Below are 71,879 nucleotides of genomic sequence, written 5' to 3'. Positions count from 1 at the left end.
ATGACCTGTAAAATCAGGTCATATAGAATACATAACTCAGCCATTCTTAGTAGTATTGACCTGTGTGTTCCTGATATCTGTCTTAGAAATCGGGAGCATCAATTATTGTTTGCCCTCCCAAGGTGCAGACCTATAAATATAATTAATACCTACACTGTTTAATAACTTTTATAATAATATAATGCCTAATGCCCGTTTCAGACGTTTCATGGTATAATATAGGAGGCCTTTGTATTCGAATAAACGGGCCTTTGTATTATGTTTATGAACGCCCCAGAGCTAATAAGTCAACGCATAATTTCGCGCAGCGATGTCCCTAGACAAAATGCCGCCCCTATGCAGCGCCAGAATACCGCCTTATTTTATTATACAGTATTTTTTATCATCCTTTCATGACTCCAATATCTGCGAAAGGTGTTATATGTATACATTACTAACTAAATATACCACTAAACCTAATTTAAATGCCATCTCTACTTTAATAGACAATATTGAGAGTCGACGGATTCAGATACATTTAAAAATACTACACTTGACAACTTGTATGTGTCTTGTCATTGCTGCTCAGCAAGGACGTGTCGTCCAAGGACAACGGAAATAAACTAGACATCACGAGCCCGACAAAAAAAATACCGTCATGTTAAACCTATTATGTTAATTAATACATTTTGTTTCCAACCAATGAGCTGAATTTTAGCTAAGCTTATGTACCTACCTATTTCTATATTATATACCTAATGATTCTCCTCAATTTGCCGCCTTTCGAGTAACTGCCGCCCCCAAGCGACGCTTATTCTGCCTACCCCCACGGGACGTCACTGATTTCGCGTTATGAATTAGAACACAAAACTGGCTGCGGTAATAAAAACAAGCGTATCGGCGGCTTGAGAATGTAGCGGCAGACGGAAAAGAGTACTGGACACGCGTTGACTCATTAGCTCTAGGTCGTTCATAAACATAATACAAAGGCCCCTTCATTCGAAAACAAAGGCGTCCTAATTATATACGAGCGCGACACCGGTGTCCCGTCTGAAACGGGGTTAAGTTCTGTTTAAATAATATTTTTTGTTTCTAAGTGTGATATTGTGAACGTCTTGAATTAATAATTTATAATGTTCACGGTAATGTTGAATAAATTAAATTTGAATTGAATTGATATAAATAGTTAATTAGCTAGCCGTGCCCCAACTCAGATTAAATACCACTATCTTACACAGTAGGTTAGTGTTGTTAAGACGATACTTCAGTGAAACGGCAAATAATTTTCAACTACAGGCGCGACGAAATTTTGGACTCGCTGGCAATCGGGGAGCGAACGTCGAGGTATGAATACGTCAATTTGTTTCGTGATGGCAACGGGTGTATTAATAATTCTTAAATCGTGTAAAGATGACTGAAAACGTTACCCATTAAATTAACCATAAAACATGTCAATGAATATAATATTATTGTTACTAATAGAATAATTACATAACATGAAATGGACGCGTGTTGAATTTTTATCACAAATTATATTTCGTTTGGCATTCGTCATTTGCACCCGCGACTCGCAATCCGCGCATCGCCTAACCATGATCCTTTTAGACCATGCCTCAACTGAGGTATTGCTATAGGTTTGTTATAAATTACGCAATATTATTGTACCCACTCTTTCATTTAATAAGGTATTTAACGCAGCGTGTCTGTTGAAAACGAATATTTCATACAAAACCTTAATATTATAATTATACCAGTAGATGGAGAGAGATTAATTCGCAATAAAATTAAATCATTAAATTTTTGCCTAGTGGCAATACCGTTGTTACAATATTTTTACTTGTCTATGGTAAAAATCTTCAAGACGCCGCTGTCATTTCTGTTGCACGCTTTGCTTAAAACAGGCGAAATGGAGGTTAAGCGCGAACCAGATGAATACGAATCCCATACAGAGGGACATCATATTTGGATTGAAGTGCCATTTATTCATTCCAGCAGCCCAGATGCATCCACATTTATAAAACAAGAAAATGCTGACGAAGCCAGTAGTACTTTTGAGGTTAGTTTTTTTCTTAAACATTTATTGTGAGTTTATGTTGGGGTCTTGCAACCAATAATTAATCTGAAACCTCATTAGCTAAGTCCACATTTAGTCACCTCATCACCCACTTCCTCTTCAACTTTTAAATTCTGGTTTTACACCGAGAAGTTTTGTGCATGCGCAGAGGCATTGCCCACTGAAGAAGGAAGCCGCTACATTACACGACTGGTCCTACTTTTCGCACCTCCCGTTGTCTATGGATGACCTGTCATTGTCTATAGAGTGCTCATACTGACGCCTCTGTCATGTTTACTTGTCGGAGTATCCTTAGTTTCAGATTATTTTTACGTATCCTGGAGTTCATCTGTATGTGTTATTAATAATTGGAATTGACGAACAAAGTAAGTAAACTTCTTCTGTGTATAATAATATCATAATACACTAGGACGTTTGTCAATGTGACAGTCGATTCTAAACGACAATAACTAATAACTTATTTATACTCTTCAGTCATTATAGAATACCAAACTCTTGCTTGCTAGTACGTTATCAATAAATAGTATGGCAGTGGACCACTCGTTGCTTGTGCAAAAAGTTATGCTCAGGCTTTATTAATCTAAAGCTGGCGTGGCAGATGAGATGAATCCGTCTTACTGTCTACATTCGTCCATCACGGGAATGGGACGATTTGGCACCGCGAACTGGCCTCCGGCGATTGGCCTCCGGTAATTGGCCGCCGGTACAATCGGACGCCGGCCCAATTGGACGCCGACCCAATTCGACGCCGACCCAATTGGCCTCCGGGAGGATTGGACGCCGCACAGTTGAATTAAATGCGCAAAGGAATAGACGTACGTCACGATTTGTTGGAGTAAATAAGCAAGTCAGTTTAATATGCTCCTATCTTCTCAGTAGTTGTACCATATACATTTCGCGCTCGACACATTTTTAATATAGATTGAGAATAATTATTATGCCTTATGATGTTTATTAAAAGAAAATAATTCTTCCCTCGTTAAAACTTAAAGATGTGCATAATCAATTAATTTATTGTCTATACATGGGTACTTATTTATATTTACAACAAATATTAAAAATAATGTTAGATGTTAGAATGAAAATAACATTATGTTTCAGCGTTTTATCGACTTAATATTATAATAAAGTTTAAACATGTATATTACTATGCATAAATGCGTATTTTAAGATAGTATGAAATTACAAACAAAATAGTAAGTAAGTTATCTGCTAAGTATAAATGTTTCAGTAGTTTGATTGATAAACTACTTAGGTACTGGGTGCCGGACGAAATCCCGAAGGCCGAAATCCCAAATGCTGAAATCCCGAATTTCGTCCGGCACCCAGTAAATACATACTACAAAGTCGCGGTTAAAGTAAAAAAAGTCGCCTGCGGCACTATTTCACGAGTGGAATTTTATTTTATGAATATTTTTAGTGTGTTTCCTGGCTAATAAAAACGACTATTATTCCAATACGGCTAAAGGCCACATGTTACTATGCTATCACAAAAGGCGGTCGCTATCATTACTTCATAATATGATACCGTGCCGACAAATCAAGATGATTTATTTAAAAATGCCTAAACTCTCGGAAAACCCTTTATTTTACACAGAACCCTGCAGTTCCGCATAATACCATTTGGGGATCACTATTGTAGAACATTACACGGCTCTTAACCTTAGCGATAGGTAGGGGGGGCGCCAAACATCTTCGCCCGGGGGCCTGCTTCAGGATATGGGGGCCATGGGTAGTATCATACGAATATAACCCAACTTACTGGATAGTATAAGACTTCTAAGTTATAAATTAGTCAGTAATTACATATTAGGTTCAAAATAGTAGTAATATTCTCATTGTAATGTGAAACATTTAAACATCTTTTCCACTAAGTTGCTCCAAAACGACTGTTTTTTTTTATTTATTGTTTTCTATTTTTTCTTTCTCCCAGGATTACTACGTATGTGTTTTTTTCTCTTTTAATAATATTTTAAGCTCTCTCGTGTTAGTCATATTACATTCTTTTAATATTTGATTTTATATATTTTTTAATAAACTATTTCTATTATTCGTCGAATAAGACACAAGATTAGCAAATGTAACATTCGATATATTCTACATTTTATAGTCCCGTCAGGCGTCGTATTTTTTTACAAAAAGATTTTTTCTAGTGTATATATGCATATATGCTTTCAAATTGTGTATGTTCATTAAGTATATCATTTTATTATGCTGTTTGTGTTCGACCCAGCGCCTGTTTAGGGCATATATATTGTATATCCAGTGTTGTAGGTTTTGAGAAAATTGAATTTTAAGATTTGAAGTGCATGTGAAATCGATAAATGAGGCGTCTAATTCCAAAAAAGCGATAAGTCCACATTTGGTCAAAATCGAGAAAAAAAAATACGCACGTATTCTATGTATAATTTTACACAAAATGTATTGATATATAAATTACAAAACGCGATATAACCCTACGAAAAAAAATATTTATAAGTAATATTATTAAAGTCTCGATTTATTACAAAAAGCGCCAAGTCCGTTGTTAAAGCTTGGTTTATTTCGCGCGTGTTTAAGTCAACCAATAAGGAAACATTCAATATTGAAAAGGGCGTCTCCCGTCCTGTAGCATCTGGTAAACTCATGACAGTGCCATGGAAATATGTGCCTTATGCGGAATAAATTAAAAATTAAGGTACAAGTAGCGCTACGTCCAATTTTATTTTGCCTATATTTATTACATTTAAGAGTTTATCGGCTGAAACAAATTGCCATTTGGTTCTAATTTCGGCATAAAATACAAAAAACAATCTCACGTTAAAACAAATAATTGAAGATTGAAACATAAAAACGTTATTTCCCGAAAATAATGAATTGTGAACTTGTCGCTTTTTGTAATTAGACGCCTCATATAATGCATTTGAATGCAATATCTTCTAAAATATCCTATTTGTACGTACAATATTTTTACAGCATAAAAATACAGTGAAGACGAATGCTTTGTATAAGTTAACTCAATTTCAACAAAACAATATCTTTGCATTAAGAAATCGAAATATTCTTTTATTTTATTATATGTTTGTATTCTTCTATGATTGGTCCTCTTGGTTGACTTAAATAAATTAAAAAAACAATAAAACATCATTAATTTTTTTGACATTCTTTGTCAAGGATACAAGGAGTCAAGGACGTTTAGATAAGTAAATAATATTATTTTGTGTCAAAAATTAATTTAAATTTCCTCAGTTGAGGCATGGTCTTAAAAGATCGTAGCTAGGCAATGCGAGGATTGTCCAAATGACGCGTGCCGAACGAAATATAATGTGTCATTTAAATCAACAGGCGTCCATTTAATGTTCTGTTTATTGTTCTATTAGTAACGATAATAATATATTCATTGACATGTTTTCTTTTTCAAGTAAATGGGTAACTTTTATTAGCCATCTTTACACGATTTAAGAATTAATACCCCCGTCGCCATCACGAAACAAATTGACGTGTTCACACCTCGACGTTCGCTATCCGATTGCCAGCGAGTCCAAAATTTCGTCGCACCTAAAGTTGAAAATTATTTGCCATTTCATCGAAGTATCGTCTTAACAACACTTACCTACCTACTGTGTAAGATAGTTGTATTTAAACTGAGTTGGGGCACGGCTAGCTAATTATTTAATTTAATTCAATTCAAATTTTATCTATTTTACCTTACCGTGAACATTACTAATTATTAATTCAAGACGATCACAATATCACATTTAGAAACAAAAAATATTATTTAAACAGAACTTAACCCCGTTTCAGACGGAACACCGGTGTCGCGCTCGTATATAATTAGGAGGCCTTTGTATTCGAATAAAAGGGCCTTTGCATTATGTACCGCTGTATGTTTTACTGAAGTACCGTCTTAATTGTTTTGTTTAGTTGATCCCTGAGGGTGCGGCGAATGTTGCCAGTACTTCTTCGTCGATGGGGATAGCAGATGTGTTACTGCCTTATGGTGACAAGCAGCAGATCTACGAGCAAGAAATTGAAGATGGACCCAAGGAACATGTTACCATCGCCACGCGTCGTACAACTAAGAGTAATGAATCTCAGTCTAATGTCACAAACCCTGAATTAGTAGAAGCCGTTTTTAATGTAGAAAAAACTAATTTGCATAAAGAAAATTTCGTGTGCAGTGTTTGTTTTGATTGTTTTGCATCGCCAAGCTTAATGAAGCGTCACCAAGCGTCTCATAAAAAAACAATGAAAAAAACCGCTATTACTAGCACTAGTAAACCGTTATTAAAATGTGCAGAATGTAATTTTTCATGTTTAAAGCCTAGTAATATGAAACAGCATAAAGTGATTCATTCTGGAGAAAAGCCCTTTAAATGTAGTGAATGTAATTATTCATCTAGATTAGCTTCTTCTTTAAAGCATCATAATAATATATCACACTCTGGAGGAAAACCTTTGATTAAATGTGATCAATGTAATTTTTCATGTGTACGATCTGATGGAATGAAATCACATAAAATGGCACATTCTGGAGAAAGACCATTTAAATGTGTTGAATGTAGTTATTCATCTAATTATGCTACATCGTTAAGGAATCATAAAAAAACTCACTCTGACGAAAGACCATTTAAATGTAATGAATGTAATTATTCATCCAAATTATCTATATCGTTAAAACAGCATAAAATGACTCACTCTGGAGAAAAACCTTTCATATGTGATCAATGTGATTTTTCATGTGTACGATCTAATGGAATGAAAGCACACAAAATGACACATTCTGGTGAAAAGCCATTTAAATGTGATCAATGTAGTTTTTCATCTTATTATGCTACATCATTAAGACATCATAAAAACACTCACTCTGGTGAAAAGCCATTTAAATGTAATGAATGTGATTATTCATCTAAATTACCTACATCTCTAAAGCATCATAAAATGACTCACTCTGGAGAAAAGCCTTTCAAATGTGATCAATGTGATTTTTCATGTGTACGATCTGATGGAATGAAATCACATAAAATGGCACATTCTGGTGAAAAGCCATTTAAATGTGATCAATGTAGTTATTCATCCAATTATGCGACATCGTTAAGGCATCATAAAACGACTCACTCTGGAGAAAAACCTTTAAAGTGTGATCAGTGTAATTTTTCATGTGTACGATTTGATGTAATGAAAGCACACATAATGACACATTCTGGCGAAAGGCGATTCAAATGTGATCAGTGCGATATTGCATGTAAACAGGCTAGTCATTTAAAAAAACACAAAATGATTCATTCGGGTGTAAAATCATATAATTGTACTCAATGTAATTACGCCTGTTTACGAGCTAGTAATATGAAATTACACGAAATGATTCATTCGAATGAAAAGACGTTTAAATGTGATGATTGTAACTATTCATGTGTACAATCTAGTAATATGAAAAGACATAAAATGACTCATACTCATAAAAAGAAAACAGGATGATAATTACTTAGTGTTTTTTCACTTTTATTTCGCCGCTAAACAAGATCGAAACCTCGAATGTAAATACAATTATTATGTATCGGAGATACAGACAAAAAACAGTTACAAAACGACCGTTCTCTGATATGTTTTTTGTATTTTTTGAACAAATAATGTTTAATATCTCATTAATTTTCATTTTCTGAACAATCGTTTTACATCTGATGTATAGAACATGCACATAAAGCACAAAGAAATTATTATTATGCCCGATTTTAAAGGACATGTCAAACTTTTAAATTGCATTTAGTCTGTAACATGATTTTGAGACTTACCAACTTTTGGAAGTGACACCACGATATGTACTGACACCCTACCCCGCGGCTTGCAAGCCACATGCGGCTCTTTGGCCCCCTTAGTGCGGCTCTTCCACGAATGCCCTCTGCCCCATTTAGTATGGCTACAAAGAAGACGCAAAGAAAAAAGTAAGATGAAAACCGTGAATTTAAAGTTGAATGGACCGAGACTTTTGCGTTTATTCAAAACTTAAATGGCCTACCGACCTGTATTATTTGTCGGGAAAAATTGACGCATAACAATAAGTCTAATTTGGAAAGACACTTTACAACTAAACACGCCCTGTCACGTCATTTAACACGAAATATCATGTCGGTGATGCAAGGAAGAAAGCAGTTGAGAAACTTTAGAAGAGTCAAGAAAAACATGTTCTGTATTTAAATACTGAAGACAATCTTTCAACAATGTTATTATTGCATGTTTTGTGGTTAGTAAAGAGATTTCTAAGAGAGGAAATCAAGAGGAAATTGAGAAGTCGTCTTATTGATGATAACCTGGAATTGTGCTTAAAATTTAAAATAGCAGCATGCAAACCTGACGTCCCAAACTATCCAAGGAGATACAAGACCACTATTCACATTGAGCGTTTGTCAGTCATTGTCATGATTTAATTTTATGGATACCATACTTACAATTTAATTTTGCCGACCACTGTCCTACCCCAAGTTTTATAATCCGGATAAGAGTGATATAGGAGTTATACCCATGAACTCAAAACGAAAGTATTAACTATTTAACTTAGGTTGATTTGTTTAATACAATTTGATAATATATTATATAACTGGTTAGAAGAGACAGTAAACAACTATGCTGAACTAATATTAGAACCCTCTTATTGCCAGCTTTTCTTTTCTATGGTATGGAAGTATGGATGCTAAACCAATAGATGTTACGGAGACTTGAAGCTTTCTAGATGTGGGTGTATAGACGCATTCTCAAAATTCCTTGGACTGACCGGGTGACAAATGTTGAAGTTCTCAAGGACCAAGAAGTTCTACGTAGTATCAAAACCAGGAAACTACTGTACCTCGGCCACATTATGAGAGGACAAAAATACAGCATTCCCCAACTTGTCATTCAAGAAAAGATCAATGGGAAGCGTAGCAGAGGACGACGCCGCATTTCGTGGCTTAAGAACCTCAGTGATTGCTACGAGTGCAGCTCCACTGCACTGTTTCGGGTAGCAGACGACAAAGATAAGATCGCCTTGATGGTGGCCGACCTCCGCTAGGTGATGGCACAATAAGAAGAAGAATTGCCAGCTTGTCCTTTACAAAAGTAATGCACAGTTTAAGTTATATAATAATCGATGGTGTTCATTCGATACTAGCCCGTGAGATAGCATCTTTTATGTGTATGATTTGTGGGGTAAGGCAAGTCTAATAATCTACGTTAGTGGAGCAAGTTTTCTATTTGAAAATTGAATGTTCAGCACAACCCAATATTCAACCAAATTGGGTCTGAAAATGCGACAGTGTGTGGTCGAGGAATGGGACAACTGGACGCCAGGACAATTGGACGCCGCACTGTTGTAGACACGTATACAGAACGTAGACGAGCAATTTTAATCAGTTTCTATCTACTACTTAGTAGTTTATATCATTGTTCTCTTAATATAATGTTTTTTTAATGCGGATTAGGAATTACCATGCCTAAAGCTTTATATAAAATAAAAAACTCTTTTTTCGGTGGAACTTAAACATATACACGATTAAATTATTATTTACGTGTGCATATTTAATTTTTCACCAACAATTAAATCATAATATAATAATTTAAATATGAATAATATTAAATATATTTTTTTATATTATTATCTATTTAATTTCGAATTGCGTGGCGTCCAGTTGTCCCGGCGCCAAATCGTCCTAGACTCGTGTGGTCGTCTCCGACGAAATGCTGAATCCGAACGCTTCAAGTAAATTTATGAGTTGAGTAGGGAAACCAATCCCGAGCCAAATGTTTGATCCCGAGATTACAATTTGACGATACCGTAGCTGGTCTCGGGATTATCATTTTTTCCATAGTTAATATTAAAGTTTTTTCTATACACATAGCATTGATAAAATCGGTCAAAAATGTTTTGTACAATTTATACTATTTAAGACATTTTATTGTTGATATTGTGTACGTTAAATTATGGAAATACATAGGTTTAATGGAGTAAATAATATTATAGGTAAATAATAATGTGAAAGTAAAACAATTTTATTTGTGTATTTAAGAAAAGATAAATACAAATACAAGTTCAATTAAAATAAAATAAATTACACCGTGTGGACAATAAATGCAATTCTTATAATGAAGTCGAGTTCCAGCACGTCGCTTGGTTTTAAATAAACGGATTTATTATTTTTCTGTTACGATTGCGTGAGCATCTGCGAGATCCGTGAGCATCCGCGATTCCCCCTGTGACATGTGCAGGTATATACACGTCACTGATTTAATGATTTGTACACATACCAGTTGATTAGTGAGCTTGACGATGTCATTTCCACTTCCGTAACGGTTTCTCAATTTCACTACGTCCCAAACGAACCCATAACTTCAAAAAATATTCGTCTATAAAATCAACAATTAAATCATACATAACTTTAGATAGCATAATATTTATATATATATTAGTTTGGTTTAGGCAGGGCTTAATAAATGAACAAATTGTGTAATATGTATTCTTAATCCAACGAAAACAGATAAGTCCTAGTAGAAAAGTGTGCACAATTTTATCGTGTCGCTCAAAACATACCAAAACTCTTATGGTTTGGTTTAGGCAGAGTTTAATTGATTTTTAAAAACTAATCAATATCTGTAAATTGTAGTCTGTAAAAACAAATACGTATGCCTAACAAACTTTAATGTGCACTATTTATGGTAGATCTCAACAGTCTACCTCCACCCTTCGCTACTGGTATTCTTACGAATATAGATGGATGGAATTACTTTAGGTGTGCACCGCATTCACAACATTTATGAACCGCACGCCACTGATATTGGATTTATCCAAATTATGTGAGTTTAGGCATTGTTTTATAATATTTAAAAATAATGTATAATATAATTGTAATTTCTTGTGGCGTCTCCGTAAACTTTTTCTTCATTTTAGTGACAATTATATTCTTTGCTTTTTATGTCATAATATGATAGTTGTTTTGAATTTGTAATTTGTCATCTTAATTATATAATGTAAAATAAATAAAATTTAACTTAATTCATTTACATCTTATTAACTTACCTTCATATCTCTTCCTCTAGCCCAGCCGTGGTAAATCTTCTTATGCATAGCATGCTAAAAATTAATCAAATGTTTGAAGCAACTGCTGTGCGTCTATTCTATGCACAAGACTGCTATCAAGGGCAGTTTTTCATATTTTTGTATTGAAGTATTATCATTTTGTACAATAGTTAGTTGTAATTGTTGCAATAAGTCGTGTTCTAACAGCACCCTTTGGCTGTGCCAATTTTTAGAGCGAAATATACAGTTTTAACTGTTAAGTAAGCTGACTTATTGTAACATTTATAATACCTCAATACAAACATATGATAAACCAACCTCGATAACCGCCGATAGCAGTCTTGTGTATAGAATAGATGAGCTGATGTGTCAAAGGCAAAAATGTGAATAATGAAAAGCATTATATAAGTGTTCATATTTTTATTAATTGATTACAGGTATGTATTATTGTATATCGATTAAGAAAGCGCTTCAGAGAGTACGATAAAAGCCTTAAGTTAAAATTTGTCGCAATTAAGACTTGTACTTTTAGCATAGTGGTCTATGTGTGTGGGCGCGAAACCCAAGAGATGCAGGTTCGATTCCTGCGGGGTGTTTTACTTTTTTCAAAAAGATTTTTTCTATTGGTTATAATGTATTTTCTCAGAAATGTTTTGAAAGTACCGTAAAAGAAACGAATGGGTTACGAAGCAGGCAGGAGTTCGCGATGTAATAGACGTTGCCAAACAGATGAAATGGAGATGGGCAGGGCACATTGCTCGCCGAAATGACGGCCGCTAGACAGATGCCGTTATCCAGTGGTACCCAAGGGGTACGAAACGGCCACAGGGTCGCCCTAAAAGCCGCCGGATTGACGAACTGGTAAAGTTCGGCGAAAGTACGTGGCAGCGAATAACACAGGACCGAGAGAGTTGGAAGAAGCTTGGGGATGCCTTCATCCAGCTGATATACCACAGGTGATGATGAAATATTTTTTTTTGTAAAAAATAGGTTTATAATATTTTACTTCGACTTTTTGTAGTTCATTGATTCGCTATTAAACGAAAATTGTAAGTGTTTATTTATCAAACATTATATAATTTAGAAAAACACTAACTGAGAGAGTATATCACAACCAATAGAAAAAACTTTTTTGAAAAAAGTAAGCCAACCGGTCGGGAATCGAACCCCCGGCATCTCCAACGGGTAAACGCCCCAAACTCGTCGCATTCAGCCATTATGCTACGGAAGACATACTAATGACGACAAATCGTATATCACAACCAATAGAAAACTCTCTCAGTTAGTGTTTTTCTAAATTATATAATGTTCAATAATCAGAATGATAAATTCTTAAATCTTGTGAATTATTCGTTTGAATAAAAGAAATAGTTTAATTATTAGGTTAATTATTTCAATACGTCTTTCAACGGTACGCACTAGCACACTATTAACAAATGGCAAACACATACGATATACATACTAGGTGTATTATATTATAATTATTATCTATACAAAAAAAAACTTACATTTACATATTATGTTTACGTTTGAATGAGCCATTTTGTGGCCATTCAAAATTGTATAATGATTATTTATCTTGTACATCAGTGATTGAACTCAACATATTTAAATAGCTTTTTGGCAGAAAGAATTTTGTGTAATTCTAATTGACCAAATTCTACGTAAAAAATACAATGTCTCTATTTAAATGGTTTTCACTGGAATTAGTAATTACATTGCAAATAATTAAACGGCTTTCCAACAAAATCCAAATCCAACTTTTTGTATTGCAAAACAAATGTTTCCAACAAAAAATTATACATCACATAAAGTAAATGGCTTTACACGAGCATGCATCATTTTGTGTGCTTTTAAGTGAACAAGCTGTTTGCACGCGTAATGACACTCATCACACTTCAATGGCTTTTCACCAGAATGCGTCATTTTGTGAAGTGTGATCTTACTAAATGTGATACATGAGTAATCACATTGATCACATTTAAATGGCTTTTCTTCCCAATGGATCATTTTGTGTCGTTTCAAGACAAATGAAATTGTACACGAAAAATCGCATTGATCGCATTTAAATGGCTTTTCACCAGAATGAATCAATTTGTGTGCTTTGAGGTGACCAGACTGTATGCACGAGTAATTACACTCATCACATTTATACGGCTTTTCATTAGAATGAGTCATTTTGTGAAGTTTGATTTTACTAGATGTGATACACGAGTATTCACATTCATCACATTTAAATGGTTTTTCACCAGTATGAGTCATTTGGTGTAGTTTCAGCTTACTAGATTTTGTACACGAGTAATCACATTGATCGCATTTAAATGGCCTTTCACCAGAATGCGTCATTATGTGTAGTTTCAGCGAATTAGAACCTTTAAATGAGTAATCACATTGATCGCACTTAAATGGCTTTTCTCCAGAATGATCCATTTTGTGTAGTTTCATGGAATCAGATCGCGTGCACTGATAATTACATATATTACACTTATATGATTGCATACTCGCCATCGTCATATTTCCAGTTAATTTTTTATGAATCGCTTTGTGACGTTTTAATGAATATAATGATGCAAAAATATCAAAACATATACTGCATACAAAATTTCTTTTATGAAATGCTTTCCTCTCTAACTTTATAATAGGCACCAACAAATCATTAAATACACTGAAGGGTGGCATTTGATTAAGGTTAGCAGTACAACGAATGATGTCTGAAATCAATGTTTTATAAACTTCCAGTTTTTTATTGATGTCCACAATCTGTAATTCATCGCATGGCCCATGTTCTTCTGATACACTTCTTGAGGATTCGAGACCAGGAAAGTAAGTCAATGCAGAGGTCGTAGGAATAAACTAAAAGAACATGGAATATTCAGTGAAAGTCATAATACATAAAATGGTAGAATATTATAAAAGATTTAAAGAAGGCAGAAAACATTTTTCAATAAGTTACTGTATAATTCGATGGCTTAGTTAAATATTCTGTCTTTCGACCATGTCTGATCCTAATAGGATCATATGGGCCTCCACAGAGTAGAGGTTTGTATTAACAGATTTTGTTTTTTACGAGAAATGGATGTCAGCCACTTGCTCAAGCTATTAGGTCCATACCCTGACAAACACAAATTGAAAAACAGTATGTGTACTAGCCAGACCCAGGATTCGAACCTGGGACACAGGGCGTTGAATATTACGATAAGTCAAAAATGTCAAGTTTCATCTTTATGTTAGCCACTACTCTTCTGCAACATTTTCTTAGCTACGCTTCTAGGCGCTGTTGTCTACTAAATGGGAGGAACTTATAATGGAAGTGCGGTTAAAAATGGGCGGAGCATGTTAGTACACAGTTTTAACACGTAGCCAAGAAGATGTTGCTAATGAGAATATTCGTAATTCACTTCTCTTCAGTTCACAAAATTACTAACAACAATTGTCCTCGTAGGGCTGATGTTTTTGTCACTTTTCTACAAGTCAGTATAAGTCAGTAAAAACTTTGATCAGCCGTTACCTAAAACTACTTATTCAAAGTTGTGGCACTATGGAGCTGAATCCTCGATATTATGATCAATAGAAAAAACGTTTATTTTGACAAGTCATATCAATTTTCTTTTGCGGAGTTAACTGCAAATTCTTGGTAAAAATACAATGTATGACATAGGTACATTGACACAAATCTGTAAACTTTCTCCGGAAACCTAAATGATGAAAGAGTTGATTCATAGAAAGATGAACAGTGTTGATAGCATTTTTTTAGAACTTATGTAAATTGAAAAGTCATTCTTTGACAACTTTTACATGAAAAGCTTTTTAGAATCGTGTTCAGCCATCAATATTGATGTACATAATTTACTATTTTTTTTACCATACATTAAGTCAAGAAGCAAGTGTAATCAAAACCTTGTATCATTATAAGTTGTAATTAATTGTAAAGTATCAACACAATTTATATAAATCAACTATTAGCCCAATGCTTATGGGCCCTTTTAATTAATTTTGTAATTAACATGTTAATTTGCATGTGAAAAGTAATTAGCAAAAACACAATTTTGTGCGGCACGTAAGCATTGGGTTAACATAATTTTCTTCTTCTTTTTCTGACGATGTCCGACCTAATAAGATCATATGGGCCTCCACAGAGCAGAGGTTTGTATTAAGAGTTTTTTTTACGTGAAATGGATGTTATCTTTTACTCAATCTATTAGGCACTTGAAAAACAATATTCGTATTTGCTAGACCCAGGATTCGAACCTGGGACCCACGACATTATAAGCCGATACGTAAGCCGCTTGGATATTTATAGTGGGCGTATTAATATCTTTACATTATTAATATAAACAACATAATTGCCAACCAAGTGTATTTATTCTATGAAATTAATAAGAGAGAAAAATGTATAAAATCCATAAAGGAATACAATATTTTCATGCTGGTCAAAGCACTTTGAAGTGCTGCCTGTGAAAAGGGCATCAGGCATCCCTCGACGCCAGATATTTTCTTGTGTGGATCCATCCTGCATCTCCAATTTGCATCTCTTCCAGCATTGTTGGACAAATCCAGTCATCTAGTGGTACCTATGATATACAAAACGTCCGCAAGGTAGACCTAGAGGCCACTGGATCGATGAAATGAAGTTCTGCGGAAGTACGTGGCAACACAACGCACAATACCGAGAGAAGTAGAAACGGCTTAAGGAGACATTCATCCAGCAGTGGATAAATTCGGGCTGATGATGAGTTTAAAAAATAACTAAGCCCTGCGTAAAACAAGCCACAATAGATAATAGTCTAAAAATAGTTGTCTATCCATAAAATATCTAAAATTATGCCATTTAATCATACATAGTTTTAATATTTTATAGATTTAAGAATATTTTTGTCTTATCGTTTGGTTTCGACAGGGTTTAATGAATTTTAAAAAAACTAGTCAACGCCATCAGCTATAATAATATGTATTCTAAATTCACCGAAAACAAATTTATTAATTATGACTGAAAAAGGGCGCAATATTTTGTCAGATCACCCATAGCATACCTTAAATATAATGGTTTGGTTGGGGCAGAGTATAATATTGTTTTGTAAAAACTAACCGACACTATCTACAAATTGTAATTTTAGTTTAATGAAAATTAAGGTAAGACTGACAAAGTTTAGTGTGCACTATATATGTCGGATGTTAACAGCCTACCTCCACCCTTCGCCACTGATATCCCGTATATTTGACTCGTTATGTAGACATTATAAAGTTGTATTTATTTTAGTGACTACCAGATATTAACTAATGTTAATTTTCACAGTAGTGATTGCCGCGTGAGATTAAACTATGACTGTAACTATATAAATTGTTGAGGATTCATAAAATGAATACGTGTATTTATTAAGGCGCTAAGTACCAAAAAAATATAAAAAAATGTTCTACATACCAACGCCAATAACGTCAACTATGGTCTAAGTGCCTCAAACAAGTCAAAAAAAATACAGCAAAATATTTAAATCTGGCGACGTTGTAAGTCCGTCGGCGTATTTTATTTATAATGGTGTAAGTAACACTGCAGTGGTCAACGGCATTCAATATAAAATGGCTGACGACGCACAGTAGGAGAAAAGCCCAAGAACGTGGCCAAAACCCCAGAAATGAATTTTCGAATTGGGGATACTTGAGTAGTCAGTCAGGTAGAGGAGTAATGACTGCATTTCATTGTAAAAGGGGAAGCGTTTTGACCGTATACTTTCGTCGCTACAACAGTTGGAAGTTAGCCTTCGCGGAGAGTGTACGCGTCGCGTGCTAAACAGGCGAAAATAACGGTGACTTTGAAAACCCATAAATTTCAAGTGAAGTGTTCAATTTCAATTCTGCGACTTGAATACGACTTCTGGAGATATGTAGAAAATATTTTTACATTGGTTGAGTCTAAACTTAATGTATAAATTATTGAAATGTAGTATAAATATCTGCATAAATAAAATTGAATAATTTTGAAAACTTGCATTTTCAACTATTCGAAAAGTTATATATTTTGTCACATTTTGCAAAACTCATAGTCTAGGCCTTTAGTTTATTGTAAAACCTTGCGAAATTTACAAAAGTTAGCTGCGGAATAGGTGCGTTTTGGGCTTGATAGGCCATTTTGTTTACTATAATTTAGCTTTTGAATGCGTAATCAGTGACCTTCAAAACCCGCATACACCAATTACTGTCATGATCTAACACTTTTTTAACATCCATGTCCGCCATTTTGGATCAGCCATTTTGTTTACAATAGTTTAGATTTCGGATTCGTAATCAGCGATCTTAAAAACCCGTATATACCAATTTTTGTCAAGATCTGGTACCTTTTAACATCCATGTCCGCCATATTGGATCGGCCATTTTGTTTACGATCATTTAGATTTCGGATTCGTAATCAGCGACCTTGAAAACCCGTATATACCAATTTTTGTCAAGATCTGGCACCTTTTTAACATCCATGTCCGCCATATTGGATCGGCCATTTTGTTTACGATAATTTGGCTTTCGGATTCGTAATTAGCGACCTTCAAAGCCTCTGTATGCTAATTTTTATTCAAATCTGAGGTCATTTCAGGTTTTGGCCACGATTTTGGGCTTTTCTCCTACTGTGCGACGGTGTGTTGACACTCGCGAGTTCTTAATTCCTAAAATTATGGAAGCTGTCGAGATTGCTTCACACTGTGAAACCACATTTTGCAGAAGGTCTGCTTCATGCAATTTTACTACAACGACTCAGTATTTTGTACCCATAGGCAATACTTCTTTTTGGTACTTAGCGCCTTAATTAATACAAGTATTCAAAAATTGTGTACCTGATTTACAGGCCCATGGTCCAAATAGGAGCAGCCAGCTTGCGAATCCTCGTATTTGCTTTCGCGTGTAGTGTCCGCAACATACCCCTCGTTTAAGTCACTACCCTTAAAATCCGTCTCCAGTTGTCCAGGGTCTGTTGAAGGTTTCTAAAAAACAAAACTCTTATAATACGGGAAATCGATGTTTATTTAGGACGTATCCTACTGACAGCATTGATAAGATCAAGCAATCAGCCTAATAAAACAACAATCAATAAACGGAAATTCTTTTGTTTTAGGGGGAAAAAACCCCTTAGGCGTCGGCCACATAGGCAGGTGCTTCGCTAGTGCTGAGCTGGATGCTATGCTTGTCTACTAAAAACACTACTGCCACATTGAACACTACGTGCTTAGGTAAAAATTCATTTGACATTTGGGAGCGCTCAAGTCAACAACGATATTTCACTCTTAAAACTAATCAGAAAGCTACTTCTCATAGAGAATTTAACTTTAAAGTTTCGAAAGTCTCAGATTCGAACTTGTTGGGTGCATAATATCAATTAATTTGATGCCTGATTATTCATAATATCAAAATATACGGTGTTTGTCATACGGAAGAAACATCCACCATCTTGCAAAATCACTAGGTGACACAATACAAATAACCAACACGTTTGTTCGCCGGGAGACTCACGAGGTGACTCATAATCACAAAGCGAGGCGCGAAGCGTGCAGTGTGGCCATTGCGATAGAATAGTGTGCGTTCGTTCACTAGAATATGTCGCCTAGCACGTAGCCACCAAGCAAGGCACCTGCCTATGTGGCATTAGCCTTATCGTAATTAAACCAACACCTTGTAAAAGAAGACAATCGGCTGGAAGACCTAATATAAACACCTCTCAACTCTCAATATGTACCTACACAATCAATGTCTTAAATATCTCGGATTTTCTTTAAAAAAAAGGTTTCAACCCCGAAATCCCTGAATTTTCAAAAAAAATGGCTGCATAAACGAAAGTAACCAGTTTTACATAGTCATATTATATACAATGGTGAATATTGACAATTCGCACCGTGAGTGTAAAACCAAGTCATGTGCAAAAGACATATTTTGGAGATATTAGGGTTCGAAGTCTTAGTGTCTTAGTCTGAGTTACTAAAAAAACCATAATGTTTGGTTTATATCTACATTATATTGTCTCTGTTCTAGCAGAACACACTAACTGGAGAATACTAGTTTTGAGTAATTTGACTTTGAAGTTGTTGAAATGTTTGAAATGGTCTGTCATGTGAGTTTATTAAGTAATCGTAAAAAGGATGACTTTAAAATAAAGACTGTTTATTTATTAAGAAGGTTTCCAGACGGTAATGTTTGAAATAAAACCTAACTCAATATGTCATTTTTTCGAATTAGTGTCTTCTGCCAGAACAGTGACGAATTATTGCATGTCCTTTCAGTTACTTCACTTTTACTTATCAAGTTCACGACTTTTGCAGTTGTTTTGCATTTAATCTCAAAATTGAAAAATTTGCAGATGCCTTGGTTTTACACTCACGGTGCGATATCGTCGCTATATGATTGGTTTGTCAAATATCAGTTTTTGTCGAAATCAACCTTTTACCGCAGAATGATTTTTCGTGTCTAAATGGACCCGAACCATTCTTTTCTTTAAGTCGTTTTGTAATGAATACAGCAATCAGATGGTGTAAAAACAACAATTTTAATACCCCATGTATTTAAAATATAAGATAATGAAATTTGTTTTTCGTCTCCTGAACATTTGACATTTGGTCTATTCGACAAACCAATCCTACAGCGACGATGTCAAATTGTATACATAGCTATTATATTATAATAGCTAGCACATTACAATCAATCAATAAACTATCTTGTTTGCATGAGTAACAAACTGTGCTACAAGCCAGGCAGGAACAGCAGCAATTTCCATAGCCGATTTCGACAAAATTCATGAATAATTATTCAAGAATGATAACCTAACCTAACAAATAATCCAGTACCTGTATCGGCTATATTTTTTTTACCGCTGGCTTCCTGTAAAGTTTAAACCGACAACAACCGTGTTTTATTTAGACATCAAGAACGCGAAATGTTTATTCATGCAATACATAAATTATGTAATATCAATCCTGAAATGTAGACAAATTATTATTGATTGCAAAGTTAGCATTTTTCATACACTCAAAAATTTGTTCTGCAATCAAGCATGTAAGAAGGGGTCTTGTGAATAGTTCTCCGCCGTTGCGCGCTGCCGTCTGTCAGTGAAGGCAGTGTTCCCAACCGAACCATAATTTTATTATAGTAGTACGTTTTGGTCCGCGTACTATTAAACAAAGTATAGTACGTCAAAAATACTACAAATTTGAAAAATGGAATTAATTGAATTCGCCGGTTAGGTTAGGTCAAATGGAAAAATGGAATTCGCCGGATAGCATATTTTTACATTTTCAACACGTCCTAAAATGTTTGCCGAAATACTATCATTTCTTGGACCGCGTACTATAATTCGATGACAAAAAGATAGCAGAATAAAATTCAACAATGGCTACTGACAGCTTAAGACGGCGGACGGCAAGTCACAAGCACTGTAAGTAGTTCTATAAGGCATAATAAATAACAAAAAAACTAACCTCAAAAGTGCAGCTGGCATCGTCGACAGGCTCTTGTTTTATATAAATGCCGGTGTTCTGGTTGTTTGGATATAATAAAGGTACCTCAAACCATTGCTGCTCTTCTTTGTCAGCTTCCAATGCAATTGGTTCGTGTTTCACGTCCATTTTGTGTTTTTAAAGCAACAAAGTGTACAGACTGACGTGAGCTGAAATACACTCGATTGATTGGAAGCCGAAATGGCCGGGACACTAGTGCGGGGTCTACAGCTGTCAAAAAAGGATCAATACTTTGTCATATCGATATTTTTGCACGATTCTTCTGACCTATTATATTATTATCATAATAATATACTGGATTATTTGTTAGTTTGGGTTAGTTTAGGTTAGGTTAGGGTTGGTTAGGTTAACCTAACAAATAATCCAGTACATTGGCAAATTTCAAAATGCGTTTGCTGCTGCATTCCACATAACCGACTTGTACCTTATTATCTAAACCGATATTCTTCGAGAGGTCCATTCAGTGACCTCCCGTGGGGGTAGGCAGATTGAGCGTCGCTTGGGGGCGGCAGTTACCCGAAGGGCGGAAAATCGAGGAGAATCATTATATATAATATATATATACATAGAAATAGATACCTAAACAGCTTAGTAATAACAGAAATGTCTTTCCATTAAAAATATCTGCTCACTGGTAAGAACCAAAATGTATTAATTACTATAAAAGGTTTAACAATACTGTAATTTTTTGTCGGGTTCGCGATGTCTAGTTTACTTCCATTGTCCTTGGACGTCACATTCTTGGTGATCAGCAATGACATGACGTGGAGATTTTCGAATTACAATTGAATTATAAGTAGGTCCATATTACTTACTTCATTTAAAATTTATCCGAATATTTTTGAGTCACTCAAGTTATGGAAGTTTTCAGGAGTATTTTTAAATGTATCTGATATCGTGGACTCGCAATATTGTCTATTGAAGCAGAGATGGCATTTAAATTAGAATTAGTGGTATATATCTCTTTCCGTAATGTATCCATACAACACATTTCTTAGATATTGGTGTCATGAAAGGATGATAAAAAATACGGTATAAAAAATGGGGCGGCATTTTGTCTTGGGATGTCACTGGGTCCATTTACCTGGATCACCCAATGCAAAAAACTCCAACTTTTTAAAACGCATACCTACTCAAACGTGCAGTAGCGATGCAAAACGAACGCACACAAAAATGATTGAAATTTCAATATTGGATGATCCAACGTAATAGCTGGAACAACCAATTTAAAATTGGAATTTTTCGGTCTTTATAGATGCACAAACGAAAAAAATTCGTCCACAAACGTTCACTAATTTTGCACAAATAAACGCACCCAAAAAAGTAATGTTGGAGTTTTAACATGGGGTGATCCAGGCAAATTGACCTCGTGCGTCGGCCGGGTGGGGGAATTGAAGGTGATGTTGAATTCCGTGTTGAGTATTCTAAGATGAGAAACGATAGGGAATCATAATGACATAATAATATTATTATTAAACGTCTTTCCTAAATAATCTATAGTGAGATCAATTCTTATACATGGTATGGAAGTATGGACGCTAAACCAAGAGATGTCACGGAGACTTGAAGCTTTCGAGATGTGATGTGGCTGTATAGACGCATCCTCAAATTTCCTTGGACTGAAGACTTGAGAACTTCAACATTTTGTTACCCGGTACAAATGTTAAAGGTCTCAATCGAATGGGGAAGGACCGATAAGTTCTGCGTACCTAGTATCAACACCAGGAAACTACAGTACCTCAGCCACATTATGAGAGGACAAAAATACGGCTTTCCCCAACATGTCATTCAAGGAAAGATCAATGGGAAGCATAGCAGAGGACGACGCCGCATTTCGTGGCTTAAGAACCTCCGTGATTGGTACGAGTGCAGCTCCAATGAACTGTTCCGGGTAGCAGACGACAAAGATAAGATCGCCTTGAGGTTGGCCGACCTCCGCTAGGGGATGGCACAATAAGAAGAAGAAGAGATCATCCAACACTGCCGACATTTTGAATGTAATTCTTGATACCCACCAAAACACTAAACTTGGCATTTTTACTTGAAGATGATAATAGATTTACAGTACCTAAATTTCTAAATCAATATTCTGAGTCACATCATTACATAACCTTCCTAGTTATTATAATAATTATTTCTAAGAAATAATCGTCCACCACAAGGTAATATTTTTTATTCATTAGAAATTGTTTTAATGACTGGCAGCATTATTTCATTTTACTCATTGCAAAGATTCATTTTGAAGAAATCATAATTCGTGTCCCATTTTTAAGAATTCAATCCGTAAAATGGAGATCAAGCAGGAACCCAATGACTGCGTATCTGACGTGGAAACACACCATTGGTTTGACGAATTCAAATTGCCTTCAAACATCCCAGAAAACTGCACATACGTAAAGCAAGAAACATCAGACAATGGCAGTTGCACATTTGAGGTTAGTTTTTCAAAACATAATATATAGGTAGGTAGGTACTATTTATAAATAAGTCAAGTTCGTAAATACATGCAATAAAAAGAAACGATAAGTATAAAATAATTTTTCAAAACAAAAATCATACATACCAAATAATTTTCAACTATAGGTGCCACGAAATTTTGGACTCGCTGGCAATCGGAGAGCATACGTCGAGCTGTGAACACGTCAATTTGTTTCGTGATTGGGACGGGGGTATTAATTCTTAAATCGTGTAAAGATGACCAAAAAACGTTACCTATTTACTTGAAAAAGAAAACATGTCAATACTATTGTTATTAATAGAACAATAAACAGAACATTAAATGGACGCATTTATATGACAAATTATATTTCGTTCGGCTAGCGTCATTTGCATCATCCGCGCATCGCCTAGCCACGATCTTTTTAGACCATGTCTCAACTGAGGTATAGCCTTGACAATAAGTCAAGTTTGTAAATACCCGCAACAAGAATAAAAACTGTTTACCGAGAGTTCTATATAGATAAACATAATGGAGCCAACTACCTTTTTTGAGTTATTAATGGAAACTTGTCCAAAATATTCCAAATTTCAATTTGCTAAAGAGATTCAAGTTGAATTTGGTTTAGTTCCCGTTTTATTTATCTTCTTAGATCAATATCTTTTTGTCTAATCATAATGATAATACAAAGTGAGTGACAAACTGCGACATTTTTGGATTAAACCTATGCTGACGTCGAGTGAAGTGGGGCGACATAAATCTTTTTTTTTCGAACTACCTACATTACGTAGCACAGCGAAGAGAAATAACTCGACTAGCCAACCGATAATGTCAATACAGCCCAAAGCAAACGAGAACCAAAATTCCTTCTGAACCCTCCATAATAAGGCCGTATTTCAACTGATACGGCCCCCAGATATTAGACCCTGTCAAGCCTGCTCCGTACTATTGAATTATAGAGAACTTTTAACACAGTACATGTGAGTGGCGTATCAAAATGAACAGACCACAACGTAATAAAGCAAAAATAAATAATAAACTATTTTTTTATTCAACGAATAATTCACAAGATTTAAGAATGTAACATTCATTTTTACTTTATTTAAAATCTCTTCAGAGAAATATATAACCCATAGAATTTTTTTATATAAAAATATGACACCCGGCAGGTTCGAACCTGCGGAACCAGATTCCAAGTGTTTTTAAATTGTGAATGTTCAAAAAATAAATTAGTTAATAACTTATTTGTAATGGCAATATTAGAAGAATTGGAGGAAGAAATTCTACGACAACTAATGAACTTGACTTAAGATAACGTGTTCAGACTTGTCTCGTGGCATCTTTTAGTATTTAGTGAGACGTGGTGGGGTCGCTACTCGACCGAAAAATTAGAACAAAATGGATTGACTCGACTAAATGATTTAACTAAATTACCTGACTAAATTTGTCTGTTCATACATGATAAGGTAATAAATTACTCGACTAATCCAAACCAGCCTTTACAGATGATATTCGCGAGAGAACTCTGCTATGCATCGAATATTGGAAAACAATACTTGTGAGGTTTTCTTCTTCTTCTTTGGTCATATTCGCCCCTTAATTGGAGCAAATGGACACCACGCGGCGCTGTCGCTAGCCAGTCTTTTTGCTTCGGTCCAGGTTAAACGATCATCCCGTAGCTCCGCCGTATGCACTCTATAGATAGTATTTAGCGGCCTTCCAGGACGCCGGAATCCGGTCGGCTTGAAGAACAGGTAAGCCAGGTTGAGGTACTCTTCTGGCATCCGCAGCACGTGGCCGAGCCAGGTCCAACGTCGCCCCTTTAGGTTTTTTTTATTTTTCGACCATGTCCGATCCTAATAGGATCATATGGAACTCCACAGGGTAGAGGTTTGTATTAACAGATTGTATTTTTACGAGAAAGGATGTCAGCCACTTGCTCAACCTCTTAAGTCCATACCCTGACTCACACACAAATTGAAAAACAAATTACAAATCCCGTCTTTACATATAATATAGATCTTGTCTCGTTGTAGATTTCTACGCAGCGATGTGTCACTGTGCGTCCCAATACGGATGGTAGCCGACAACCCACAACTGATGGAAACCAAGATGGGGTGATAGAATATTCAGAAATGACTTTTGATGAACAAAATATTAAAGAAGAAATCTCTGCCGCCAATACTTCAAAGGTGGCTACAATCATAGAATCCTCTAGTATTTTAAAAAGACACAGAACTATTTACAATGATATTAAAGAACATATTGAAACGAGTGGTCGTTCCCATTTGAATAGTGTAAAAATATATAAAAAAACAGACACCAGCAATAGACTATTTAAGTGCGATATTTGTTCTTATACATGCATAAAGTCACATAACTTAATACCACATAAGATGACACATACTGGTGAAAAACCATTTAAATGCGACATTTGTTCTTATACATGCAAACTTTCTCATCACCTTAAATCACACAAAATGACACATACTGCTGAAAATCCATTTAAATGCGATGAATGCAGTTTTACATGTAAACAGTTACATCGCCTGAAATCACACAAAATGACACATAGTGGTGAAAAACCATATAAATGCGACATATGTTCTTATACGTGCATAATGTCACATTATCTAAAATCGCATAAGATGATACACACTTGTGAACAACCATTTAAATGCGATGTATGTACTTACACATGCAAACAGTCTCATCACCTTAAATTACACAAAATGACACATAGTGGTGAAAAACCATATAAATGTATGGTTTGTTCTTTTTCCTGCAAAACGCCTACCGGTCTAACCCAACACAAAATTACACATACTGTTGAAAAACAATATAAATGTAGTATATGTTCTTTTACGTGCTCAAGACCTATTAATCTAAAACAACACAAACTTATACATACTGGTGAAAACCCATATAAATGCGATATGTGTTCTTATACATGCAGACAGTCACGAACCCTTAAATCGCACAAAATGTCACACGACAGACGCTTCTTGTAAATAAAACTCAAATTAACCAATCGGTCATCTTTCTCGTGTTATTTATCTCAATGTCCAAACCATGCATACTGAAAATGAGATAAAAAATCGCTTGAATAGTAACTTAAGAAGTGTTCACACAATGTGTGCTACCAGTGCTCACGCATGCTTGTAAAACGTATACCTGTAATGTACGAATGGCACAACATGTCATGAAAATGTGCATGTTAGGCACAATTTCACCAATTATCTTAATATTTACTTGTCAAATGGAACATTTTGAAATCAAACCGTTCGAAATACGACGTTTCATTTTTGACCTTTTTAAAATTGAAATTCATTCATAATGCCCAAAATTATAACTGTCAAGAATAAAATTTAACATAGGTACCCAAAGTCAATATTCACCCTAACATTTTTTCACTTTACTTGAACACTTTCAAACATGACAATGTAAAGCCAATGTGGGTTTCTTTTCACTCTAGTTATCAAATGGAACTGTTTTGTTTTTTTGCCTCTTTTACTAAATTAAGTTTCTCCAAAATTTACTACTCACTGTGACTGCATCACTATATTTAACAACGTTTTTCTTAGCTTGTATTCTTATTTGTCCTGTACAAATCTTGCAATCGATTTTTAACTAACTTCCCGACTAGCTAGACATTTGAAACTTTTAGAATATATCAGAACACGATGCCAATGCATTTTTTAAATGTTTTTAGCCATCTTTAAGTAGAATTGAATTCATTTTCAGTTAATTCTGTTTTGTATGAAAAGTTATTTCGACACCATTATTGGTTGCTAGGTATCTGGGGTCCTAGCAACTAAATTATTAATATATACGTGCGTTACTATGGAAATTAATATGACATATTGTCAAAATGACATTTCAGTATTATTTCTATCAAGTAAAAAAATTTTTTGATCGTTTAAGCTAGTCTATCCAAGTCAAGTTTATATGATTCAATAGAAAATTTAAAAACGTTGTAGGTATATAAAAAATCTTTTTATCATGTAATTATTTATTTCCCCAATATTCTTTCTTGTACGGGAATATTGGATAAATAGGATATCCTAGAGATTAATTAATAGGTATGTATAAATATTTCCCTAATTCTAATTTGTTAAATGATCAATTGAAATTTGTGCGAAATCCGTTGTATCCTATTTAATGTTAGAAATATTCGTATTGATTTAACATAACTATGTATAGATTGTACATTTTATTTCAGATGTTCGTTTATATTCGTTTTTCCGTCAAGTGGTAATTTTGTTTATTTTTTATTGTGAATTAAATGAATTATTCCGGATGCCGCCAAAGAGTGCGACACTTCGTAGCCTAGTGGCACAGCCTCAAGGGTTCCGTCGCCGTGGCCGGCCCTCCCTCACCCTGCAGCGGTGCTACAAGAGTGACCTACGTGCTGCAGGTCTGACATGGCGGGAGAAGCAAGAGTTGGCGATGGACCGAGGGAAGTGGCGTCAACTTGTGCTTGCCCTATGCCCCAATGTTGGGACGTGACAGGGTGAAAGAGAAGAAGAAATGAATTGTTATTAAAATTTTACTGTGTTATACATAATTTGGAAACAGGCTCTGCTGGAATCGCGCCAGTATGTCCAGCATACAAGTTCAAATCCCGTCGGGTGTCGTATTTTTTTCTAAAAAATGATTTTTTCCAGTGTGCATATGCTTGAGATATTTTCAAATTATGTATATTCAGTATATTGATTGTTAAATTCTAAAATCTTGTGTCTTATTCGTTGAATTTAAGATGGAGAAAGAGAAATATGTAGTTTATTAAAATTATTATTAAATACCTATTGACTAATCATAAATATTTGTTTGGTGATATATTGAAAAGTGTTTGTAAGTGCTTATTGCTGTATATTTTGTTTTATATTATTAATTTTATTGACCTTATTGATGCAATATGAAAAATGTTAATACCCTGCATTAATTTTAATTCAACAATTATAGTTATTTACAAGTATTATTGAACGGGCAATGCAATGTATTGGTAGATTATTTGTGTCGCTTTTTGATTTTTTTTTTGGTAAATACCTGTTTTATAAATATTATTCACTTGTAAATGTCCCTCTCCGGCGGACGCAAACGATCCAGATGTATTCATTAAAAGTCGTACAAATACTAAGTAAATGCGTTTTATTAAATTAATCAAAAATAATATTACCTACCTATTTAAACAGTATTAGAAAACACAGGAATAGATGCAGTAGGTCAGCGCCATCTTTATATTAATAAAGCCTGAGCATAACTTTTTGCACAAGCAACGAGTGGCCCATTGTTCAGCTGTCAAAATTAGTGACATAATATTATACTCATCCTCATCACCCTCCCACGGCCGCACGATTGCCGAACGGTTACCGCACCGGCATCTAATATATTGGGCCCCGTGTCTGTCAAATTCATATTCTCTTTCTTATTGTGTGTTGGATTAGTTTATGGACCTAATAGGTTGAGCATTTGTGGCTGACAATTAGTAACTACCTATATTTTGAGAATGGTACCTACTTACGTATTAGTGGAAATGTCTATATTAATACCTATTAACATTCTGCATTTTTTGAACATGCAACTCAAAATTGAAAAAAAATTAGATATGCGTGATTGCGGAAAAGATACGACGCTATATATTATATATATAGCCGATCCTCTTTTTGCATGGGGGATACGTTCCAAAACCGCGTAAAACAGATAAGGTGCCCATACAAAAATGGTAGATAGGTTCTATTAGGTACTTAAAATAAACTCAAAATAAGAAATTCTCAAAAATGATTCGAATTTATTTATTATTTATATATAAAAATATTTATAGTTACATAAAAATACCTACATAGTTTTCAATTTATATTAAGTTTAGCATGGAGTAATATATTCATTCAGTGTCGCTACCTGACAATAAACGTGCCCGTTTACTGCGATTTTACCCTGGCGAAATATCACTCTCATCGCTGGAAATATTTAATTACGCTGACGCCAAAGCACACGCCGCGTCTCTCGTATTGAACCCGAAGTAACTGACTAGTGGCACAATGTATGTATGATTGTATATCTGGGTGGCAGCTGGTGACGACATATTATGTATGTACACCAGTGGCGTGCGGTCCATTGCAGCACAATTTTTTGATAAATATGTAGACATACATACGTATTTTTATTCTTGTTACTCTTTTTAAACCGTGTTATAGCAAAAAAATCAGTCTAAATAAAAAATAATCGCTACTTTTTTGAAACTGTGTTATTTCGAAACCGTGCAAAAAAAAAGCCGTGCAAAAAGAGGATCGGGTGTATTAATTATTATTATGTGTAAGTCCAAAATACTATTTTAAATCTTACGTATCTGAAGTAAATACCTAGGTACCTATGTATTTTTATATTTTTAACGATTTAATTTTGACATTCAAAAATACCCCGAAAGTAGGTAGGCACTCAAATTTTCGATTTGTTGGTGCAAAGTAAGTAGGTAGGTTACCCACTATAATTTCGTAAAAGAATAAAATTTGGCATGGCTGCCGTGAAATAAAAGTTGCTCGGAAGAAATAAAAAAGCCCTAACTGGTTTATAATTGAATATCTTGAATTCGCCGGTAAACATTTTTGGACAATAGAGTTATTTAAATAAAAAGGGACATTGGAGTTTATCAAATTCATCGTTTTTTGTATGAAAATTGGTTGCCGAAATACTATATTAAAGTCCGCATCAGTGTTGCCAACCGTACTATAATTATAGTATTTGTACTATAATTTTGGTCCGCGTACTATGTACGATATAAAATAGGTATAGTACGCCCAAAATACTATAATTTTGAAAATCGTACTATAATTTTATATAAAAGTACTATAATTCTGCATTTGCCATTTCGCAATCGAGTGGTCTTCGAAAATTTGGAAATCTGCGGCCCGCGGCGAAATATTTTTCCCAAAAAAAACAAGCCGACCACGAAAAATCGGGAACCTGCGGCCCGCGGCGAAATATTTTTCCTAATAAAAACGAGCCGACTATGAAAAATTGGGAAAATTTTCATTTTCAACAGATGACAACGCGTACTATATTTTATCTCCAAATACTATAATTTTGGAGGCTCTGTACTATAATTCCACTTTCAAAATATGGCAACACTGGTCCGCATACCTATTTTATTTCGTTGACAAAAGGAGGGCAACACTGGTCTATGGTAACTGTCGTACATGCTTGACACGTCGTCTTGTCATCCAGAATAATACGATTTAAATCGAAAAATGGATATAAAGCAGGAACCAGAAGACGATGAATATAATATCGAAGGACGGCCGCGAAGTCCCGTCTGGCTTGACATTCCGATAAAGCGATCGAACAGCTCTGACGCCATAGATTCTTCGAACAAACATTTTGATGAAGCCGGTCAGAGTTTTGAGGTTAGTTTTTCAATAAATATGACAATAGTTATTACATAACCAAGAATTCTATATAGAATGAGTCCGTATTTGAAATTTTGAAGAAGGTACGATATTTGAATCAAGGTTATAATGGTAAATGTAGCAAAAAGTCGATGTAGGCTGTTGGCATCCGACATAAATAGTGCACACTCAACTTTGTCAGTCAAACGTATTTGTTTTCCTTGAACTAAAGCTACGATGTGTAAAAAGCGTCCTTTTTTTGGAAAATTGAGTTATGTATCATCATCATCAGCCTGAATCTATCCGTTGCTGGATGAAGGCCTCTTCAAGCTGCTTCCACTTCTCTCAATCCTGTGAATTGCGTTGCCACGTACTTCCGCAGAACTTTATCATTTCATCGATCCAGCGGCCTCTAGGTCTACCTTGCGGACGTTTTGTACTACTTGAATACCACTGGATGACTTGATTTGTGCGACGATTGTCTCTTCTTCGAGCTACGTGTCCAGCCCATCTCCATTTAAGGCTTAATAAACTATTACATCGCAAACCCTTGTCTGCTTCCTTATCCACTCATTCCTCTTTTTGTCCTTTCACGCTATGCCCAGCATGCACCTCTCCATACCACGTTGTGCTACTCTTAGTTTCTGGATCTCTCTTTTACTTAGGGTCCATGTTTCACACGCATATGTGATCACAGGAAGCACACACTAGTTGAACACTTTGAGCTTTAGGCACAGTGAAGGTCACTTTTGAAGACATTATTCAGGCTGCCAAAAGCACTCCAGCCTAGCTTTGTATTAGCTTATGTATACCTTCAGACTATTATTGATTAATTTATTAAAACGCGTAATTTTTTAGTACTTATTCCACTTTTATTCTTTAATAAATTTGGACCGGTTTCGTCCGCCCATTTCCCACTGAAGAAGAAAGCCGGTATATTACACGACTTGTCCTACTTTTCGCCCCTCCCGTTGTCTATGGATTGTCACTGTCATTGCCTGTCATTGTCTGTCATTGAGCGCTCATACTGACGCGTCTGTCGTGTGTTCACTTGTTGGAGTATTCTTTCACTATTCCTACACTATTCATAATATATGGATACACTGCTTATAAAAATATGAGTATTAAAATGCTATTTCAAATCGATATTTTCAGCTGCCTTGACACAGGCAGTTGTTTGATTTGGATAGATGAGTTAAATGATAAATAATACACTAGCATTTATACACATTCTACAAAATATTTGATGCATATATCAACGCTACATATTTTTTGGAAATCGATATTACCACCGATTTTCGAGTGAAGGATTAGTCTGACTTTGACAGTTGATGAATAACAGGAATGTATATTACTTATAAATAACTTATTTACCCATATCCGCCCCTTAGCTGGAGCATATAGACACCACGCGGCGCCGTGAAAACGGAAGTATTTTATTTTTAATAGCAATACAAAAAACACAATATTTTGAAAAATTAAACTCAAATCGTTTAATAACAATACGTCCATGTTTACAAATGGGTAAATCTTGAAATAAAAAAATATAATCTTATGTTTATATATTGTTCATAATAAGTATATATATTTATCACCATTAGGACCATGTCCGATCCTAATAGGATCATATGGGCCTCCACAGAGTAGAGATTTTACATATTTTGTTTTTTTACGAGAAATGGATGTCAGCCACTTGCTCAACATATTAGGTCCATACCCTGACTCATACACAAATTGAAAAACAATATGTGTACTTGCCAGACCCAGGATTCGAACCTGAGAACCACGGCGTGATAGTCCAATGCTTAAGCCGCGTGGCCACCGTGGGTGTATAAAATTACATAATAATGTTTAAATAAAACTGTTAAATACAAAACATCGATATAATAAAAAATAATTATCTTTGGTTTTTCCATTTTTAAAGCTCTCATATTATGTACCTCATACGTGGTTTTTATTTGACGACCATTCTGTCATATGTATGAGGCTGGATATAATATTACACGTCAATTTTCTAAGTAAATACCTAAATTAGCTACTTCTATTTTGTATAATAATTTCATGAGTTGATTTATCTATGAAAATAATATAGTATTTTTTTATACAACTATATACTTTTTGTACGTTTAATTGAGTTTATAAATCGCATATACAATATAAAGATTAGAGACAACGTTATATATAGTGGCAACGCTTTTTAGTTGATTGTATTTTAGGATGACTGTGGATGCAGATTCTGGGGGAGGAGGTTTAAACGGGACTTAATCCAGCCACTAACTTTTGCGTTGTTCGGTTTTTTCTGCGGCAGGTCCCGGGTCATGCACTTACGAAATAGTATGCAAATGGTTCTTATTATCACTCTCATTTATGAATATGAATGATGATGACAAGTTTCTATGGATGTAGACGCAACATTCGCTCAAACCATATCAGATTTAGTGCTTCGCAGATTGTACATAATAATATGTTATGCATGATACACTCTATGCCGGTAACACGTGACCTAAAAAACTGGGTTTATAAGAAGACTCGAATTAAATTATTGCTTTGATGACGCTCGCACTGTAGCAAGTGTTGACACGGTCGTCGTCTACGGTCAACTGACGATCACGATCGACTGATGACAGGTGATTCCGTTGAGGGGACGAAAATAATTTGGATTAGGCCCGTTTCATAAGGAGACCTTTGTATTCGAATAAAAAGGCCTTTGTATTATGTTTATGAACGCCCCAGAGCTAATGAGTCAACGCGTGTCCGGTACACTTTTCCGTCAGCCGCTACATTCTCAAGCCGCCGATACACTTGTTTTTATTACCGCAGCCAGTTTTATGTTCTAATTTATAACGCGAAACTATGCGTTGACTTAATGGCTCTAGGGAGTTCATAAACATAATACAAAGGCCCGTTTATTCAAATACAAATGCCTCCTATAATATATAAAGCGCGACACCGGTGTCCCGTCTGAAACGGGCCTTAGACGTAGAAGGGAAATATTGGAATGAGGGTGACCATAATTGGCCCAACCATATAGTATGTATTTTTTTGCAGATCAACACTGTCGTCGATATAAAATGCGAATCTGATGTCCAGCAGACAGAAGCTAACAATGAGTTACCTGAAATTCCCCCATATCCAATTAACTCTGACATTTTTTTCGGCGATTCCTCATATCCAGAGTTCCACACAGTCAATCAGGTAACTATACAAGTCATATCATCACAATTGTGGAGTTCGTATCATGTCTAAGAAGACCAAACGGGCCTCCATAGAGTGGAGGTTGTATTAATACATTAATGTTTTTACGAGAAATGTATGTCAGTCACTTGCTCAACCTAATATGTGAGTCAAACGACACTATGGGCCGACACTTCCGCTCTTTATCGTATCTAATAATCGCCCACCATAACCAAGCGACTTACGCGTCGGGTTATAATGTTATGGGTCTCAGATGCGAATCCTGGGGCTGGCAAATACACATATTATTTTTCAATGTGTGTTTGGAGTCAAGAGTATGGACCTAATAGGTGGAGTAAGTCATTAAAACAAAATATTGTTAATTCAAACCTCTACCTTATGGAGGCCCATATAATGGAAACAAAATTGAACATTACTGTCTGCAATGCTCCACTGACAACGATCTTAGTGCTATGTGGTCATTTCTTTCCGGTACGACAGCTCACTGTCAACTGTAATACGTGCATTTCACATGTAATAATTATTTTTATACACTTTTTTCCAGCCACCCGATCCAGAGTGTACTGCGGATTCTTTTATTAACCTACAAAGTAATGTGCAATCTATAATATATGACACAGTTGTATGTAATGATACAAATATTGTACTACCAAAGGAAGAATTTAATAGTCATATTAATGTAGATCTCGTTGACACAGATCTATTGAATTCGAATAGTCTTGTGCTAGAGAAAGCGGCTGGCGATGAAACAACTTTCATATGCAGCATATGCTCTGATGTTTTCCCATCTGAAATAAGTTTAAATGTTCACAAAAACGTCCACAATTCTCCACCATCCGGTAATACAAAACCTGATAGCGAGAAACTATTTAAATGTGATGAATGCGAATATAAATCGGCATACGCTAGAGCCTTAAAGAGGCACAAATTGGTCCACAGCGGCGAAAAGCCGTTCCAATGTCTCCTATGTGATTACCAGTGCACTCTTGCATACTCTTTAAAAATACATCAGATGCTACACGGTGACGAGAAGTCATGTAAATGCAACTTATGCACTTACGAATGCAAAAGTTTCGTCGATTTGAAAATACATAAAAAGATGATGCACGATGCCGAAAAAGCATTCGCATGTTCTGAATGCGATTATAAAAGTGCCAAAAAGAGTCATTTGAGAAGCCACAAGATGGTGCATAGTACAGACAAGCCTTTCAAATGTGACGTTTGTCAATATAAATGCGCAAAGTCGAGCGATTTGAAGAAACACGCAATGATCCATAGTGGCGAAAAGCCGTTCAAATGCGACTTATGCGACTACAAATGCGTGAATTCCAGCCGCTTGAAGACGCATAACATGGTTCACAGTGACGAAAAGTCTCTTAAGTGCGATTTTTGTAAATACAGATGTACAGAAATGAGATTTTTGAAAAGACATCTGAGAATCCACAGAACTCCGCAGTCGAATGAACCAGCCGGTGGGACTTGTAATGTACCCAACAATATTAATTCGTCACCATCATCGTCAACTGGGATTGATCCTCTATTGAATGAAGGTCTCGTCTAACTTATTCTACACATCGCCTTCGCGTTTATGCAGCTTTGATGAAATCGATTCGTCGCCGCATGGCCCCAGTCAGCGCCATCTTTAGATTAATAAAGCCTGAGCATATCTTTTTGCACGAGCAACGAGTGGTCCACTGTTCAGCTGTCAAAATCAGATCCCAGATTGCTTGACATATTGATTCGCCCTTTCTCGTTTTAAATTATAAAAAATTCTCAAATCAAATATATTAACTATGAGTGTTATTAATAAATAATATACATCCTTGTTATTCATCAGCTGTCAAAGTCAGACTAGTCGTTCACACAAAAACCGTTGGTAATATCGATTTACAAAAAATATGTAGGATTGATCTATGCAATAAGTACATCTGTAGAAGGTGTGTTAATGTTAGTGTATTATTTATCATGTAACGCATCTATCCAATTCAAACGATTCCCTGTGTCAACACGACATACGCGTCAGTATGAGCACTCTATAGAACAATGACAAGTCATCCATAGACAACAACTGCAGGGGTGGAAAAAGTAAGACCAGTCGTTGTGAATGTATCGGCTTTCTACTTGAGTCGGCAATGTCCTAGTGGATTGGGCGAATAGCAAACAATTATGATTTAATTAGTACAATCTCCACTCTATAAAAGCCATACTAAAAATGGTTATTTACTGACTTATTCTTTGGCTAAGTGCTCATAAACGATTAATAAATCGGCCGACCAACAATCGGGTAGTGACAACTGTAGTGTTATATGTAGAAGCACGCGTAAACTTAAAATTTAAACCTGTGTCCAGTAAAAGGTTTCCGATCGACCGCTATCGATTAATATTGTTTGAATGATCAGTTGAATGACAACTTATGGATAGTGTGACCATAATATCTCACATGTATTTCAAAAGTGACACAACTCAAAAACCAGTGTTTTTTAGTTATCACTATGCACGGGTTTGCGAAACGATTCTCTATGACTCAACAAAAGCGTAGTAATTTACCTTCAAAAATAGCCGGGCAGATGGCGCATGTGTCAATCTTGTTGTTTCAAATCCGTGGTGAATGTGTGTGCCGAATAAAGTTCAAAACTGTATTATATTGAGTTTGGTCATTTATATAGGCGAAACGTAGAGCTTTTAGACGCAACATTTAGAGTTAAGACATTTTTGTTGGTAGAAGTATGAAAAAAAAAATGTTTTATTTCAAATTCTGTCATTTTAGCTGATCAAATAAAAATCAACAAAATGATTCGGTCTTTTGTTAGTTCACTGAACATCACATGAATATACATGTGCGATATGTATTTATTTTACCATGCCAGCACTTTCTTTGGTCTTCTTTGCCAGTACTTATAGTGTGTATTCCATTTCCAATGACTTACAGAGTCGTAGGAAGCTATTATCTGTTTTGAAACAATACAATAATTGTAATTAAAAGCATGTGGCCCGAAGCTCGAGCTGTAGGTTTCTCGGAATTGGCTGAAATTCTTTGACAAATTGTTTTATATTATTTTTGTATATAAACATGAAATGCGTTTATTTAAATAAATCTGAATAGACAATTAAATTAATAACCATTAAATACTAATGGCTAAGAGTGGAGGAAGGCTGTTAAGATTCGACATGAATAGTGCACACTAAACTTCGTCAGTCATTCTTATGTGTTTTAATTGAACTTTAATTTAAAAAAATTTATGTGCAAATGTTGTTGGGTAGTTTTAAAATTTAATATTAAACCCTGCCGAAACCATACCATAATAGTTAGGTATGCTATGGGCGATTCGACAAAAATAGTGCACACTTTTTCAGTCATACTTTTTCATCATTTTTTTCGTTGAATTTAGAATACGTGATATTTCAATAAATATTCTTGTCAATAAAATATCAATTAATTTAATAGCATAATTTAAAATATTTTATGAATAAACGAATATTGTTCGACGATTTTCTACTATGGCTTGGACAGGTTTAGTTGAATTTTAAAAACTCAGAAACACTATCTACACATCGTAGTCTTAATTTAAGTCTCACTGACAAAATTTACTACATATTATGCACTATTTATGTAGGATCTTTAATTAATGTAATCTTAGTTCAATAAAAACAGATACGTTTGACTAACAAAATTTAGTACCTTTGCACTATTTATGTAGGATCTCTAATGCCTACCTCCACCCTTCAATGGTATACAATTTATTCATAGGTGGTGTTTAAATTATTTCAAAGTTTTGCTTGTAATACTTTCGAAGTCATTTGATTCTGATGTATTTTAAATTTTCATGTATCTTAGGCTGAATAGTATTTTTCAATAAACTTATAAATATTAAACATACATAATTTTGAAAAACACTTTCTGAGAAAATATATTATAACCAATAGAAAAAATCTTTTTGAAAAAAGTAAGCCATCCAGGGGAACGAGGAATTGAACCCTGCATCTCCTGAGTTTACGCCCCGTCCGTCGTATTTACCTCTATGCTACAAGGTGACGTACTAATTGCAACAAATTTTAACTATTGGCCATTTTAATACCTACTCATCAGCGTTCTTCTAAATCAAGCTACATTGGCAATCGGTTTTTGTTTTATTAAATCAAAGTTGATACCTATTACTTCAATTACTAACGGACGTCGAGGATTTCTCCAATATTTTTTATGATGTAACACACTTGAACTTGCTAATAATTTATAATTAACTATTAATCAGAATTGTACATTCTTAAATCTTGTGAATTATTTGTTGAATAAAAGTAATAGTTGATTATAAATATTACTTGAACTTGTATGATGATCTATTTATTTATTTATTGTTGTATTGCTAGGTTAATAATTACGTACTTATAATATCATGTCGTGTTCAATGTAAGTTTAAAATAAATTCTGTATTCCTAATACTTACATTTTTTTTTTATTAAAATGTTATTTTTTATGTCGTGTGCAATATTTACCTTCCAGATGCTCTCTTCTAAGGGTATTCGCTTTACCAATCTAGTGAACGATTACCATCTATTTCAGTTTACTCCCACGAATTAAATAGGGAGTAGTTTCAGAAAAAAAAAACGGTGGACTGATGTAAAGGGGTAAAATTGTGACCACATAAAAAGGGGAGCTACAGTAAACATGGACATTTGTGTCAGAATATTTTTAATTTACTTATAAATTTTTCAATAACTGTTTTCATACAATGTATTATAATATATTATTTATCTGCATTAAAGATGTTCTATACTAGAGATCATACCTAATTTTAGTCAGTTATATAATATAGAAGGTATTGTTTTATGTTCTTTCTGTTTTACACCGTTCTAACATATCACTTTATTACGCCAGCTTGAAAAAAACTGTGATTAAAAAGCTCAGAAATCTTATAAAGTCTGATAGCACAAAAACCAGAATTCCTTGATGTTGGACTAGTAAAGTTTATTAACTATATTATATCAATATGCATAGATCTATATTATCATACATACAAGGTAATTTATTTAAATAGGTATACATAATACGTTAGTTCAGTGTTTGTCGGTGAGTATATTATTTTAATATAATAAGTTATGTCTTCTAGTCCCTTAGATACCTGAAGTGTATCTAGTACCTATTTTATCCTGGAGGCACCTAATTGGTAATGTAAGTAGTCCAGGATATTTTCGTGGTGCGCCGATATGCCACATCTTGAAAGCCTCCTGTGTTCTCATTGTAGACGTCTACTCCATAGCCCAGGTATGACGTAGCCCCTGATTGCCCTTTACCAAGTGTTCAGAGCTATGTCTTGATTGCAGAAGAGATGTATCACATTATAAAATATGAAAAACCACTTTACTTAGAGAGAGTTTAAAAACAGTTAACCAGTATAAAAATATGGACTTTTAAATTGACCGTACTAATTGAGCGATTTTGTTACAAGTTTAACATCATCATATTTCGACACAGGTTGTCATATTATTTTCTGCTTGTTTAAAGATTGACATCTGTTGTATGAGTAAGTTTACTACTTATTGATTCTGTCTGTTTCTTTAACGTCTAGACTTTAACTCCAAAGATCAATAGGTACATGTAGTACCTAGAAATTGATCGCCATATATCACGTTCAGAACTTTACACGTCTCGAAGAGATGTTTAGTTTTTTCAAAACTGCCTTTTGCTATCTCGAATCCTCATCTTGATAACATTGTCTGGACACTAAAATCCAGTTAAGAAATTACTTTTCATGACAGATATTATATCTTCGAGTAAATTTATTTTCTTATCGACCACTAACTATTGCGTTCATTTCTCACGGCTATGAACCTTTTGATGTCGCTTCAAAGTGCTCGGTAAAATACACTTGTAGTCACACATAACACATTCAAACGATTTATTTCCGGTGTGGAAGAGTTTGTGTGTCCTCAATGTACTCGAAGCTGCGCATTTAAAATCACAGGTATCACATGAGAACGGCTTCTCACCTGTATGTACCATACTATGTATCTTCAAGGTACGCGACTCCGCACATTTATAATCACATAAACTACACGCGTATGGCTTTTCACCTGTGTGAATCATACTATGCACTTTTAAGTTATACAACTCTATGCATCCATAATCACAATATTTACATTTGTAGGGTTTTTCACCGCTATGCATCATTTTATGTTTTCTAAGTTTTGTCGATTCGGCGCATCTGTAATCGCACATGTCGCATTTGAAAGGTTTTTCTCCTGTATGTATCATATTATGTCTTTTTAAAGTACTGGCTTCAGTGCATTTATAACTGCATGCATTACATGCAAATGTTTTGTTACCGCTATGTATGACTTTATGCAATCTTAATCTGGTTGAATCTCTACATTTATAATCGCACAAGTCGCATGCGTATGGTTTATTGTCGGAATGAATCATGTTATGTCTCTTTAGGTGGGCAGCAAAAGATGCTTTGTAGTTACACTGTTTACAACTAAATTTTCTTGTATCACCCTGTTTTGTATCATTACCCGATAAAGTCTCATTTATACTATGATATAGTTTATGATCCGTTAGCATATTCATAACAGGAAAAACCTTGAAACACACACCACAGACAAAATTTCTTTCATAAAACATATTTCTATTCAACTTGAGGCACGCTACGTTTTTAGACAAAACTGAAACTTCTTTTTTAATATCATTTACATGAATTTCTTTTTCTTTAGGTTGCATAACTTTAGATATCTCAGAAACGCAATTTAAATGATCTGTTTTGTCATTCGTTTCTACAATTTTCGAATCGTTTTCGTCATTCAATAGCATTACAGTCTTGGACCCCGTTACGCCAGTGAGAAAATGTTGGGCTCTCGGAGAAGAAATCTAAAAATATGTACAAAGAGTTTTATGCTTAGATACCTACAAAAATATGCTTAAAACATTTTGTTCAAAAGAAAAAAATATAACGAAATAAGGTAACAGTGGACCCGGCAAGGTATCAAACCAAGTAATAGCTTTCGGTTTGGCCTGGTATATGGCTAAAACTTCTCCAGGGAAGCATACATATTATTATGACTCTACAATGTGGTCCATTATCGGAATCCCACCACAATGGGAAAGTTGAATTAGAAGCACACCTTGAATATTAATACCGACAGAACTGTCTGCCTCCAGCAAACGGCCCCCATAGGGTACGAAAAGACCGGATCATCGCCCTCCAGTATATAAGTCCCCTGGTCTTGAATAAGTAAGTAACCCTCCTCCTAGCTACCATTCAAATATTATAAAAATATTAAATAAGTAGTATTAATTATATTAATATTAGAATCAGTCAACCTTAAAGGGTTAGAAATGTGGCGTGATATATACAGGTCGATCCGTATTGGTTGAGAGACCTTGTATGATGTGTCGGGTAGCCTGTCGACTCTCCAAGGACACGAAACATACAGGAGAAATAAAATTAATACCTACACCTTATTCGGATTTTTTTCTACTAATATTACTTAATATAGGTAGATACGTTGTATTATAAATACCATTTAGTTAGGTAGTTATTTTATTATAAAGCTATTGTACAGCTACATATCGTCTTAAGGCTATACTTCAGTTGAGGCATGGTCTAAAAAGATCGTGGGTAGGCGATGCGTGGATTGTGCAAATGACGCAGCCGAATGAAATATAATTTGTCTTAAAAATCAAACATGCGTCCATTTAATGTTATGTTTAAGGTTATATTACTAATAATAATAGTATATTCATTGACATGTTTTCTTTTTTAAGTAGATACTTTAAGGAGACTAGTGAGACATTTCGTCGCACCAGGTGTTGAAAATTATTTGCCATTTCACTGAAATACGCTCTTAAATTGTTTTGATCACCAAAAAAAGAAAACCTAATACAACCAACCTATATATGGGTAAAATTGGGTTGTTGGGTTGTGTTAGGTTTTTGGTCTCAAAATACCACGATCACAAAAACGATATAGAGTACTATAATAGCTTTACCCAAAATTAGGACAAAACTCGAGCCAAGACGTAGAGGCATTGCGGAAGAATAAGGGTACACATTATACTCTAAAGAAATACTCATGTTTTGATATACCTGTACGCGTGAAAGATAAGAACACCCAGCCGCAGGTTCTTCATGTTTCATTTGTCGTACAGTTGGTTCATAAAATTCGTCATTATAGCTGGGTAATTGCACAACGATTTCAGATTTGATGTGAGTTGTATCTACGCCATCGGAATGATTCTGAAAAAAGTGTTTAATTTAATAACAATATTCATTGTAAACAGATTTGAAAGCCGTTCACTGTGGAAAGAATGCCGAGGTGGGGCGAAAAATTAGACCACGCAGCCTTCCTTGGGGTACCTACCAGATAAAACGCTGCCACCTCGGTTGATTAGAGTTGCAAGACTTCGTAGGTTGCAGGAACTTTAATTATTTAGACCGGGGTAACCAAAGAACAGAAAATATTCCAATGAGTGACGCTTTACAACAAATTTCCGGCATACCTACAACTAGGGAATCCAATCCTGAGCCAAATTTTTGATTCCGGGATTTCGGGATTACAATTTGACGATCCCGGGATCCCAGAAATGGCATTTTTCGTTAGTTAATATTAAATTTTTGTATAATCTGTAATGTAAAATCTTGTATAATTAAATGTATACTATTTAAGACATTTATTGTTAATATAGTGTTTAGTGTTTACATTTATTATGAGATTGCTATTTCTGATAGTGTAGACGTAATGAATGGGTTATCGAGATTTAAAATAAGTAAATCATGGTTTATGACCTTTCCGCTTCATAAATCTAATTAGTCAGCCAAATAAATATGAAACTGTCGTAAAACGTCCGTGAAACGTTCATGGTGGAATAGCTTTGTTGAAAGTTCGAAGCATTGTTTTTTTACAATCTTTCTCATTTTATTAATTTATGTGAAAAAATAAAATGAATTGGCAACACACGAGTAATAAATCAAACTTTATTCAAACTCAGTTTATTTCTAATGTAGTTATATGTTATTAAAAGTATTTTTTTTGTGTATATTTCCATAAAAATTGATAACAAAAATCAATTCCGAAAGTTTCGGGATTATGTTTACCAATCCCGGGATTCATAGGTATCGAAAATAATTCAGGATCCCGGGATTGAAAACCCTACCTACAACGGTCTTCCTTTTTGAAAAAATGAAAACTTTACGTAGCTCCATAATTTCAGCATTATCAATTCTAGGAGTATGTAGTCTTAAAGTTAATTATCCGAAAAACGCAAATATTTTACTCTCAAGATATGAGTCAAATACGCACTCTGTACAGTCCTACAAAGATATCTAAAGAACGGTCAAAAATGGAACTACCATATTGACGCCATTCGAATGTCAGATTCTGATCAGTTTCGAGTCCTGCGGGTCTATTCTATACAAAAGGCGACTATCGACCGCTAAAGTGCTAACGTGATAATGTGTTAGTATTTGTTACATACATTTTATATTGAAATATTATAATTGTAAATGTATTGTAATCAGTCGAAACTGTCTCTCTCTCGCTCTCTTTCTATCGCTCATGCTCTAAATTTTAGTACAGGCAGCGGACATGCCGTTAAAATATATCATTTATTGCAACAATTAATACCGGTTAATTATAATTGTTACAATATGTGTTAATAATTTGATACAAACATACCCTAGTTAGCGGTTTCAGCGGACGAAAGCAGCCTTTTGTATAGAATAGACCCGCTGATTGGGTAGTTGCGATAGTGGCTACCCCATCCATTCTTTAGATAAGTTTGTAGCTCTGTACAAGAATTTTTGAGTTCGATTTTCGAATCGAACGATTGGACACGTGGTTGTATTAATTGTAACAAAATCGTTATTTTTTTTGTTGTCTTCTTCTATTGGCAGCACCAAAAACAAAATGGCAGCTTGCATTTGTCGGTGTTATGCGTGCCTGTCTATCCTAAATAGAATGGTTAATGTATTGCTTTTAGCTGCCGACAAAAAATGGATGTGGTAGTATCTTTTCACAGGTCATTTATAGCTAAATTGTATACTTTTCCAAATGTCTGCGTTGTACAGAAATATGTTACATACACTTAGAGTTGGGTTTCGGGAATTCTAAAGAAATTTTCGAGATTTTCAATCCCGAATCTCGAGGATAGATATATGAAAATTTTCGGAAATCCCGGATCTCGAGAATCTTTTTTCGGGAATCGGGATTTCTTTATTATCAAATATTAATTGAAAAACGATTTTTCTATAATATGAAAAAAGTAGACAGAAAACGTTCACAGACTGATCGGGGCATTTAACACAATTAAGCCGACTTCGACTCAAAATGAGAGCAATTTTTCAGCGTCAGAGAATTTGATGTCTCAAAAACGTACGCGATTGTCACATGCAGCGATTGAAGTAATGTTTTGAATTATTTTTGTTTTCTTATTTCTATTTGTTTGTCTTCTTACATAAATAAAAGAAACTCGAGATTGCGATTTTCTCGGGAAATACCCAACTCTACATACACTTAGTGTATATTTGAATATACTATCCAATCATATGAATCTTAGTACCTACCTATTAAAGGTGTATTTTAGCAATATCATGTATGTACCTAAATAACTAATTGAGTGAATCTGACATTATAGTGTTATGTAAATAGTAGAAGTGTGAAGTTCTCTTCCAATTTAAAGGTCCTTCAATGTGTCACCAGCAGCTAACTTAATGATTGTGTAGACCACAATTTTATACCTAGGTATACATTTAGGCTTGATCTTTAAAGGCTTTTTTCAAATATCTTTGATTCCAATCGTATACCTATTTAATGTAATCTGAAGTGACGTCTAAAACTAAGTTTAATTCTGCGCAAGGTCCACATTCTTGTGTTATGAATACCTAAGTTTGAAGATTTTATATTTGTTGTCATCATGATATGGAGATGCATCTTGTCTTTCACCAGAATGAACTTCGTTAGATGAGATCTCATTGTACCGTGACATGTAAACACCTGTGCGATTATTTGTTGTATCGTGATTCATGGTCTTTCGGGGTGTTCTATCATCTCTCAATATTACTAATTTTCTAAAAGCATTTAAAAGAAACGAACCTTAAACACAGCGGTGGCTTCATCACCGATATTCTCTTGTTTTATATAAGTATTGCGCCGTGGGCTTTCTGAACGGGGTAAAGGAACTTCAAACCAAATCGGACTTAGCGGTTTTTCTAATAATTCCGATTTCTCATCATATGGTTCAGGTTTAATGTCCATTTTTAGATTTGCATCGCTTCTGCGTCAGTCTCATGTCAGATGTTCGGATCATAGACAATAATATTATACCCATTGATCCAAATTCTATAATCATAGATAATGTAATATTCAAGAACTTCGGCATCATTGCGCCTAGTCCAAACCAAAATACGTACATAATGATTTTATATTCTCCCCAAACATTTTAATATTGTACAAAATATTTGAAATATTCTTTCATAATTATGATGAAATGAATGACATTGTTAACATTCTGGGGTAAGTATATTAGAAACAACTGAAAATGCACTGAAAAAATAAATAAGCAACAATATTGTTTTATTAGTGTCTTTTTTACACTTTCATCAGAAGTTGCGACGCGGTCGAATTAAAAAATGGGGAATATATATTCGCACAATTGAATAGATTGTTTTCACAAAGCGCTGACAACATTTAAAAAGATGTTCGTCACATCGGAAATGGATGATATTCACAAATCAATTAATTACAACACTCAAATGATCGATTTGCACAAAGGAAAAAGTAGTCTTCACGTATCAATATACTATTGTAACCAATTAATCGTAAAAGAATACAAACACTATGAAAATTAGGTTTAATGATTTTAAACAATATTTTGGCAAAACATATACGTATGTATTAGGTAGGTATGTAGGTGGGCATTTTCGCCAAAGTTTGTACATGTTTGAAATTTGGGTAATATTATTTTTTCACTCAAATTAACCATTTTTAAATAGCTAGCAGATTCCTTGTTCTATTGCTGAATTGGTGATAGCAATTTTTCAGCAAAATATTGATTAATACAATATTTATATCATTTTTATTATGAAATTGGGCATAATAAGTTTCCGTTCCGTGACTACGAAACTTAGCTTTTAAAACATGAATGAAACACTTTTTATCACTTAAAAGAGCTCTATTAGATTAAAAAAACCATACACTTCAAAATAAAACTACAAATAGTCAAAAAATATTATTGAATTTTAATTCTTGGGCACATTTCGTTCCCCTCCGTTACCCTATGTCTATAATGGCAGAGCATTTTTCCTTTAGTATTTGAAAAAACCAATCAATGTTCGTTCTGCTATTTTTTTAAAGACAATAATCACTTTTACTAAATTTTATTGGAAAAATAAATAAGTTTCGTTATTTAATAATCAAATGAAAAATAGTTAACGTTCAACTTTTTTGGGGACATTTTCGGAATGGAACGAAATGGTAACGGAGTGTAATTTGTAAAGCTTAAGTTACATGTTACCATAAAAACAAATTTTTGTTTTATGAAATTTATTTGAATTTTTTGATAGACAGATAAATATTCAACGTGCGTCAAAATAACAAAACAAATCAAACTTAATCACTAAAATAGACATATTTTATAATAAATTTCACAATACTTGTAAAATAAGGTAGGTAATAATTTTGACACACTATACATTACCATAACTTTATTTGGCATTTATATTATTTGTAACTCAGATAAAAAATATTTTTAAGCAAATTAACAATATATGAAAAAAAAAATCAGCAAGGGATTCAGACGCGAGTTCCTAGCGCGGCACGGAGTATATAACTTTTACGAAAATAATTATAGTCAAACTCGGTTATTACGATCTCTGACATAGCGAGATCTCGGATGTAATAACGAAACATTTGTTGACAATTGGTTTATGATTTTCGCCATACATTTAATTCTTTCACTGTTATAACGAGCAACTTATCGGATATACCGAGCTAAAATACTGTTAATGTGTCGACCGTTTTAAAACATTTCGACCCTAAGCAATAAAATCCGATTGGACAGGATGCCGCCGGGGTCGGATTACGTTTATGACACTAGTAAAGTGTCTAAGTACCTACCTTATTGGTGTTTCACCGACAATAATAAAAAAGTATCCACGCATATGGTTGAAAAATCCAAGGTTTGTGAAGTCCGTAGGTACCTACCAGCGTTAATTACAATAAACAACTTCTTTTGTAGTTTATGAATGCCATGCTCGTTTCGGGGATTTTTACGATGGTTTCCAAATTTTTTATTTTCGGCTTTTTGTGTAATGTGACATGCTCATTTAAAAATACCTATTCTCTGATATAACGAGTAACGCTTATAACAAGCAAATTCAGTCGGTCCCATCTTCCTCGTAATAACCAAGTTCGACTTTATGTTGTCTTGAAATTTAATTGTATTCATCAACATAAAATGTAGCTATACAGGTTGATTGTAATCAAGACGTACTTTTCTGACATTTCGTGAATACCTACAGTTCTAGGTATTAAATCTAATCGAGTACACATTTCTGTTAAACGTGACAAAAAAATACTTTTTCATACATTTTTATAAATTTCTATGCCTAAAATGTATGGAGAAGTTTTAAAATTTTGGTGGCGTATAACAGAAAGAGTATGACAGAGCCAGTGCCTGTCTCGCAATTATTTCAGTCTGGTGTTTTTTCTTTTCCTTCTGTTGTTTTTTTTTATCTCCATACTTTTATGTGCGCTATTTTTGCGTATTCAGACATATCACATACTTTTTTAATCTTTATTATATTATAGTCAGGTTATTTTTTATATTTTTTAATGAAAATATTTTTGTTTTTCATACGAACAGACAAAATAATTTTTTTTATAATCTATGAAGAACTAAACACACACTGTAAACCCAACTTTATGCATGCCATTTCGTTACTTTTACATTCCACATATACGTTACCACCAATATAGTTTCGGAGTGGAAGTAACGGATTCTGTTTCAGAAGTGTTTGAAGCCAAAATTTAGCTTAGTTTTATTGTTAAACCTGCGATATGTTTTATTATATCTGTAGTATGAAAGATAAGCTCCATATGTGTAGTATGTGAAATAGAAATATGTGTTTTCTTACCTTATAAATCGTGGTAACAGTAGTGGAACTTCTTAAATGACCAACCCAGAAAGCAACCTGTTCCGATAGCGATACCGACACACACCAACAATTTAAAGTGTACATGGCGATCAGTGTTATACAAAAATGTTGCTACATTAAAAAAAAACATATTTATAGTGAAAATTTTTCGCCTTCATGCTAAAATCGTGGTAACGGAATGTGGAGTTCCACTTTTTCAAATATCCTGGGACACACTTTAAACGTGATTTTTTTTCAATATTGGTACAAATTTACGAAAAAACTATATATTTTCCAAAAATATATAATGTAAGCTGTTGAAAACACTACGAATTTAATTTTACACACTCAAAATTAATGACGAAATCAGACTTTGTTTATTTGAATTTATGGGTGGGACATGGTAAAAACGCACTACCTTTCGATCTAAATAATCAATTAAAAATATATACAGGTCAGATAGTTGTATTTAACTGATTGAATAGAGTAAATTAATAAATTTGCATGTTAAAAGTACATAACTTTCCAACATTTTATAATATAATAACTATGAAAAAATCAATCAAAGTCATGGGACATGCCAAAAACGCAATGTACAAACTTTGGCGAAAATGCCCAGGTACCTACTTTCAGATTCAAATAATACTATAAATACCTATTTAGAAAGTGACGTTAATTAAAACTTAGGTAATTGTGCCGCAGATGCCGTCATGAGCTTTTATGATTTTTTTTACGAAAACAGCCTGCTGTTTATTCCAGTAGACAATTATAATAAATACCTTTTTCTGTCGGCACATAGGTTTTTCGATCAAATAATAATTGTTAATTTATAATTTGAAATGCTTATAGATTTTGATACTTCATTATCACAATCTAAGATTATATTATTAGGTACCTAATATTAGGTTGGGGTAGGTTATGTTAGGTCAGGTTAGGTTGGGTTAGGTTAGGTTAAGTTATATTAGGTTAGATTACGTTAGAATAGGTTAGGTTAGGTTTAGTTCAAAAATGATAGGTACTTATACAATCTCATGACGGCATCTGCGCCACATTTACCAAAATTTATATCGATGAACCGAAAAAGATATACCTAGGTGGTGTTATTATTGGTTGTAGATTTACATCAAATAATATATGAACGATAGCAGCACGAATATACACATATTTATATTACTGCGTTAAACATTAATTATATTGACACCTAAGCATCATTTTTGCGATTGCCTTCTAATAAATTGTATGCTGCTACAATTATTAGTTTGACATTTGTGAATTTCTACCTTTTCTTTGTGCGATATATTATTTGTCGGTGAAAACAATTTTACAAATGTGTGCAGTTGTCAAAATTGATTGAATTTATATTTACAATGAGTGATTTATGATTTTTGTTTTGTGAAACAAACAATTTTATGTGATTTCATCTATTTATTTGTGAAATCATTTAATATATGTGAAAACTACTTTCCAAATGTTAAAGTTATTTTTTTTTTGTGAATTTTGATTATTGCATTGTGCGATTAATTCCCACCCTTAAAAAATTAATTTACATAACCTATTTAATTATCTATGGTCCGTTAATCTGAAATTCTGACATGGAGCATGGAGGTGACGTCAAGCAATGCAAATCTAATATGGCCTTAAAACGTGAAAGAGACGCCGAGGAATCGAATTTATCAGAAAACCCGGTTAGACCGATTTCGTTTGAAGTTCCTTTAATGCGTTCAGACAGCCCAGTACGCCATGCTTATATAAAACAAGAGAATATCGGTGATGATGTCAGCGCTATATTTGAGGTTAGTTTCTCTTAAATACTTTTTGAAAATTAATAATATTGAGAAATGATACAACACCCCGAACTATCTCGACTTAAGATACAACAAAATAATCGCACAGGTGTTAAATTAGCTATAAATTATTTTGGAAAATTACTCCCATGTCCATTTCTTTTATATAGGCAGTCAAAAGCAATACATTGACCATTTTTCTTAAGAAAGAATGCACGCAAAACACTAACAAATGCGATACGTCATTCTGTTAGGTATTAGAAGAAGAAAAATAACGATCTTGTCCCCAATACAACTTCAAGTATAATCGTTCGTTTCAAAGGCAAACTATCATCAAAATTCTTTATGCAGAGTGTATAATGAGTCTCTTATCTGCTATCTTAGGTACCTACCTATCAATTATTTGCCTTTTTTCCATAATTAAACTTAAGACAGCTCCAGGAATTGACAATGCTGAAATCATTGATCTACCTATCTAGATATGTAAGGTTTTCATACTTTCAAAAAAGATGAGCGTTCCAATGAATTCAGACATTGCCCACTGAAGAAGGAAGCAGATACATTTTACGACTGGTCCTACTTTTCGCCTTTCCCGTTGTCTATGGATGACCTGTCATTGTTTATAGAGAGCTTATACTGACGCATCTGTCGTGTTCATTTGTCGGAGTATTCTTGATTTAAGATTACTTTCATTATATTTTAACGTATTTTGGAGACCTTGGAGTTTATCTGATTTAGTAGTTATGTGTTATTAATAATTGTAAGTGACGATCAAAGTAGGTAAGTAAACTTCTTCTGTGTATAATAATATCATAATACACAGGGACGTTTGTCAATGTAACTAATAACTTATTTATAGCCTTCAGTCACTATAGAATATCAAACTCTGCTTGCAAGTACGTTGTCAATAAAAAGTATGGCAGTGGACCGCTATTTACTTGTGTAAAAAGTTATGCTCAGGCTTTATTAATCTAAAGATGGCGGTGATTCAGACCATCGCAATATGTTTCACCGTTAACTCTATCCGTAGGCTTGCCATACGTCCTGGTTTGACCAGGATTGGCCCGGTTTCACACATTGGTCCCGGCGTCCCGACCGGTTTTGCATTTTGTCCCGGCGGTTCCGAGTATGAATGATTCTCAATAATAAATTGTTATGATTGACCGTAGTAGCGTATATACGATGAGTCGGCGGGGAAGGGTAAGAAAAAAATCATTCCAGCGAAAAGTATGACTGGTACAATAAATAAATAAAATAATTTTAATTTCTGATGCAGCAAGACTTTTGCATTCTTCCTTTGTACATACTATCTATAATATAACAATCAATATTTGTTTGTTCGTATTTTATGCGCTGCCATACCGTTCATCCGATTGCGATAAAACTTTGACAATTTATTATTTGCACTTGCGCGATGAGTGTAGGCTATATCTTATATAATATAAAAATTAATGTCTGTCTGTCTGTCCCGTATGCGTTCTTATACCATTCATCCGATTGCGATGAAATTTTGATAAGTGGTTGTATGCACACCCGCGAAGGTTTCTAAATTAGAAAATTCATCATATTCGTCTTCTTCATCATATCTTCTTTTATTCGTATGGTTCCTATACCATTCATCCGATTGCGATGAAACCTTCGTCAGTTGTTGTGGTAACAGCCGCAAAGGTTTCTGAATTAATACAACCATCTTTTCTTCTATTCTATATTCTTCTGTTCTTATGCGTTCCTATTCCATTCATCCGATTGCAATAAAACTTTCGTCAGTAATTGTGCCAACACCCTCGAAGGTTTCTGAATTAGTACAACCATCTTCTCCCTTTTCTTCGATTTTATCTTCTTCTATTCGCAATGAAACTTTGGTGAGTTGTCGTGCGCATGCCCACGAAGATTTCTAAATTAGAAAATCATCTTTTTCTATTGGTATGCGTTCCTATACCATTCATCCAATTGCGATGAAACTTTAGACCAGTTGTTGTGCGCACGCCCGCGAAGGTTTATGAATTAGTACAACTATCTTCTTCTATTCGTATGCGTTCCTATACCGTTCATCCGATTACAATTAAATTTTGATGAAGTGTTATGCTCACGCCCGCAAAGGTTTCTGAATTGATACAACCATTTTCTTCTTCTTTTTCTTCCATTCTATCTTCGTCTATTCGTATGCGTTCTTATACCATTCATCCGATTGCGATGAAATTTTGACCAGTTGTTGTGCGCACGCCCGCGAAGGTTTCTGAATTAGTAAGTACAACCATCTTTTTCTTCTATTCGTATGCGTTCCTATACCATTTATCCGATCGCAATGAAACTTTAGTGCGTTGTCGTGCACATGCCCACGAAGATTTTAAATTTGAAAATCATCTTCTTTTTCTATTCGTATGCGTTCCTATACCATTCATCCGATTGCGATGAAAATTTTGTCAGTTGTTGTGGGCACACCTGCGAAGGTTTCTAAATTAGTATTATATAAAATACAAAGTTTTTTGTTTGTTTGTTCCTTCCAATTTTGATTTTTTTTTTAATAATTATAATAACGTTTCCATATTTTGGATTCGATTTTAATTTAGTGGTCTGACGTAGTTGTTTGACCTTATTAGAATTATTTCATATTGCCATATTGTATTACACAGATATTTTAATATTAAAAAATAATTACCTCTTATTATTTTTTAAATATCTAAGATAAATATAACCACAAAGCGACCCTGTGCGTGCGAAACCGGGTACTTCAGCTAGTTAATAATAAAACAATGTTTGTTGGTTTACTTTGTTTATTTGCCATATATCCCGTTCCTGTCCCATTTAGAGTTTCATAACTGTGCCTAAGCCTAAGTTTTTTTTTTCACCATTTCCGATCCTAATAGGATCATATGGGCCTCCACAGAGTAGAGGTTTATATTGACAGACTTTGTTTTTTACGAGAAATGGATGTCAGCCACTTGCTCAACCTATTAGGTCCATACCCTGACACACACAAATTGAAAAACAATATGTGTACTTGGCAGACCCAGGATTCGAACCTGAGACCCACGGCGTGATAGGCCAACGCTCAAGCCGCGCGAGCACCGTGGGCGTATTATTAAGCCTAACTATGCGTCACTTATTGGAATATGTAATTTCCATTTATTAGTTGCCCCGGCCTGCACACTACGCAGGCTTGCATCAACCGAGATGACACCTTTTTTTTCTGGTACCACCAGGAATGCTGTGTGGTCCATTTTCTCCAGCCACCTTGGCATTCTTTTCACAGTGAACGGCTTTCAAATCTGTTAACAATGAATATTGTTATTTTTAACACTTTTTCAGAATCATAACGATGGAATAGATACATCACACATCAAAACTGAATTCGATGTCCAATTAACAAGCTGTGACGACGAATTTTATGAATCTAATGTACATCAAATTAAATATGAAGAACGTACAGCTGGATGTTCTTATCTTTCATACAAACAGGTATAGCAAAAACATGAGGATATCTTTATAGTACCTATATTGTGTACCCTTATTCTTCCACAATGACCCCATAACCTAAGTCGTGTCTTGACCTCATTTCGGATATAACCATTAGGACCCCATATCCTTTTTGTGATCGAGGTCTTCTCAGACCAAAAATGAAACCAAAACCTAACACATACTACTGTACGCAAAAAAGGAAGCAATTACCTAGTTTATAATTAACTATTTCTTTTATTCAACGAATAATTCACAAGATTTAAGAATGTACCATTCTAATTATTGAACATACATAATTTTGAAAAACACTTTCTGAGAAAATATATGACAACCAATAGGAAAAAAATTTTTGAATGAAATAATGATAAAAATATTGGAGAAATCCACGACGTCGGTTAGTAATTGAAGTAATAGGTATCTTTAATTTAATAAACAAAAACCGATTGCCAAAGTAGCTTAATTTAGAAGAACGCTGATGAGTGGGTATTAAAAAGGCCAATAGTTAAAAATTGTCGCAATTAGTACGTCACCTTGTAGCATAGAGGTAATGCACGGACGGGGCGTAAACCCAGGAGATGCAAGGTTCGATTCCCTGCCGGGGTGGCTTACTTTTTTTCATTTTTTTTTTCTATTGGTTATATATATTTTCTCAGAAAGTGTTTTTCAAAATTATGTATGTTCAAGTACCTAGTTTATGTTATGTTTTGGTTTGAATTTTGGTATCAAATCAAATAAACAACAATAACTATAATGTAGTAGGTAGGTACCTACTGTAGCTTTAAAATAAATTATACATATTTATATTACAACGTAGGTTCCTATCTATATTAAGTTACTTTGGTAAAATATCCGAATCCGGAGTGGGTATACCTGATGTGTTTCTATGTTGCTTTAGTGGGGTTTAAAAAGTCTTCTCTTTGCCGGAGTGGTGAGATTACACCTGGAGAAGTTTCATCCATTCACCAGGCCAAACCTTAAGCTATTCCGTGGTTGATGCCTTGCCGGGTCCACTGTGACCTGCGATTTTATTTCCTTATAATTTTTACTTTTGAACAAAATGTTTTAGGCACATACTTGTAGGTATCTTAGCATAAAACTCTTTGTATATATTTTTAGTTCTCTTCTCCGAGTGCCGAGAGTTTTCTCACCGGCGTAACGGCAATCAAGACTGCAATGCAATTGAATGACGAAAACGATTCGATGATTGTAGAAACGAATGACGAAACTGATTATTTAAAATGCGTTAAATTATCAGAGATATCTAAAGTTATGCAACCTGAAGACATAGAAATTCATGTGACCGATATTAAAAAAGAAGTTCAAGTCTCATCTAAGAAAGAAGCGTGTCTCAAGTTGGATAGAAATATGTTTTATGAAAGAAATTTCGTCTGTGGTGTGTGTTTTGAGGTTTTTCCTGTTATGTATTTGCTAACGTATCATAAACTATCTCATAACATGTATGAGCATAAAGTCATACATACCGATAAGAAAATATTCGCTTGTAATTCTTGCAGTTATAAATGCAAACATGCCAGTATTTTAAAAAGACATAACATGATACATACAGGAGAAAAACCATTCAAATGCAACGTATGTGATTACAGAAGCGCCGATTCCCAAAGGATTAGAAAACACAACATTATACATAGCGGTGAAAAACCATTCAAATGCAACGTATGCGATTTCAGAAGCACCGAATCCTCACAAGTTAAAAAACACAACATGATACATAGCGGTGAAAAACCCTTCAAATGTAAATATTGTGATTATAGATGTATAGAGTCGTATGCTTTAAAGGTGCATTATATGATTCACAGAGGTGAAAAGCGATACGCCTGCAGTTTATGTGATTATAAATGTGTGGCCACGAGTACTTTGAATATACATAATATGGTGCATACAGGTGAGAAGCCGTTCTCGTGTGATACTTGTGATTTTAAATGCGCAGCTACGGTTGATTTAAGGAGGCACAAGTTGTTCCACACTGGAAATCCTCCGAGTGCTCAGAATTGTCTCACCGCCGTAACGGCATTCAAGACTGTAATGCAATTGAATGACGAAAACGATTCAAAGATTGTAGAAACGAATGACAAAACTGATAATTTAAAATGCGTTAAATTATCAGAAATATCTAAAGTTATGCAACCTGAAGACATAGAAATTCATGTGACCGATATTAAAAAAGAAGTTCAAGTCTCATCTAAGAAAGAAGCGTGTCTCAAGTTGGATAGAAATATGTTTTATAAAAGAAATTTCGTCTGTGGTGTGTGTCTCGAGGTTTTTCCTATTATGTATTTGCTAACGTATCATAAACTATCTCATAACACGTATGAGCATAAAGTCATACATACCGATAAGAAAATATTCGCTTGTAATTCTTGCAGTTATATATGCAAAAATGCCAGTATTTTAAAAAGACATAACATGATACATACAGGAGAAAAACCATTCAAATGCAACGTATGTGATTACAGAAGCGCCGATTCCTCAAAGGTTAGAAGACACAACTTGATACATAGCGGTGAAAAGCGATACGCGTGCAGTTTATGTGATTATAAATGTGCGACCTCGCGTACTTTGAAGCGACATAATATGGTGCATACAGGTGAGACGCCGTTGTCGTGTGATACCTGTGATTTTAAATTTACAAGTACGGTTGCTTTAAGGAGGCATAAGTTTTTCCACACTGTAAATTCTCCAAGTGCCCAGAATTTTCTCCCTGGCGTAACGGCATTCAAGACTATAATTCAATCAAATAACGAAAACGATTCGAAGATTGTAGAAACGAATGACAAAACAGATCATTTAAAATGCGTTAAATTATCAGAGATATCTAAGGTTATGCAACCTGACGACATAGAAATTCATGTGACCGATATTAAAAAAGAAGTTCAAGTTTCATCTTAGAAAGAAGCGTGTCTCAAGTTGGATAGAAATATGTTTTATGAAAGAAATTTCGTCTGTGGTGTGTGTTTCGAGATTTTTTCTATTATGTATTTGTTAACGTATCATAAACTATCTCATAATATGTATGAGCATAAAGTCATACATACCGATAATAAAATATTCGCTGGTAATTCTTGCAGCTATAAATGCAAAGTAGCCAGTAGTTTAAAAAGACATAACATGGTACATACAGGAGAAAAACCATTCAAATGCAACGTATGCGATTTCAGAAGCGCCGATTCCTCAACGGTTAGAAAACACAACATGATACATAGCGGTGAAAAACCCTTCAAATGTAAATATTGTGATTATAGATGTATAGAGTCGTATGCTTTAAAGGTGCATAATATGATACATAACGGTGAAAAGCGATACGCGTGCAGTTTATGTGATTATTCATGTGCAGCCTCGAGTACTTTGAAGAGACATAATAAGGTGCATACAGGTGAGAAGCCGTTCTCGTGTGATACCTGTGATTTTAAATGCGCAGGTACGGTTGCTTTAAGGAGGCACAAGTTGTTCCACACTGGAAATTCTCCGAGTGCCCAGAATCGTCTCACCGGCGTAACGACATTCAGGACTGTAATTCAATTGAATGACGAAAACGAGTCGAAGATTGTAGAAACAAATCATTTAAAGTGCGTTAAATTATCAGAGATATCTAAAGTTATGCAACCTGAAGACATAGAAATTCATGTGACCGATATTAAAAAAGAAGTTCAAGTTTCATCTAAGAAAGAAGTGTGTAAGAATAAAATATTCGCTTGTAATTCTTGCAGTTATAAATGCAAATTAGCCAGTATTTTAAAAAGACATAACAATATACATACAGGAGAACAACCATTCAAATGCAACGTATGTGATTACAGAAGCGCCGATTCCTCAAAGCTTAGAAAACACAACATGATGCATAGGAGTGAAAAACCTTACATATGTAAATATTGTGATTATAGATGTATAGAGTCGTATGCTTTAAAGGTGCATAATATGATTCACACAGGTGAAAAGCGATACGCGTGCAGTTTATGTGATTAACCATGTGCGGCCTCGAGTACTTTGAAGATACATAGTATGGTGCATACAGGTGAGAAGCCGTTCTCGTGTGATACCTGTGATTTTAAATGCGCAAGTACGGTTGCTTTAAGGAGGCACAAGCTGTTCCACAGTAAACTAATGTGACTACAATAGTGTATTTTGTCGAACAGCGACATGGAAAGGTTCATAACCCTGATAAATTAACGCGATACGAAACAAATTAACCTTATAATATAATGAGGGTTTGACACCTACGGTGGCCGCGCGGCTTAAGCGTTAGAATATCACACCGTGGGTCTCAGGTTTGAATACTGGGTCTGGCAAGTAAACATTTTGTTTTTCAATTTGTGTGTGAGTCAGGGTATGGACCTAACATGTTATGCAAGTGGCTGACATTTCTCCATCCATATCTTGTAAAAAACAAAATCTCTTAATACAAACATCTACTCTGTGGAGGCCCTTATGATCCTATTAGGATCGGATATGGTCGAAAAAAATAAATATATATTTAATAATAAAGTATCAAGTTTAATGGCATAATTTAAAATATTGTATGAATAAACGAATATTGTTCGACTATTATCTACTATGGCTTGGACTTGGCAGGTCTAGTTGAATTATAAAAACTCACAAACTATCTACACATCGTAGTCTTAATTCAAGTCTCACTGACAAAATTTACTACATATTATGCACTATTTATGTAGGATCTTTAATGCCTACCTTCACCCTTCGCCCATAAATAGGTGCCTATTACATTTTATTTATAGATAATGTTTATATTAATTCAAATTTTTGTTCAAACATTCGTCATACTTTCGAAGTCATTTGATTCTGATGTATTTTGAATTCTCATGTATCTTAGGCTGAATAATATTTTTCAATGAACTTATAAAAATTAAACATTCATAATTTTGAAAAACACTTTCTGAGAAAATATATTATAACCAATAGAAAAATTCTTTTTGAAAAAAGTAAGCCATCCAGGGGGACGGGGAATCGAACCCTGCATCTCCTAGGTTTACGCCCCGTCCGTCGCATTTACCTCTATGCTACAAGGCGACGTACTAATTGCGACAAATTTTAACTATTGGCATTTTTAATACCTACTCATCAGCGTTCTTCTAAATTAAGCTACTTTGGCAATCGGTTTTTGTTTTATTAAATCAAAGTAGATACCCATTACTTCAATTACTAACCGACGTCGTGGATATCTCCAATATTTTTTTATGATGTTACACACTTGAACTTGCTAATAATTTATAATTAACTAATAATCAGAAATGTACATTCTTAAATCATGTGAATTATTCGTTAAATAAAAGAAATAGTTAATTATAAATATTACGTGAACTTGTATGATGATCTATTTATTTATTTATTGTTGTATTGCTAGCTAAATAATTATGTACTTACTTATAATATTATGTCGTGTTCAATGTAAGTTTAAAATAAATTCTGTAATCTTAATACATTTTTTTATTTATTAAATTGTTCATTTTTATGTCGTGTGCAATATTTACCTTCCAGATGCTCTCTTGTAAAAGTATTCGCCTTACCAATCTAGTGAATGATTGCCATCTATTTCAGTTTACACCCAGGAATTAAATAAGGATTATTTATTATTAAAATCCTACAGTCCCAGTTGTTTCAGAAAAAAACAGTGGACTGTATGTAAAGAGGTGAAATTGCGACCACATGAAGAGGGCAGTTACAGTAAACATGGACATTTGTGTCAGAATATTTTTAATTTAGGTACTTATAAATTTTTCAATAACAGTTTTCATACAATATATTATATTATTGATCTGCATTAAATATGTACTAGATGTTACATACTAGAGATCATACCTAATTTTAGTCAGTTATATAATTTAGAAGGTATTGTTTTATGTTCTTTCTGTTTGACACAGTTCTAACATATCACTTTCTTACGCCAGTTTGCATAAACTGTGATTAAGAAACTCAGAAATCTTATAAAGTCTGATAGCACAAAAACCAAAATTCCTTGATATTGGACTAGTAAAGTATATTAACTATATTATATCAATATGCATAAACATGGCCCCCAAAAAAGGGGGCTGACAGGCCTCTAGCCTGGGGGCCCTCGCTCAAGAAAGGCCCGGTGTGGCGAATCGACCAGATAAGTGATTTAAACATAAATTATAAATTCTGTCGAATAGTAAAAAAGTCGCCTGCGCTATTTATCTCCAATGTTATTATTATTTAAAACTATGTGGTAGTATGTTACAATTTTTAATTGTGTACGGATACTCTACAACTCCATAATTAAAATAGATGAATTGAAAAATACAAAAAACACTAAAACACATTAATTTTACCGCGTACACAATTTTTTGGAAAACGCTACTGTAGAGCGTCACACTGCCTTTATATTTAGCGATAGGTAGAGAGACCGTCAAAGGTATCTAGCCTGGGGGCCCGCTTCAGGATGTGGGGGCTATGTGCATAGATCTATATATCAAACATACAAGGTAATTTATTATTAATATAATATGTTATGTCTTCTAGTCCCAGAGATATGTCTAGATTGCAAAAGAGATTTTAACATCAACGATGAACGACCACTGACTCATCTGGTGCTGACAAAGAAACTGGTCTGTTACCAATAGATACTATTAGCAAGGTAATTAACTGTTGTAATTAAATAGTAATTAACTGGTCTGCAGTGAATGACTTAGGAAGAGTTTAAGACCTGTATCCTGTATAGGTTTAACCCGTATACAAATATGGACTCTCAAATTGCCCGTATATGTGCGATTTTGTTACAAGTCTAACATCATCATATTTCGACACAAGTTGTCATATTATTTTCTGCTTGTTTAAAGATTGACATCTGTTGTATGAGTAAGTTTACTATTTACTGATTCTCTCCATTTCTTTAACGTCTAGACAAATCAGTAGGCAAATTTAGTAGAAACTGATCGCCATCAATCAAGTTTAGTGTCCAGATCTCGAAGAGATGTTTCATTTGTTCATAACTGCCCTTTGCTATCTCAAATCCTCATCTTGATATCATGGTCTGGACACTAAAACCCAGTTGGTTACTTATCATGACAGATATATTTTATACTCGGGCAAATTTGTTTTCTTATCGACAACTAACTATTGCGTTCATTTCTCACGGTTATGAACCTTTTGATGTCGCTTGAAAGTGCTCGATGAGATACACTTGTAGTCACACATACCACATTCAAACGATTTATTTCCATTGTGGAAGAGTTTGTGCGTCCTCGAAGTACTCGAAGCTGCGCATTTAAAATCACAGGTATCACATGAGAACGGCTTCTTACCTGTATGTACCATGCTATGTCTCTTCAAGGTACGCGACTCCGTATATTTATAATCACATAAACTACACGCGTATGGCTTTTCGCCTGTATGAATCATACTATGCACTTTTAAATTATACAACTCTATACATCCATAATCACAATATTTACATATGTAGGGTTTTTTACCACTATGCATCATGTTGTGCTTTCTAAGTTTTGTCGATTCGGCGCATCTGTAATCGCACATGTCGCATTTGAAAGGTTTTTCTCCTGTATGGATCATATTATGTCTTTTTAAAGTACTGGCTTCGGTACATTTATAACTGCATGAATTACACGCAAATGTTTTGTTAGCGGTGTGTATGACTTTATGCAATCTTAATCTGGTTGAATCTCTAAATTTATAATCGCACAAGTTGCATGCGTATGGTTTGTTGTCAGAATGAATCATGTAATGTCTTTTTAGGTGGGCAGCAAAAGATGCTTTGTAGACTAGTTACACTGTTCACAACTAAATCTTCTTGTATCACCTTTTTTTGTATCATTTCCAGATAAAGTCTCATCATACAATCAAGTATATGCTAAAAACATTTTGTTCAAAAGTAAAAATTATAAGGAAATAAGGTCGCAGGTCACAGTGGACCCGGCAAGATATCAAACTAAGTAATAGCTTTCCGTTTGGACTGGTGTATGGCTAAAACTTCTCCAGAGAAGCATACAAATGACTCTACAATGTATTATACAAAAATATAAAAAGTCATAGATAGATATATATACATAATATATATAATCAAAGGTTATAATATTTATACATTAGATTATAGTCAATTCACTGTAATTTAATTTTTTCGTTTGTAAGAAATAAAAAAGTTTTTTTTATTTTATATATTTATATAAGGGTGAACATTATACTATAAAATAAATAAACTCTCATGTTTTACTATACCTGATTGCATGAAAGATAAGAACACCCAGCTGCAGGTTCTTCATGTTTCATTTGTCGTACAGTAGGTTCATAAAATTCGTCTTTATAACTGGGTAACTGCACATCGATTTCAGATTTGATGTGAGTTGTATCTATTCTATCGGAATGATTCTGAAAAAAAGTATTTAATTTAATAACAATATTCATTGTAAACAGATTTGAAAGCCGTTCACTGTGGAAAGAATTCCGAGGTGGGGCTAGAAATTGGACCACGCGGCCTTCCTTGTGGTACCTACCAGATAAAACGCTGCCAACTCGGTTGATTAGAGTTGCAAGACATCGTAGATTGCAGGAACTATATTATTTATATCGGGGTAACCAAAGAACGGAAAATATTCCAATGAGTTACGCTGTACAACATACTTCCGGTATACCTAATATAACCAGACGTTCCGTTTTTAGGCGGCGTGTTCCGGTGTCCTCAAACATAGCTTCGGGACGCCAGAATGTCCCGTTTTCGAAAAGAGAGAAACTCGCAGTAAATTTTTTTGAAATAACTATAATAATAAAATAAAAATCCTGGCGGTAGAATCTAGTACCTACTCAACACCAGATATAGGTACCTACTTAAGAAAATTTGTTCTTCGGAAAAATATAACACCTGATAATTTTTCAGGTATTCATTCCTGTATGTAGTTTTCATTAAATTGTTGACCGCGGAGCATTCAATTACTATTTAATTACCTACCGAATTTAAATAACATGCTAATTATATCGAATGGCCATCTAATTAGTGTACAACAGGTGTACCGTCCGCTTGGAAAGGATTTAATAGAATAATATGGACAGTGACAAGATATATGGGGGAAATGTGAACATTACTATCTTGTCAATTGTATTTTAAGAAAGTGTGAGGCTTCTAAAACGGATAAGTAGGTACTGATATATCCCGGGACCTGTGGCTAGCTCGGGATGTTGGTGGGACCCGGGATTCACAAAAATTAAAACTAAATTGGTATTTTTCACTTTCATGCTCGAATTTTATTTGTGTCACTCTCCGAGTCGTGAGGGCCGGATGTTCATTCCTTTGGCTCGCGGCCCAGACTGACTTTTTTTTATCGAGCAGTGTTGCCATCCTTTCCTCACATACTCCTTATTATTAATTAAATACAATTCCTACGTACTAAGTACATGTTGAGCATTTTGACAGCTAATCAAGGAATTTTGGACGTACGTACGCCCATTGTTCACTAGGAGGTCAGGTGACATGGTTATACTTAATAATGAATTTAATCTATCGGGAGAGGCCCAATAATCATGGGTGTGACAGTACCTACCTACCTTTTTTTAGGTGTCCCGGTTTGGGTTGATAGGCATACCTACAACGGTCTTCCCTTTTGAAAAAAATGAAAACTGTACGTAGCTCCATAATTTCAGCATTGTCAATTCTAGGAGTATGTAGTCTTAGAGTTAATTATCAGGAACACTCAAATAATTTACACTCAAAATATGAATCATATACGCTCTCTGTACAGTCCTACAAACTTACTTAGCTTAATTAACTTACTTACAAAAAAATTAAACTACAAACTACCATATGGACGCCATTTTGAAAACGTCATTCGATTGTCAGATTCTGTCCAGTTGCGATTTCCGCATAGATAGTTTCGATAGTGGCTCCCCAAACCATTCTTTGGATAAGTTTGTAGGTCTGTACAAGAATTTTTGAGTTAGATTTTCGAATCGAACGATTGGACATGTGGTTGTATTAATTGTAACAAGATCGTTATTTATTTTGTCTCCTTCTATTGGCAGCCCCAAAACAATATGGCAGCTTGCATTTCTTGGTGTTATGCGTGCCTGTCTATCTTAAACAGAATGGTTAATATTAATACTTTCGACCGAAGGTACTTGATGGAATTTGAATTTAAATTCTAATGGATTTAATCTCTGTACTATTCCATTTAAGTCGTTTTTTGCGACCCGGGTTTCGCCTTTCGACATCTTCAGGCGTCGTGTAAACTCACCAAAGGCAAACACACACTGACAACGAACACCCTTAACTCTACCTTATATAGTAAAACAATACAATAAGTAGGTAAAAACTCCATTACCTACCTATTTAGTCAGAAATTAAAACAAAAAATACAATAAACAAATTATGAATAGCCGAAGTGTCAGTAAAAAACCCAATTAGTAAAAACCCTATCTTATTAATAACAATACACTGGACAGCATATTATTATAATAAATCGTCAAACCAAATAATAGGTCAAAATTCTTTATAACAATAAAAAATAAAAAAATACTACACTCAAGAGGTGTAAATCGTCAATTCTAAGAAAATTAATTAATCGAGTTAACTAATGAGATGTCTATAATAATACTACTTACAATGTACCTACTTTTATAACATTATTTTTAACAAAAACAAAAATTATACATATAAACTCGCTTAATATAATATAATATATAACTCACCTAATATAATATATATTATACAATTATACATACCTAAATCCTCATCCCTAGACTCTCATACAAACATATATAAATTGTGTGTCAATACAATTGACCATAATATAGTCTCATATGTAAAACATCATATTATAGGATATAACAAAGGGCTACTAGGAAAGCTGAGTTGATCGTTCAATATAGGTAAGCTCTGCAACTGTGCTCTATTTATTTCTAATATTTCTTGGTAGAATAATTTATAATCACCCGCATGACTGTGAAGTAGTTTTGCACCCTTTTCAATGTCAAACGTGTGTTTTTCATTTAATAAGTGGTTAGCAAACGTTGAAGTATCCTTCTCCAATCTTTGGGCTGCTAAATGTTCTGAAATTCTAATATTTAGGCTCCTTGTAGTTTTCCCAATGTAAAATTTAGGACAGTTGTTACAGTCTAATTTGTAAATACCGGATTTATTTTTAATCTCTATGGAGTCTTTATTATTTATTAATAATCTACCAACTGTGCTATTACAATAAAATGCCGGTTTGACATTATTTTTGGACAGATGTTTTATAGTTTTTTCACTGGTTTTACCTATATAACTTAATCTACACCAATGATTAGCAATGACCGGTATGGTAGGTTCTATACCTTTATATAATAATTAATATTTTCAACGTTTGCTAACCACTTATTAAATGAAAAACACACGTTTGACATTGAAAAGGGTGCAAAACTACTTCACAGTCATACGGGTGATTATAAATTAATCTACCAAGAAATATTAGAAATAAATAGAGCACAGTTGCAGAGCTTACCTATATTGAACGATCAACTCAGCTTTCCTAGTAGCCCTTTGTTATATCCTATAATATGATGTTTTACATATGAGACTATATTATGGTCAATTGTATTGACACACAATTTATATATGTTTGTATGAGAGTCTAGGGATGAGGATTTAGGTATGTATAATTGTATAATATATATTATATTAGGTGAGTTATATATTATATTATATTAAGCGAGTTTATATGTATAATTTTTGTTTTTGTTAAAAATAATGTTATAAAAGTAGGTACATTGTAAGTAGTATTATTATAGACATCTCATTAGTTAACTCGATTAATTAATTTTCTTAGAATTGACGATTTACACCTCTTGAGTGTAGTATTTTTTTATTTTTTATTGTTATAAAGAATTTTGACCTATTATTAGGTTTGACGATTTATTATAATAATATGCTGTCCAGTGTATTGTTATTAATAAGATAGGGTTTTTACTAATTGGGTTTTTTACTGACACTTCGGCTATTCATAATTTGTTTATTGTATTTTTTGTTGTAATTTCTGACTAAATAGGTAGGTAATGGAGTTTTTACCTACTTATTGTATTGTTTTACTATATAAGGTAGAGTTAAGGGTGTTCGTTGTCAGTGTGTGTTTGCCTTTGGTGAGTGTACACGACGCCTGAAGATGCCGAAAGGCGAAACCCGGGTCGCAAAAAACGACTTAAATGGAATAGTACAGAGATTAAATCCATTAGAATGGTTAATGTATTGCTTTTAGCTGCCTACATACAATGGAAGTGGTAATATCTTTTCACAGGTAATTTATAGTTAAATTTTATATCTTGCGTTGATACGGAAATATGTTATTTAAACATAGAGTTGGGTTTCGGGAATTTCCCGACGGGAATTCTCAAGAAATTTTTGAGATTTTCAATTCCAAATCCCGAATCTCGAGAATTGAAATTTTTAAAATTTTGGGAAATCCCGGATCTCGAGAACCTTTTCTCGGGAATCGGAATTTCTTTATTATCAAAAATATGAAGTGAAAAACGATTTTTCTAAATAAAAAAAAGTAGACAGAAAACGTCACAGATTGATCGGGACATTTAACACAAAAAAGTCAACTTCGACTCAAAATGAGCGCAATTTTTCAGCGCCAGGGAATTTTGTGTCTCAAAAACGTACGCGATTGTCACACGCAGCGATTGATTTTAATAGGTAAGTAATGTTTTGAATTATTTTGGTTTTCCTACTTACTTCTATTTGTTTGTCTTCTTAAATAAATAAAAGAAACTCGAGATTAAGATTTTCTCGGGAAATACCCAACACCACATAACCTTAATGTCAATTTGAATATACTATCCAATCGTATGAATCTAAGTAGGTATTAAAGGTTTATTTTAGCAATATCATGTGTGTACCTAGATAACTAATTGATTGAATCTGAAATTATAGTGTAATGTAAATAGTAGAACTGTGAAGTTCTCTTCAAACATAATGATCTTTCAATGTGAAGCCACCGGCAGCTAACTTAATCGGTACACCATTTGTACCCATTAACACGGTTTTCATACATTTTGATGCATTAATATCACAAACTAAGATTATTTGAGGTAATATTAAGTTGGGGTAGGTTAGATTATGTTTGGTTTGGTTTGGTCTAAAAAGAAAGTTGTAAAATCTCATGGCTACTTCTGCGGCACATTTCCAATATTTTTTGTCGTCATAGTAATATGGACATGCATGTTGTCTTTACCAGAATGAGCATCGTTAGGGAAATTTCATTGTACCTACCGTGACATGTAAACACCTGTGCGATTATTTGTTGAAGGTATCGTGAATCATGGTCTTTCGGGGTATCATCTCTCAATATTACTGATTTTCTAAAAGCATTTAAAAGAAACTAACCTAAAATACAGCGGTAGCATCATCACCGATATTCTCTTGTTTTATATAAGTATGGCGCCGTGGGCTTTCTGAACGGGTTAAAGGAACTTCAAACCAAATCGGACTTAGCGGTTTTTCTAATAAATCCGATTTCTCATCGTATGGTTCACGTTTTATGTACATTTTTAGATTTGCATCGCTTTGCGTCAGTCTCATGTCAGATGTTCGGATCATAGATAATAATAATATTATACCCACTAATCCAAATTCTATAATCATAGATAATGTAATATATAAGAACTTCGGCATCATTGCGCTTTGTCCAAACCAAAATAAGTACATAATGATTTCATATTCTCCGTAAACATTTAAATATTGTATAAAATATTTGAAATATTCTTTTTTTCATAATTATGATGAAATGAATGACATTTTTATCATTCTGAGGTAAGTACAATGGAAACAATTGAAAATGCACTGAAAAAATAAATAAGCAACAATATTGTTTTATTAGTGGCTTTTTTACACTTTCATCGGAAGTCGCGACGCGGTGGAATGAAAATAAAATTTACATTACCTCTTTCAATTATCTATGGTCCGTTAATTTGAGATTCTGACATGAAAATGGCGTCAAGCGATTCAAATCTAAAAATGGACTTAAAACGTGAACAAGACGTCGAGCAATCTAATTCATCAGAAAAGCCGGTTAGACCGAATTCGTTTGAAGTTCCTTTAATGCGTTCAGACAGCCCAGTACGCCATACTTATATAAAACAAGAGAATATCGGTGATGATGTCACCGCTATATTTAAGGTTAGTTTCTCTTAAATACTTTTTGAAAATTAATAATATCGAGAAATGATAGAACACCCCGGACTATCACGATTCAAGATACAACAAAATAATCGCACAGGTGTTAAATTAGCTATAAATTACTTTGGAAAATTACTCCCATGTCCATTTCTTTTATGTAGCAGTCAAAAGCAATACATTGACCATTATTCTTAAGAAGGAAAGGCACGCAAAACACTAACAAATGCGATACGCCATTCTGTTAGGTATTAGAAGAAGAAAAATAAAGATCTGGTCCCCAATACAACTTCAGGTATAATCGTTCGTTTCAAAGGCAAACTGTCACCATAGGTAATTCCCTATGCAGAGTGTGTAATGACACATATCTTGGGTAGGTACTGTCACTCTCCTCCGTTTTCGAAAGTGGAAAGCATGCTGTCACTTTTATTCTTTTATGGTTTTCGTCTGGATTCTGGAAATAACAAACCGGAATTGTGGTGGAAAACCACGAGTTTTATTTACGTTAATATATACCTACTAATGGTTACACCTTTATAATTTCTTTTATGCGTAGCGCGAGTGAACAATGTTTACTGTCTGGCAGTCGGCCGCGTATTCCCCGCCGTTTTTCGACAACGCTGAACACAAAATGGCGGGGAATACGCGGCCGACTGCCAGACAGTGCTTATTTAATAATACCTATTATCTGATATAACGAACGAATACAGTCAAAATAACACACGTGCCTTTCTAACGTACTTTGCTTAGGCCACCTGCAACGAATATAATATAAAGACAACTGGCCGCCTGCACGACGTACATAGAGACAACTGGCAGTTGAGCAGGCATTAAAATACTTATAAATGTTTATTTATTTACCAGGAGACTTATCTTGATTTGGGACTTGGCATAACACTTGATGGCGATTCCACAACGTTTTTAGTGTAAGTGAATTGACATGATGTATGCATGTTGAAAGATCTTGACTACACACGCCTACGTAAACGAGTGTAAATTTATAAACGGTTCATTTTATTATAGGCACACGCGAAGTAAAATATCGAAAATATTATGCAATTGAACATAAATAAGACGTAGTCCGACAAATAAGATCTATATAATTTCCTACCCAGACGCCGGAATTTTTTTTCATTTTAAAATATGTAAAAATCCCGTATTTCACAAAAACAGTGAATTTTCAACATAAAAAATTAACCTTTAAAAAATGCTGAACTACTAAAACAACAATAATCGAAAACTTTTAAATGTTTAGTAACGAACAACCGCATTTTTTTGAAATGTTAATTATAATATTATATACATCCACGTATTAAAAAATATGATAAAAGTTTATTGTATATTATTTTTTTCAGAATTTCCATTATATTAAAAGGTTTCAAAGCACTGACCGCGTATATGTAGGCGCCGTAATAACATATATGACGTAAGCTATTGTCGAGCCGAGCCACGAATCTGGAATGTATTATTTATTGGCGACAAAATAATTTTGTCGAAAATATAATAATATTTAATTACGATATTCAAAATTATAGTATTTTGGATGTGCTATGCTATACCTACCAACATACATTTTTTATATCGTATAGCACACGGACCACATATTGCCACATTATATAGATTATATTAAGAAACTCGGTTATCAGCCATTCGCCGAATTCATTGGAACCTCGCTGTGTTACATGTTTTACCTTGTTCATAAATATTTAAGTTATTGGCAGTCAATTTATTATTTTTCGTTTTATTTCTCTCGGAATAAGTAATGTTTTCGGAGATGTGAACGAATGACATCTATTTTAAATTTACCACCAATTTCACCCGATATTTGAAAACGGGTCTCAAAATAACATTTTCTTTTGTTGTTTTTCAAGAAAACATTTAAAAGTTTTAATACCTTGGTCCTTGCTTTATTATCGACACTTGCAAGTATCGATATAGATACCAAGCAATAAGCATCTATATTCTATACCTGATGATATGTTTTCTTTCTTATGTTAGATGACGTCCCTATTATGTATGTATGTATGTACCTATTTAAAAAAGTGAGGTAGTATTTAACAGACACTGTACGAAATATTGAAGTTAATATTACGAGAAATGGTTGTTAGCCATTCGCCTAATCTACTGGATCCTTGCACTTGATCAAACATTGAAATAACACAATGCTATGCCAGCTGCGGGATCGAACCCGTGTCTTACCAGAGACAGGTGCTATACTAACTAGGCCATGGTGGGTGCCATATATAAATATATGGGTAGGTATATATATAAGAATGGAAATTACCATTTCCACCCCTACGCATATGTTTATAACAGATATATAACAGTTTTTAAGAGGAATGGTTAGCCATTCACCCATCTCATTCCGTTCAACGGTGAAGCTGACTTGTGTAGGTAACGTCGTCATTACCATAGAAAACAGTAAGCTTATGAAAATTGGTGTTTTAATTTCTTTATTTTACGGAGATAAAAATAACATCGCAAGTTATTGCAATCCAACTAATTATAGGTACCTACCTAAAGATGGTGTTATCACTCTGAAATGAATAAAGAAGTTAGACTTGCACTAGAGTATCACGGAGTTATGTTGTCACTATATATTTTTTTCAATAATATTATTTATCAAGTAAATATTTTTATGTTCTAAAATTAAAAATAGCAAATTTTATTTATTTTTCTGTAATGGATAGAACAAAAAATATCAAATTAAATAATGGATATATTAATTTTCGAATATACAGGTCGATAATATTGTCTTTATTAACAAATATGAATCAAAATAATTCATAAAAAATCGAAATAAAAATAAACGTTTTTTTGCATTGATTTTTTTTCTCGGCAACAAAAATAATATAATTAACATAATTATTTTTCATCGTTAGAGTTTCGATATATTTTAATATTGTTATTAAATTACTTTTATTATTTCACCCTTTGTGTGAAAATTCATAAAAATTCCCTATCACGCAGTTTGGACCATACCATCGCACTTGCCAATTCCTACGCACGAATGACAATGGGTTGCCCCCTTGCGCTCGGTCGTGGAGCGTACATACGCAACATGTCGCGGATCACGTAGAAAAGCCTCGCTATGTGGCGTACAACGTACGGAACAGTTCGCAACGTTGGGGCAGCTCGTAGACTCAAAGCTGCGCGCCATGTTGCGAGACATTTTGTCCCCTAGTGAGTACAGGGCACAAGCGAAGCGACATCGTGAAACATGTCTCGCGTCACGTCGAAAAGCCGCATATGTTGCGTGCAACGATGGGCAACAGAGCGCAACGTTGCGCCAGCACGTAGACTCAATGTTTGGCGTCATGTTGCGATACATTTTGTCCCCTAGTGAATTCAAGCCTTTAAAATGTCTGTCTGTCTTTCTGTCTGTCCCGTATGCGCTCTTATACCATTCATCCGATTGCGATGAAATTTTGGTATGTATTGTATGCACACCCGCGAAGGTTTCTGAATTATAAAAATCATCATCTTCGCCTTCTTCATTATATCTTCTTTTATTCGTATGGTTCCTATACCATTTATCCGATTGTGATGAAACCTTCGTCAGTTGTTGTGGTAACAGCCGCAAATGTTTCTGAATTAGTACAACCATATTCTCCTTCTTCATCATTATATATTCTTTTATTCGTATGGTTCCTATACCATTCATCCGATTGCGATGAAACCTTCGTCAGTTGTTGTGGTAACACCCGCAAAGGTTTCTGAATTAGTACAACCATCTTGTTCTTCTATTCTATATTTAGAAGCTTTATTGAGTTGTCGTGCGCATGGTCACGAAGATTCTGAATTAGAAAATCATCTTCTTCTTCTATTCGTATGCGTTCCTATACCATTCATCTGATTGCGATGAAACTTTTGTCAGTTGTTGTGCGCACACCTGCGAAGGTTTCTAAATTAGTATTATAAGGTATAAGGTTCTTCGTTTGTTTATCCATCCAATTTTGATTTTTTTTTTACTGCATATTCATAACATTAATAACGTTTGCATATTCCGGATTCAATTTTAATTTAGTGGTCTTTTGTTTGACCTTTACTCATATTACAATTATTTTCATATTGCCATGTTTTATTACACAGATATTTTAATATTAAAAAAATAATTACCTCTTATTATTTTTGAATATCTAAGATAAATATAACCACGAAGCGACCCTGTGCAAAGCCAGGTACTTCAGGTAGTTAATAATAAAACAATGTTTGTTGGTTAAATTTGTTTATTTGCCATATATCCCATTCCTGTCCCATTTAGAGTTTCATAATTATGCCTAAGCCTTACTAGTAATACGTCACTTATTGGAGTAGGTAATTTCCGTTTATTAGTTGCCCCGGTCTAAATGCGGTTTATTGTCCAGGAAACTACGAAGTCTTGCATCAACCGAGATGACACCGTTTTTCTGGTACCACCAGGAATGCTGTGTGGTCCATTAACTCGAGCCACCTCGGCATTATTTCCACAGTGAACGGATTTCAAATCTGTTAACAATGAATATTGTTATTTTTAACACTTTTTTCAGAATCATAACGATGGAATAGATACATCACACATCAAAACTGAATTCGATGTCCAATTAACCAGCTGTGACGACGAATTTTATGAACCTAATGTACATCAAATTAAATATGAAGAACCTACAGCTGGATATTCTTATCTTTCATACAAACAGGTATAACAAAAACATGAGATTGATTATCTTGATAGTATATTGTGTACCATTATTCTTCCACAATGACTCTATAACCTAAGGCGTGTCTTGACCTAATTGTGGATAT

At 34.3% G+C, this 71,879-nt stretch overlaps 2 protein-coding genes across 3 annotated transcripts; one reads left to right on the top strand and one right to left on the bottom strand.

The window, feature by feature from the left end:
* Positions 1–11,485: 11,485 nt before the first annotated feature.
* On the bottom strand, positions 11,486–20,744 carry LOC147076621 (uncharacterized). 2 transcript variants are annotated; one of them, XM_085941307.1, is made up of 3 exons: positions 20,525–20,727; positions 17,897–18,043; positions 11,486–13,931 (listed from the first exon to the last, which is right to left on the bottom strand). In XM_085941307.1, the coding sequence occupies exons 1-3, from the start codon at positions 20,669–20,671 to the stop codon at positions 12,876–12,878; spliced, it is 1,350 nt and encodes a 449-aa protein (XP_085797433.1). In that variant the 5' UTR covers positions 20,672–20,727; the 3' UTR covers positions 11,486–12,875. The 2 variants fall into 2 exon arrangements, with proteins under 2 accessions (XP_085797433.1, XP_085797434.1); XM_085941308.1 differs by lacking the exon at positions 11,486–13,931 and adding an exon at positions 15,173–16,656 and having other exon boundaries at positions 17,691–18,043; positions 20,525–20,744.
* Positions 20,745–30,182: 9,438 nt separating this feature from the next.
* Positions 30,183–36,309, top strand: LOC147076620 (uncharacterized). The gene is made up of 3 exons (XM_085941306.1): positions 30,183–30,403; positions 33,434–33,580; positions 34,125–36,309. The coding sequence occupies exons 1-3, from the start codon at positions 30,248–30,250 to the stop codon at positions 35,139–35,141; spliced, it is 1,320 nt and encodes a 439-aa protein (XP_085797432.1). The 5' UTR covers positions 30,183–30,247; the 3' UTR covers positions 35,142–36,309.
* Positions 36,310–71,879: the final 35,570 nt, after the last annotated feature.

The sequence above is a fragment of the Rhyacophila brunnea genome, unplaced genomic scaffold, assembly GCF_057557595.1.
Source record: "Rhyacophila brunnea isolate RB1 unplaced genomic scaffold, BYU_Rbru_1.0 scaffold_13, whole genome shotgun sequence".
NCBI classification, from domain to species: Eukaryota; Metazoa; Arthropoda; class Insecta; order Trichoptera; family Rhyacophilidae; genus Rhyacophila; species Rhyacophila brunnea.
The sequence above is the reverse complement of the archived record's forward strand: the minus strand, read 5'-3'. Positions and strand labels throughout refer to the sequence as shown.

Excerpts from the sequence above, each read along its gene's own strand:
- LOC147076621 (XM_085941307.1), bottom strand. The coding sequence starts at position 20,671 with ATGGACGTGAAACACGAACCAATTGCATTGGAAGCTGACAAAGAAGAG. Across the intron at positions 18,044-20,524 it reads ATGCCAGCTGCACTTTTGAG|AAACCTTCAACAGACCCTGG; the intron begins GTTAGTTTTTTT and ends TTTGTTTTTTAG. Across the intron at positions 13,932-17,896 it reads ACCATGGGCCTGTAAATCAG|TTTATTCCTACGACCTCTGC; the intron begins GTACACAATTTT and ends ATGTTCTTTTAG.
- LOC147076620 (XM_085941306.1), top strand. The coding sequence starts at position 30,248 with ATGGATATAAAGCAGGAACCAGAAGACGATGAATATAATATCGAAGGA. Across the intron at positions 30,404-33,433 it reads AAGCCGGTCAGAGTTTTGAG|ATCAACACTGTCGTCGATAT; the intron begins GTTAGTTTTTCA and ends ATTTTTTTGCAG. Across the intron at positions 33,581-34,124 it reads AGTTCCACACAGTCAATCAG|CCACCCGATCCAGAGTGTAC; the intron begins GTAACTATACAA and ends ACTTTTTTCCAG.